At 41.0% G+C, this 71,065-nt stretch overlaps 5 protein-coding genes across 10 annotated transcripts in view; 3 read left to right on the top strand and 2 right to left on the bottom strand.

Annotated features, from left to right (window-relative positions):
* Positions 1 to 3,944: 3,944 nt before the first annotated feature.
* On the top strand, positions 3,945 to 12,519 carry lrrc4bb (leucine rich repeat containing 4Bb). The gene is made up of 3 exons (XM_085760680.1): positions 3,945 to 4,416; positions 8,335 to 8,932; positions 9,082 to 12,519. The coding sequence occupies exons 2-3, from the start codon at positions 8,690 to 8,692 to the stop codon at positions 11,065 to 11,067; spliced, it is 2,229 nt and encodes a 742-aa protein (XP_085616806.1). The 5' UTR covers positions 3,945 to 4,416; positions 8,335 to 8,689; the 3' UTR covers positions 11,068 to 12,519.
* Positions 12,520 to 23,686: 11,167 nt separating this feature from the next.
* On the top strand, positions 23,687 to 32,670 carry LOC146968053 (testicular acid phosphatase homolog). Of its 2 annotated transcripts, none has more exons than XM_085762126.1 (12): positions 23,687 to 23,852; positions 24,133 to 24,261; positions 25,635 to 25,730; positions 26,344 to 26,430; positions 27,469 to 27,624; positions 27,834 to 27,932; positions 28,845 to 28,940; positions 29,389 to 29,521; positions 29,828 to 29,910; positions 30,017 to 30,123; positions 30,407 to 30,588; positions 31,733 to 32,670. In XM_085762126.1, the coding sequence occupies exons 2-12, from the start codon at positions 24,172 to 24,174 to the stop codon at positions 31,840 to 31,842; spliced, it is 1,239 nt and encodes a 412-aa protein (XP_085618252.1). In that variant the 5' UTR covers positions 23,687 to 23,852; positions 24,133 to 24,171; the 3' UTR covers positions 31,843 to 32,670. The 2 variants fall into 2 exon arrangements, with proteins under 2 accessions (XP_085618252.1, XP_085618253.1); XM_085762127.1 differs by having other exon boundaries at positions 23,751 to 23,852; positions 24,136 to 24,261; positions 31,733 to 31,959.
* Positions 32,048 to 55,103, bottom strand: mybpc2b (myosin binding protein Cb). 4 transcript variants are annotated; one of them, XM_085762121.1, is made up of 33 exons: positions 55,045 to 55,103; positions 50,644 to 50,661; positions 50,159 to 50,182; positions 49,270 to 49,293; positions 49,119 to 49,139; positions 48,374 to 48,394; positions 44,453 to 44,476; positions 42,914 to 42,982; positions 42,666 to 42,814; positions 42,451 to 42,568; positions 42,290 to 42,338; positions 41,993 to 42,052; positions 41,732 to 41,901; positions 41,394 to 41,526; positions 40,747 to 40,871; positions 40,545 to 40,650; positions 39,048 to 39,214; positions 38,168 to 38,333; positions 37,955 to 38,061; positions 37,828 to 37,857; positions 37,565 to 37,707; positions 36,719 to 36,878; positions 35,866 to 35,970; positions 35,562 to 35,750; positions 35,308 to 35,442; positions 34,967 to 35,134; positions 34,366 to 34,454; positions 33,985 to 34,180; positions 33,736 to 33,875; positions 33,084 to 33,243; positions 32,859 to 32,995; positions 32,424 to 32,610; positions 32,048 to 32,202 (listed from the first exon to the last, which is right to left on the bottom strand). In XM_085762121.1, the coding sequence occupies exons 1-33, from the start codon at positions 55,064 to 55,066 to the stop codon at positions 32,177 to 32,179; spliced, it is 3,438 nt and encodes a 1,145-aa protein (XP_085618247.1). In that variant the 5' UTR covers positions 55,067 to 55,103; the 3' UTR covers positions 32,048 to 32,176. The 4 variants fall into 4 exon arrangements, with proteins under 4 accessions (XP_085618247.1, XP_085618248.1, XP_085618250.1 ...); XM_085762122.1 differs by lacking the exon at positions 44,453 to 44,476; XM_085762124.1 differs by lacking the exons at positions 44,453 to 44,476; positions 48,374 to 48,394; positions 49,270 to 49,293.
* Positions 55,104 to 65,381: 10,278 nt separating this feature from the next.
* Positions 65,382 to 67,122, bottom strand: LOC146968055 (stonustoxin subunit beta-like). 2 transcript variants are annotated; one of them, XR_015034370.1, is made up of 6 exons: positions 66,826 to 67,122; positions 66,629 to 66,661; positions 66,449 to 66,511; positions 66,222 to 66,364; positions 65,618 to 66,133; positions 65,517 to 65,572 (listed from the first exon to the last, which is right to left on the bottom strand). XR_015034370.1 is itself a non-coding variant. In XM_085760973.1 (5 exons), exons 1-5 carry the CDS (start codon positions 66,875 to 66,877, stop codon positions 65,705 to 65,707), a joined length of 720 nt encoding a protein of 239 aa, XP_085617099.1. In that variant the 5' UTR covers positions 66,878 to 67,122; the 3' UTR covers positions 65,382 to 65,704. The 2 variants fall into 2 exon arrangements, 1 of the variants encoding a protein (XP_085617099.1); XM_085760973.1 differs by having other exon boundaries at positions 65,382 to 66,133.
* Positions 67,123 to 70,857: 3,735 nt separating this feature from the next.
* The window catches only part of LOC146968056 (stonustoxin subunit beta-like), a gene marked incomplete at its 5' end in the record, with an annotated part of 1,283 nt that continues 1,075 nt past the window's right edge, over positions 70,858 to 71,065 (top strand). Inside the window, one exon of the mRNA XM_085762293.1 lies at positions 70,858 to 71,032. Within this exon, the coding sequence (XP_085618419.1) occupies positions 70,858 to 71,032 (175 nt within the window). The remainder of the gene's footprint in view (positions 71,033 to 71,065) is intronic.

A 71,065-nucleotide genomic window follows, 5' to 3' on the forward strand; every position in this document is an offset into this window, starting at 1 on the left:
TGTTTCAGGATAAGGTTTTTTATTTATTTTAATTTTAAAAACTTTATTTGTAATTTTCCAATTATCATAAACAATCATATTCTCAACAACAACAACAACAACAACAACAACAACAACAACAACAACAACAACAACAACAACAACAACAAGTGCACCTAATACTTCTTACAGGATTGTTCAAGGGCAGGTGTAATCATTCAGAGTTCCAGTTCCAGATTGTTCACATAAGTTATTGAGTCCCAACAGGATAAGGTTTTTAAAGTCGTCCTCAACATCATCAAGTTTCTGCTACTTGCAGAGATAGTTTTTTGGGTACACACGTTCTTTCTGGACATGGAAATTATATATGCTAATTCGTAACTATCCATGAGCTCACATTAGGAAATATTATTTTTATTTATCTCTGACTTATCCCCATTTGCAAGTTCAAATCTTTCACATTGTTGACTTGAAATAAAGGACAGTTGTTGTTGAATTTTCTACATTCGTATGACACAAAGAATTAGGTATGTATTAATACTGGTAGTTTAAGCTTTTTGTGTTGTAGTCGTTTGTGTATAAACAATGAATTGAGTTGTTATACTTTATTTCTGGCTGCACTTCACTCTTTTGTCCACAAGATGGCAGTTGAAGATGGGATTTTCGCTACAATAAGTCACTAGCTGTTTGATGTAGGCCTACATGAACAGAAGAGTCTAGATACTAGCAAACTTCATGATACAGACACAGAGTCTTGGCTGTCGAAATACTACAAATGGACTGAAAATAAAAGCAAACAAACCTTTCACATTAGTTTAAACAGACAAAAATGGTTGTTTCAAGGTACAGACTAGATTTATGGACCTTAGCTGCTAGAAAATAGTGTTGAAATTGTTTTTTTGGGGGCATCTTTGTTTTGGTTTTCATGTAAAGAGATCTATTTGAAACCCTTGTTAATAAAATGATGGTTGAAGTACAAAAAAAGAGCTGTCTTAAGCAGAAATCAGTCCCAGTATAACTGTGGATCACTGAAAACGACTATTGAGCGACATTCTTGAATGTATCCTGACTGAAACACTGGCGTACATCACTGGCGTACATCCTATCTGCATCAGTGCACATACTGCAGGCCCACATCTGCATATGAACATGGACACACGCCAACACACAAACAAACAGACACACACACACTCACACAGACGTACATGCCCTCGCAGTTGTACGCACAAACACACTGTGTACAAACCAAAAGTGAGTTCTCACAGACAGGAAATGATGTCAGTTCTTGTCTCCAAGGAGATGGAGGCAGTTGCTAAGATACTGTGACACTAGGATTTTTCTCTCTATTTTCTCTCCCTCTCTGTCTCCCTAACACACGCACGCACATACACACACACACACAGGGGTGTCACCATGAATAACTCGAAACTCTCTCTTGTATCTCTCTTATTCTCTTGCACAGATGGCAATGAGCACCAATCCAACTTTTTCGGCAACAATTCCTAAAAATAACCTCAAAAATACCACTTTGTTCGCGATCCCAATTGGACACTCAGGGCCGCTGAACGGATCACCGACGTCTCTTCACCCAAATCTAACATCAGTGCCACTGCTACATAGATAATTCACGTTCTTTATCTTTGCGATGAACTGTGTGCTACTATCCTGCTTCCAGAGCGGTGAGGCCTATAGCTAGAATCCCCAAATCATCAAAGTGATGGATGTGTATCAGCCCCCCCCCCCCCTCCTAAGCTTCTTCAAAATGTGAGCAGCACCTCTCTACTGCTATCAGCATGCCACATATGTCTTGGCACTAGCATGTTGCTGCCAAATCCTCATCGCCCTCCCCTTCTCCTCCCCTGTGGCTCCTAACACAGCATTAAGAGTTTATGGGGTTTGGGTTGTATTGGAAATGCCATGCACTCGTCCGCTGGATAGTGGGATTAGCTCTCTCCGCTGTATTTCTACTCCAAGAGCCTTCCTGTACTGATGACACAAGCAATACAGCGATGAGTGTTTGTTCATTTACTGTGCACAAATGCATGTCCCTCTCCCTCCCTCCTCTCCATCGCTCCCACACACACACACGCACACATGCTCAAGGGTGCCTGCACACACACACACAGACACACACGTACGCGTGCACACACATACACAACGTACCATACAGGCATAAGGGGAATATCAGATTCAATGTGCAATGACAGTGAGGACATAGAGTGGAGAGAGGGGGGAAGGAAGAAGAGTAGAGGCACAGGGTGTGTTTGGCATGGGTGGCGTGGAATCATTTGAAATGGCGCAGGGGTTGGAAGGCAAAAAGATGTACAGAGAGGGGAGACGAGAGTGGCAGAAAAGCACTGAAAGGCAGCCAGGGTCGAGCGAGAGGCTGGATGTGGGCTAAGATTTCAGCATGAGTGAGAGGGAATGAGGGAAGAGGGAGAAAGAGGGAAAGGAGGAATATCCTCTGCACCACTGTGTGACTGGAAATTTAATAGAGGGGGAGAGATAGAGGGAGAAAGAGAAGGAAGGAGAGAGAGGTAGATGGGTGGGAGGGAGAGAGAGAGAGAGAGGGAGAAAGGCAGAGAGGAGGGGGAGGGGAGAGGAAGAGAGAGGCAAAAGGCACAGAGACCTCATTGCTGTGCGGCTTTCAGCAAAAGCTAGTGGTCGTGAACAATACTCACTACGGCATTCACAGGGAGGGAGGGGAGGAGCACGGGAGAGGGTGAGGAAGGGAAGGGAAGGGAAGGGAGGAGAGAGATAGAGAGGAGGAGAGAGAGTATATATCTTGGGGGTCTTTCTGAAGCATAACTGGCCTTCTCTGTCCTTTGACCTTTAGAGCTGAGACAGAGCAAAGATGTACTGAGATTTATTTTTACCCACAAACTCTGGTCCTGGTGGTGGATATGAAGCTACAAGGGGGGATTCTCTTCTTCTGCACTAACTTTAAATTAAAATCTTTCTCATCAACCTTCTGAGCAGCTGAATCACTTGACACGTGTGTGTGGACACACTCATGTTATAGATCGATAAGGACAGGCCAGAGAGAGAGACTGGCATCTCTTTACTGACTCTAAAGCTTTTCTTTATTGGCTAATAACTTGCTGACGTTCCTTTCAATCCTCTAATTAAAAACATGCAGCAGCCTATTAAACTCTGTAACCTGCTTGCAAAATACTTCTCATGCACATTCGCAGGGTTCAGAAGTATTCAAAGGTTTAGGTTTTTATAATGTGCCAGCCTCGCAGAGTGCCCGCTGTCTGGATGCTGACAGCAACTTATAGTGGTGGCTTCCTTGTGTACAGCTTTAATTTCACCCCTGAGGATTGCTTTGGGAAAAAATAAATAAATACTCATATGCAAACTCTGCAGAAAAACAGACCTCATTAGTTTGCTAGATTTAATCTTAGCCGGCCATTACCAAAATGCATGTGCTAGCACTGAGCATTCATTGTGAACATGGACATTAGTAGGCCTCCAAAAACTCTTTAAGACTCAGCGGAGCAGAAATGTTTCTCACTGCAGATGTTTGGTGACGTCTGGTCAAACAGGTGCCCGTGATCAACACTGATAAAGCTTCAAATCTCACTTTATTAGACGTAACACACTGACTCATTTAATTCTGCTGAACATGGAGTGCTGCTGAGTCATATTAATAAATATGTGACTATTCTCATCCCATATCTTGAGTTTATGTGATGTGGCAAAAGCTGCAGACTTGAAAATCAACAAAGAGAGAGAGCAAGAGAGGGAGAGAGAAAGAAAGAAAGAAAGAAAACACTGTCTTATTTTGGTAACATCACGCTCTGGATGTTGAGTTTAATCCATGGAAACATCCAAAAAAAGGCAGGTACATCCACGAGTCCTTGGTCCTTCATCTATTCTGCCGCCTTAGTGGGATTCAGACTCAAACATACGGAAAGTGCGTAAAGAGTCGCTTATGCTGGACGCAAAATGCTCTGCCCAGCGGGCGCCGTCGCGTTTGCTGCCTGCGTTCCTCTCCAGTGATGATAAGGCGCATGGATGCACTCGTCCCCAGACCTCCTTCCTAAATGTGATAATACTAAAATCATTTTCTCCAACGACCCCTAAATCTGATCACTGTTTTTTTTTTCCTCCTTTTTTTTCTTCCTTAACCCGCGCGCGCGAGTGTGCCTGTGAATGTGAACGTGTGTGTATGCGTGTGTGAGTGAGTGTGAGTGTGTGTGTGGATTCGGTTCATCTTTAACCTGCCATCACTGTAGCCCCCCGCGTTGCGTTGGCGCTGCGGATCTAGCCTACAAGAACAAGAGCCAGCTCACAGCCGTGGAAACAAGCGAATCAATTTAGGGGAAGAGAAAAGGAGACATAGATAGCGAGGTTGGAAAACGGACGATCGGGAGAAGGGACGAGAGGAGAGAGAAAACATCGACCTCGCGCCGCAGCCGCCGAAACATTAAGGTACGTGGAGATGTCCAGGTAGAAGGGACTGAAATGGCCGGCGTAATTATTGCATTTGTCACCGAACATGCATGGATGCTGAAATCAGACACGAGATGATAGAGACTGAGCATTGAAATGTGCAAATGTTGCACGGATGTATGATAATTTAAGTGAATAATTAATCTCAGCAAAAGACATAGTGTTGCCGGCGGAATAAAGCTGTGCTGCTCATTGCAAATGTATTAAAATGACATGGCTGCTTATGTAAGCCTGTGTGTTTCATATGTCCATAAATATTATTCTCGCCCCCCCTCCACCCCCCAAAAAAAACAAAAAACAAAAAAACAGTAGAGTCTATGGATTATTTTTGGGTGCAGTCATGTTGTCATTACCCTGAAGAGAGAATGGATGCAAGCCATTTTGTAATGCAGCATGTGCAGAATTAGGCCTATTCAGAATTTCAATTGCGTTCCCGAGAAGGTGCGCCGTAGTGAGCGCAGCTGCATAGATGAATAAGGCCATTCTGTTGAATTGTAGGAGATATTATGCTAGAGGCTATATGATGAGGAGAGATTGCAGATTAGAGGTTGCGACTGCAGGAGAAAATGGACAGGTTATGTCCCCCCCCCCCCCTTTCTCCCTCTCTCGCTCTCTTTCTCCCTTTTCTCTCTTTTTTCCACGAGTTGATTTGAGAGAAATGAGGAAATGTACTCGTCATCAGCTCAAAGTGGAGAAAATATTTGGCATCAACCTGCAATTTTCCCTCTTTAAAAAAAGCAATGCTTGTTACTATACTGTTGAAATGCATCCCATCCTACCCCGATTCCCACGTCCTGAATCAATCTAGTGTTGTCATAGTTACAGTAGATGATGTTGGCCCTGCTGCACCTGTGTCGCTTTGTGTTCATCCAGACCATCTGTAAATACATGATGTCTAATTGGGCCTTGTGTAGGCACACAGGAAACATCCCACAACCTCGACGTTTAATGAAAACAACAAGACGCATTTTCTGCCTCTTCATAAACCTTAATGACTCTGTTTGTGGAGAGCAAGGCATTGATACAATCAGGCGCTTACGATGATGTGATTGGTTTGTAGCAATTGGTCAGCAGCTTGCAGCTAATTTGTCTTTTCACGACTGAGCGCTCTCTCAGGCCTGATCAAATAATCAATATCTACATGGTAGCAATCTGCTCTTGACATGAAAAAACGGCTAAGATCAAGACAGAGAAATACCTGTGAGTGAAATTGGTTAGAAAAAAATACAACTCAGACGACGTCTGAACGGTGCAATAACCCAAAGAAAACACTTTTTTTGCACAAGGATGAGGATGAAGGCCACTGGCGACAGAGCTGGCCCTCAGATGAGTCAAGGTGTAATATTCTAAAAATAAAGGGCCATCATCTCAGTGTGCTGTTGTTCTTGTGCTCTCATGTGCTGGAGAACTTGAAGATGGGAGGTCAAGGCAACAGGCGTCCTGCTTCCAAATTCAAGGTCTCTCCTTATAATACAATTTTACCCTGTGTGGTGTTTTACATGGATCGTTTAGCTGCCTCACCCCAGTGACTTTTGCTGCTACTTAAAGCAGAGAAAAGGCTCAATTCATTCAGTTTTAAGGGGGGAAAAAGGGCTGCATCAAACAGCTTAGCCTACTGTTGACTGCTGCCAAATGCTTCTCTCCTGTAATGATGCAATGATGGAAACACGTTAAAGCTTCAAACAAAAAGCAATTGTGCATTTTTGCTTAATCTTTATACCATCATCACAGTGTATTTTAGCTGAATACAGCTGTGCCCCTTTTACTGTGTAAAGGAAACATCATTACATCTGTGCTTTGGGGAATTTTAAAGAATGGCACTTTCTTGAAATCATCTTTAATCACAAATATTTTCAAGATACACAAAAAAGGACAAGAATATAAACATCATTGTCATTGAGGTGCTGGTACATGAAACACTGCATCAAAAACAGGGCAGTGGTATCCATTCTTTTACCAACTGAATATTAATGATGTTGTGTTTTGATGCTTCCATGAATCATTTTTTCTGATGAGCTGATAACCATTCAAACCATCTAACCACCATTCTGGATCAGATACAGTTCTGACGTCTGGGACAGACACTGGAGCGTTTTTCTTTCTTTTTCAACTCTGTTTAATTTCTGAAATGCATAATCACCTGCTGGATGGGGTTCAGAAGTTGTGTTTAAAAATGTACATCTGTTCGCTAAGCAGAGATGGATAATGTGTTATTATTTCTCTGTGGCAGTTACACTTACTGTAGGAAGGTTGTGGATATGGGATTGTGTGTGCATGTGTCACACATGCACACACATAGAGAAAGAGAGAGAGAGGGTCTGTGGGATGTGCAGAGCATCTGAAAAAGTCTATTTTTAGCATACACTCCCTTATGAGCTTTCTTAATAGCTGCTTTAAGAGTTCTCAGAGCTATGTTTTTAATAAAGACTGATGTTGACCTAATCCTCAGACCTTGTAGATATTAAGATTCATGGCAAATTTGTTCCCCCTGTTGTGATAAGGAAGGCCAAGGTTCAACTGTGTGCTCCGTCCGGGTTCCCTGCACTTATAGGCTAAATATATATTTGCATATACAATGCTATTTTTTAGTTATCTTACTGAGCAATAAACCATTGATGGTATATCTGGTAAAAAGTGAAAACACCTTCAGCTTAAAGTCAAAGACATGTTGTTTCAGACCAAAAATATGTTTGTGATCAGTTTTGAGCAGCAAATGTTCATCAAGCTCAGCTAAACACAGTAATGTGGAATAGGGCACTGGACAGTAAAAACACAAGATGGTGAGTGAGCAGGTTGCCACAGCAACCGTGTTTCTAGGTGGAGATGCTAAGGACTGCCATGGAAGCTTTTAAAAAATACCCTGTTTACTAGACACTAAACCACTCAGAAAATGTATCCGAGAGTTATAATAAATGGGATGTTGGTAATTGTAACACATTAGTCACAAAATTTAACAGGTAACAAAGATCCTCTTGTTTGTTTTCAATGGGCAACACAGGCTTGTGACTGCTAGAGTCATCGTGTCGAGCTTGAGAAAACAATGAACACTTTCTCTGTGGTTTAATCAGTATAAGGGAACAAGCCCAAGCATTTCTAAATTTAGTGAGTCTGCTGATGCTCGCAGCCATTTCTGTTTCTTCAAGAAGTGTGTGTGACACTCTCTTAACCAAAGACACACACAATATGTGTTACAAAAGACATTAAAGGGTTTTGCAACATCCTTCACAAGCTAGCTGTCAATATTCATGTGTGCCTTTATCACCTTCATTGGCTGGGGATCATTTCTGATTGTGTGTCACTCATTGTACACAGCATGTGCATTGCAGTTAAAAAAAACAGGAGTAAATAATCATTCCTTCATATCTTAATTGCTAAATTACTGCATGCAGGCATCATTTGTTATCTCATTTGTAATGCTGTGCTGCTGCCTCATGATGGATTGCATGAATCTCTGCATTAACCTTAGGTCTAGATGAGTCCCAGCGGCAGTTGTAATTGCATTCAACAACTTTGCATTCTTTAAAATGTGAGATTCTACTTCTGTGCAGCTGACTAGACGCATACCAGCAGATGATGAGACTCTCATCCTAATGGCTATGCTGCAGCACTTGTGATCCAGCTTGAGGTTTTTAGAATTTTGTGGCCATTTCACACCATAACCCAGATGTTAAGTTCAACCTATGAGGAAAATGGCAGCTGACTCGCCAGTTTGACTACAGGCCTGTCTCTTTAGAGAAGACATTACAATGTCCCGTTACAAGACAGTGTAGTATTTTGATATATAAAATTAATTCCTGGGAATACTTGCGTGTTTGTGGTAGGCTGATATCTTGAAGCTAAAGCACTGTGCACTTGTTTGACCTCCTTCCTCTCTGCTTTTCTCTCTTCCCCCTACAGTGAGAAGCAACAGCCTCCACAGGGACAACACTTTCAAGAGCAAATCCTCCCCAAAATTTGATTTCTACGCTAATGATTGCCATGGGAACAAAAAAATCCAGGGTTCCCTAAAATGACATACTGAAGAGAATAAGGTGTGTGAGGCATGAGCAAAGTAAAATAAGAATCCATTAATGATAAATAGTCTTTAATATAACATTGCACTTTCCCTTTCAATTTCTAAACTGACTGCTCGAAGGAGAAACAAAAGAGTAAGAGAATCAAATATGAACATCAAGATAAGCACTTAAATTCCCCTGTTTGGAGGTGACTTATCAATATCATAGCAATAGGGGTGGGTCATGACTCATTTGCCATGCGTGTTGTCATGGTGACCAGCCCCTGCACCCCTTCCCCCCTCCTCTGGTTGGTCCAGCTTTTGTTGTGGCTTCACAACCATGGACCTCAGCTCACAGAGGCAGCACCCCCCTGCCCCACCCCCTGTACCTGCTCCAACCAGGCGAGCCGTGTCATCTGTACAAGGAAGACTTTAGATCAAGTACCAGAGAGTATTTCAGAGAACACAAGATACCTCAATCTACAAGAGAACACAATTCAGGTAAATATCACTCTACACTTCTACACGCAGACCCTAAATTCTGCTCACATTGTGACTCATTTTGTGTATGTTGATGGCAGTAATTCTGGCGTTGCTACAATGCGCCTCCCTGTTTTTTTGTCTGTTTGTTTGTTTGTTTTCTACACCAGGTGATCAAGTCTGACACATTTAAGCACCTGCGGCATTTGGAAATCCTCCAGCTCTCTAAGAACCACATCCGACAAATTGAGGTGGGAGCTTTCAATGGCCTTCCCAACCTCAACACGCTGGAGCTTTTTGACAACCGTCTCACAGTGGTACCGTCGCAAGCCTTTGAGTACCTCAGCAAGCTAAGGGAACTATGGCTACGAAACAACCCCATCGAGACGCTACCGGCATTTGCCTTTCACCGTGTTCCCTCTTTGCGACGTCTCGACCTAGGGGAACTCAGGAAGCTGGATTTCATCTCAGAGGCTGCCTTCGAAGGTCTGGTAAACTTGCGCTTCTTGAATCTTGGCATGTGCGGCTTGAAGGACATCCCTAACCTCACCCCACTCGTACGACTAGAGGAGTTGGAGCTGTCGGGGAACCAGCTGGGTATAGTTCGGCCTGGATCCTTCCAGGGCCTAGTGTCGCTTCGCAAGCTGTGGCTAATGCACTCAAGAGTGTCAGTCATTGAACGCAATGCTTTTGATGATCTCAAAAACCTGGAGGAGCTCAACCTCTCCCACAATTCCCTGCATTCCCTGCCCCATGACCTCTTCACCCCTTTGCACCAGTTGGAGAGGGTACACCTCAACCACAACCCCTGGGTGTGCAACTGTGATGTTCTGTGGCTCAGCTGGTGGCTGAAAGAAACAGTTCCCAGCAACACCACATGTTGTGCCCGCTGCCATGCGCCCCCAGGTCTAAAGGGCAAGTACATAGGGGAACTAGACCAGACCCACTTTACCTGCTTTGCCCCAGTGATTGTTGAGCCACCTACTGACCTCAATGTCACTGAGGGCATGGCTGCTGAGCTGAAATGTCGCACTGGAACCTCGATGACCTCGGTGAATTGGTTCACTCCAAACGGCACTCTGATGACCCACGGATCGTACCGAGTTAGGATCTCAGTGCTTCATGACGGAACGCTGAACTTCACAAATGTGACCGTGCAAGACACTGGGCAGTACACTTGCATGGTAACCAACTCCGCCGGAAACACAACTGCAACCGCCGTCCTCAATGTGTCTGCATCAGACCCCAGCAACAGCTACAGTTATTTCACCACTGTCACTGTGGAAACAGTTGAGACAGTAAGAGGAGAGGAGGAGAACTCAGCAAGACAGTATGTTAATGAGACCTTCATAGATTTTCCTAATCCAACTGCTCAAAGAGGGGTGATAGAGGGCAGACCTGGCATCACTATATCACCTTCCCTCTCCTCTCTTTCCTCGCTGTCCCCACGAGCCAACAGAGCTACTGAAAACGCAGTGACTGTGTCCATAATGGATGTAACTAACATTCCAGGCCTGGATGATGTTATGAAAACAACTAAGATCATCATTGGTTGCTTCGTGGCCATTACTTTTATGGCGGCTGTAATGCTGGTGGTCTTCTATAAACTTCGGAAGCAGCACCAGCTACACAAGCACCACGGTCCAGCCAGAGCCATCGAGATAGTAAACGTTGAAGATGAGATTGGAGCCGGGGCTGGGAGTGGCATCTCAGGTGGTTCAACAATGAATTCTGGTCCAGGTGGAGAAGGAACCCTAAGGATACATCATCCAGAAATAGTCAACCTTCCCAACATTGGCCGTACAGATACTCTTAACCATTACTACAAGACCCATTTCAACAACAACGTGATGGGTCTTAGTATTGGCGAAGGGATGGGACCAGGAGGGATCCTCAAGAACACGCAAGGCCAGGATATCCCCATCTCCTGCACCTCAGTCCCAATCTCTACATCTAATTTGCTCACCTCATCAGGCAATGGCACCAACATCAACCCCAATTCCATGTCCCCACCAATGCCAATGTCTCTCCCCATGCCGACTATGGGCTTACATGGATCGATCAAGGGTTTCATGGGCCAAAACCAGAATCCCCAAATGGAGCCTCTTCTCTTCAAGGGGCCCTCGAAGGAAAACGTTCAAGAGACTCAAATCTAAAAACAAAAGTGAGAGTATAGAGAGAGAGTGCGCAAGAGTCGGAGACAGAGAGGGGATTGATGTTGGGTTTATATGCGCGGAATGATTAGACACTAGAGTGCATTGACGTTACACCAGGAGAGAGGATAGACTGACACGGCAATACACAAACACATAGACTTACCCGTGACAGTGTACTGAGCCAAGGATTACCACAATGGGCCACTTGTGTTTGTAGTAACGATCATGGCCATGGAGATCAAGGAATGGACATTGCTACAATGTAAATCTGTGCCAAAGCAAATGTTTTTTGCAGTTTCTACAAGCTGTGTTCCTATATGGAAAAACTAGCCTTTCAGAGTAATTAGTCCCCAAATTGTTGTTGGCCAGCAGAGATGAAAGACATGCACAGCACTTACCACACTGAAGATCGGTGACATTACAGAACAAAATCCAAGAGACATTTTTCTTCCACACAAAACAAAAGCCACACTCTCTCTCAAGTGACTCAATAGACTCCCTCAAGGTGAAAATTATGTAGGCATAAATAGATGGACAAAAAGGTACAGTGCAGTACAAACTACTGTGAAAAATCCACAAATTATATAAATATATTTTCATTTAAATATGTATCATTGCAGACTCCGATGCAGAGATATTTTGGGGTGGATGCATAAGCTGGTATAGTTTGTTTCTTTGTGAATAATCAGGGGCGGTGATAGTGGAGGTTGGTTATGATACATGTTTTAAGTTTGGCTACTTCTCAGAAACATAAGGGCTCAATTGCAACACTCATTGTGAATCTTTGAATTGGCTTCGTGACATAAAGTCCATTTAGGTTGTAGAACAGTAAATGCAGATCTCTGTTTGACAAACTTTTGTCTGTTGCTTCAGTAATAATCATTACAAACTTTTGTGTTCTGAGAGTGTATTATGTATTTTGTAAAAGCCAGCTACTTGGTATTTGAATTGACAATTCTGATACTTAAATGCCAGCATCAAATAATGGTAAAACTATGTTCCACAAACACGGAAAGGTAATTCAATGCAAAGATCTGTATGGGTAAAATAAAGTGTTGACAATGTGTTATTTAAATCAGATCAGTAGCCAGATATTTGCTTTTAGACAGGAATTTGATATGACCTCCTTGCTCATGGTTACCATAGTCATGCCATAAAATGCTGTCATAAGGATGATTAGACATCTATCTGCAGCAGCATTCAAGAAGGGATTAAACATCCATCTTAGGATGATTGGAATGAATGGAAATGTACAGTATATTAATAATAATAATGTCTGGTTGTATGACAATTGTAAGATCCACATTTTTATAGTGTAACTTTCATATGTTAAATGCCATTTACGCTTCTTGCGTTTCAACTATGTATTTCTTTATTTTTGTTAGTTTGATATAATGTGTACAGTTGTCTAGCCATGTATCATTACGTGTGAAATAAATCAATCATATATTGGGTTGTGGCGGGTCAATATGGCAACCACATAAGTAAAATGTGAGACATTATGCAGGCCTCTGTGCTAAACCGGGATTGAATGTATGGTTTGTGGTTTAGCCATTAGTCATTCTGGTAATGATAGGTGCCATCTTCTCTATTAACATGCTCAGACAGGCTTTTAGTCACTCTTCTACAGATGTTCTACAGACACTACTGGTTTTGCAAAATTTGTGTTTTTGATGGAACTAGATGATATTCTTAATGAAGGCACTTTTGTCTAAAAGTAGCTCTCGATATGCTTCTCCCATGGCAATTCTTTAACACTGTTTTTGAAATGGGAAGATTGATTAAGGTTAAGAAATACATTGAATAAATGGCCTTTTTTGGATGACAGACTGTATTTTTCAAGCAAGAACCGAAAATGTTTGTTGCAATTGAGCACAAACTGGACATGGGACCAGTTATTGATAAATCAGAGATAAATGTACCTGAGATAGTATGATCAACAAAGTATCAGTGAGCTTTTGACTGTAATGCAGCTCTCTATGTAATTTTGCTGTTTTTTGTTCTTTTACTTTTCCATATACATATATATACACATACGTATATGTATATGTATCTCTGTATGTCTGTGAGTGCGTGTGTGTGTATATGAGCTGTTTTATGTGAGTGATGATGGTTTTACTTATCAGGAATGAGACCACACTTATAGTAGGAAAAGAAACAGAAGAATAGTAATGATGATGATGATGATGATATGAGCAATGATATCAGAGGAAACCCACCCAGATTGAGCAGTCATAGAGGTTAATCCATGAAAGGAACATCTGTTACATCAATGCACAGCACGATCATCCTGTTTAATGCTAAACATCTAAGCCATCTTTTGAAAATATGTCTGTTAATATCTACAATGCCACATCTAAATGGATTGATCAAATAACTCAGGTTGTCTAAATTGCAGCCATGTATTCTCTCAACTTGGTGTCAGTGTTTTAGGTTGAGAATGTCATTCAAAGCCATAGTAAATGTAAATGTGTTGTAACCCAACCGACGGATCTAGTGGGCAGGATTCAACTGTAGCCCCACTGAGACACAAATAGAATATAAATGAAGGCTAAAGACACAACATATGGCCGCTCCCTTGATGTTCTACATTTGGTGGCTCTGTCGTCAGATTTCAAAGAGCATATTAGATACCTTCTTGTGTGCTGTGTGAGGGTACGTGTCTGCATCTTAACCATGGCACAAATCTTCTGTAACACTACTGTAGCTATGTTTAATTATGATGGTGACTCACCTAGTTACACCACAGAAATGTTCCTTTCATACCTCTGGACATCTATAACATGCACCATGCACTGTTATCGTCATTGTTATTAACATTTTTGGGGGAAATGTTGAAGGGCTTTGTTGCATCTTAGTATAGTGGCTGCCATTGTACATATACTTGATGCTGTTTTAAAGGAGGCTCAACATAAGGAATGCTAACAAACACGTGACACCTTTTAAATGAGGATCACAAGCTTGAGACTGGAATCTGAATATCTGTGGATTGGGCAACTGTACCTCACTGTATATTATGGTGGAGATTTGATGCAGCCTGGCTACACATGGAGTACTGGCAAATGTCTATCCTCTGCACCAACCGTCGCTTGCACTGGATGCTTCAGCCCAGATGACATTTCTTGGTTTGTCGGAAGCAAAACTTCTTAATGAAATGGATTATCGTACCTGAGACACCAAAATTGCAAGACTAGAAAATTGACTGACCTTTTGGTCCTTAAAAGGTAAGCCGTTCTGTTTGATAAAACAATATATACGTATATACAACCTGGGTCTGTTTCGAAAGCTTTTAAAAAGAAAGAGTGAACAGTGTTAATCTCTAGAAAGATTTAGATTTATTTAACACAAAAAAATGGAAGAAAAAAAAATGTCATTTTGTGTTTTTATTTTTTCCCTTTCTTTTTTCCGGTTGTTGGTTGTATTTCAGTATGTGATATTATGAATTTGGGTCTTTATGTATTGTCATTAAATGTCATTTTTTCCATGCATCCATCCAGGTACACAGTGTGGCAACAAAGTGTATTTCTTCGATTATAGCAAATTCAACATGTGCTACACTTGCACTTCAATGACTGTCATACAATGACTGAGAGGTATATTATTTCACTGTTTGCTACTTCTGTGATGCAATTTTCCGCTCGCTGTAAGGAGTTATTCTGCTATTAGAGACATATACCACCTTCATTCTTCATTGTGACTTCATCCTACTGAGCACCACAACTAACTAACTGAGAAATGAGTTAACAAATTCACCATGATGATGTTTCAAATAAGTTATTGCGTGAAATTTTATAAAAACAAAATGAAAAAAGTGTGAAAAATAATTGTGTTTACACTGTATTTTGTTATTTATTTTTTTTCTTTTAACCTCATTCTTTTTTCTCACGCTTTAACCAGGAGACAAACTCACACTTTGAAAATAATTTTGTGGTTTGAGACAATGGTACCTTGAAATCCTGTTATGTTTGAAATTACATTTGCAATAGCAATTGTAGCTGTTAAAAAAAAAATTCAATAGTCTCAGCAGCTGCTAAATGTGAAAAAAAATGCAAAAAGATGAAACTGATTGTTGTAAATATCTATAAATATGAACAGTTACTCACTGACTTTATTAAACATTACAAACTTTTAATAGTGAATTATAATGCTAGAGGTGGGCTCATAATTTTTCCAGAATAAAAAAGAATCTTAATCTGATCTACCAGTCTTTGCAGACTGAAATCCTAGTAACAGATTAGTAGACTAATTGGTTAAGGGGGCGGCTGTAGAAGTACAGTCATATTAATCTAACAAATTCAACACAACACCAGTACATGCTGTAATCTCTACAGCATGGCAACCGCCTTAATAAATCAAATACTCTGTCATGTTACATTAGAGTAATTGTGCATTAACCTGCACTGGCATTTCTTATTTTTTCTGTATGCTGTGATATTACAAATGTGACAAGTAGGGAAAAGAAATTCAGTTTGTGTTAGTGAACAGTTAGACATTTTCCGTGCAAGACAAGCATAAAATGGACCTCAGTGGACTTGGCTTGTGCTGCTGATAATCTCTGCTATTATTTTTATGCTGGATAAAAATATGCAGCACTTGTTCAGCACCTGCATCATTATCAGTCCTCATATTGAAACGGTTGACAAAATAGAGCCGGATTGTTTTGCTTCACTCTTGTATTCTGTTCATCTGCATGTTCCAGATTTGATATTTTACGCTTACTTTGAACCCCAGGCTGAGGTGAAGTTGTATGGACTACCACAGATGTCCACTGCACAGTACAAGTCCAACCCACATTACGAAACAACAACCTCAAGGGATTCATAATACAAATGCATCAGCCATGAACCACGGTGAATTTGAAACTATGTTTAGATAAAATATTGGGGCCTTACAGCATGGAGTTTATCTTTGAAATGTCTTAGGGGGCACTATGTAAAGTCATTTCCTTGAATGTAATTGTACTTGGCTTGTACTCTGGTCTCCAGAGACCTCAGACCCCTTGAGATTTCTTGGACACACTGTTAAAGGGCTTGCACACTGAAATAGCGATAGAAAATGTTGCCTACATGGTAACGCTGTAGTACTTTATTAGAACTGTAACCCAAAGCAAAGACAAATAACGTAATCAAACCAAATGTTCTGTAATACCAGCTTTTCACTGTTTCTCAGCTTGTGTTAGTGAGTGAACATATGGTGGGGAAAAGCCTTGAATTTGTCCTTTTCTTGCTGTGTTTGAAAAGGGTAATGCTCGTGTGAAGTGGGAGTGTGTGTGTGAAAGTGTGCAAGGAGTGTGCATGCAGCAGAAAAGAATACATTAATATGCACTAAAGATGAAAGAGAAATGCTCAAATGCAGCTCGAGCATTCTGTGATGTTGGCATGAATATAATCTGATGGAGTAGGGTGATTTTTCAATTAGAATAGGTGAAATTTAAAAATGCTAGTTTCAGGCCTTGCAGCAAGACACCACAATAATCCACAGGAGGCATACAGTATATATATCAACATAAATTCCCACTTGTAATTCTAAACTACACACAACGTTAAAAAGAAAAGAGAAAAACCTGCTGTTTGGAAAATGTAGCCTAATATACTCCCCGTACAGTGCATCAATGTCTCCCCTTGCACAGTTATGGTGCAGTCATTTTCTAGAAATCTACTGTGCCTGCACTATCCTCTCCTTTTCCCAATGCTGTCTTTTTCCTTCAAATTCAATAACCTCCCAGCTGTTTGTTTCTCCAGGGATTCCCTCAGCTCCCCTGGCCCACAGACAGACTGCAGAGTCTGTGGGGAACCTGACACAACATAAACTCCACTGTGAAGCAGAGGTGTCAGAGTCTGTGGGCTGCATCTCCGCTGATCGAGGAACCATGAAAATGTGAAAGCCTTTTATGTCTTCACACTTTAAAGGCTGCAGCAAAAGACACATGTGTTTAACACGAGAGTAGTTTGTGTGATACAGCTGTGTGGGCTGCAGTCATAGCAATAAGAAAAAAGAAAGAAAAAAAAAAACTAAGTATAGATCCTGTGGCCTATTTAGGCATTGTTTATATGAGCATGGACTACACAGAACAGTTAGCTGGCTTAGCTCGGACTGAGAATCCAAAGTATTATGGAAAGTATGAAGAAAAGATGACAGTGACCCAGTTGGACCTAATTTGTGTAAGATGCATAAAAGGAAAGCAGAAGACGCTCGATTTAAAGTCCGCTCTTTGTTTAAAGATTCAGTTTCTGACTCTTATTACATGAAACTATGTTGATGAATTTCAAGCTTACTACTGCTGTTCTCACAAGGCTTTCTCATACTGTACTGTAGGCTATACTTTTGCTTTTGCTTCTATCTATATTTAGATTTCCCCTCCACTCCCAATATCATTAAGAACCATGCAGCAGATCTTTTGATTTGGGAATATTGTTTTCCTCCTTCACCCAAAGGTCTAAATTAATAATACAGCGATGAAGAGGATACAAAAACATAGTATAGGGGAGCTATAGCTATCTGCTGCACACTGCAGACAGGCACACAGAAGCCCTCGTAACCCCAGACAGCTCTTTGCCTCTTCTGGGGATAAACCACTCAACCTAACCAGCAAGACATGTCACCCGGAAAAAAAGTGAAAAAAGCTGCATTTGTTTCTCTTCTCTCCACTAAACGCTGCTGAAAAATGTGTGTAGAGATGCTGTTGTGTACATGTGCATGGGCTGTGATTGATGATGCAGGTTACATTTTTGGATGCAGCTGCATTTGTTATTTTACTGTTACATATTCACTTTATCTTATAGACTGTGTTCCACATATAGTGAGATACTTTCAGTGCTTTCTAATCATTAAAAAAGTGTCAGGAAAAAAAAAAGGGGAAGAGCAGGAAGGCAACTCCCAAACATCTCACTTGTTACACTTTAAGCCTATGATGGAGGCTGAGATTTAAGTAATTACTTTCCTGTGAATATTTTGTTTCCAGTGTACATTATAAACACACATTTCCCATGTAATTACTGGAGGAAGGTATATAGCAAATTGTTCCCCAGTGTGTGCCCTCCCACACACAAACACATTTTTCAGGCACTGTGTTGATGTTGTTGTTGGATTATTACACTTACTTGAGTATTGATTTACCATAACTGCAGATAGGGGCGAATGCTTTTACTTTGCTTGGTTAATGTTTTCTTTTAATGCTGCTATGAATTATATGGCAATTTTTACTTAATCCACCAATGGTTTAGTAGTAGTATGTTGTTGTTGTTTTTTTATAACTCATGGTGAGAGGTAGATGAGAAGATTGACAGGGGGGGGAAACAGCTAATCTGGTTCTGTCCACAGGGAACAAGATCTGCAGCACGTTTCATCTCTTTTGTTTAATAAAAAAAACAAAGTGTAAAAATAACACATTATGGAGTCTCAGATCTCAGCACAGTGACGACTAAACCCCAATGCACCAAGAATTAATGCGGTACATAACATATTTAAAGGTGCTGTGAAGTTTATTTTGTTACCTTCAGATAGAGGCTAACTGTTTCCCTGTTTCTAGTCTTTGTGCTAAGCTAAGCTAACCAACTCCTGGGTGTAGCTTCATATTTACCATACGGATATGAGAGTGGTGTTGGTGTTCTTATCTAACTCTCAGCAAGAAAATAAGTGCACATTATTTACAAAAAAGTAAATGCAGAATCTGATAAATGCATCTAGCATTAAGATGTTTTTTATTTATTTATTTTTATATATATTCCTATATACAGTATTTAGGTACAGTAGGCCTATAAGACTGCTGATACAAAAACACAAACTTACTTTTCCTCATCTATGTCGTATTATTTAAGATTATTGAAAAGGAACTGCTCTGGCTGTTTGATAACATTATTTCCGTTCCGCTCAGCGCATCAGGACATTAATGGACATTGATCAAGAGCGAGGAAAGTCATGGAGATTCCTCACATGGACAAAGTGATCGCTCTATTTTTCACATTCCCTTCCTTCTCTCTTGCTTATTCTCCTTTTGTCCTAAAGAAGGACATTTTTGTCCCATGGGGGATAAAAATATTGACGTCAAGAGATGAGTTATTGATTGAGAGGAGAGGACAGCGAGACAGCTGACATGCAGGAGACGATGCCAGGTACCACTCAGCATTAGCATTCATACATGACAGTGGCATGTATAAGGAATATATTTATTTCAGGCTGATATGTATCTATCGAGTTTTATACCACATGTCAACTGGACAAACACGTGTACTGAGCAAAGAGGAGGATGTGGGCGCTCGTCTCTTCTGCAGGCCACATGAGCTTTGCCGCTTGTTCCACATCTTTACATGTTGGGAAATTGATGCAACAGCGCTTTGTTCTAACGCCCTACGATATATATGAGGAGATAATGAGATTGCATTCTGTCCTGATTGAATGGGATGATGACATCGATATGAAATAGCTCTGGTCTTCCCATGGCTTCAGTGTGTATTCCACATTGATACATCTTCCAGTCTAGTGGGTCATTTGACCTGCATTGGTTTGCACTGATTGAATCACTAGAAGATAAGCACACAGCAGTTCAGCCCCACACAGCCAGCCAGCCAGCACAACACAGCACAGAGATATACCAGGGTTTGTAAATGATGCTCAAGAAACGACTGAAATTGGATGCAGGTTCTGCAGAGCTGGTCAATGTCACAGAGGGAAAAGAAAAAAAGTCAAATGGTTGAGCGGAGTCAGTTCTCATGTATTATTTTGTGGGGGATATGAATGACCATGGCAACATACACAGCAGACTGATCTCCACTGGCAGTTATGCAAATGTGGATGTGACATGTGAGTCTGGGCCGAGCATGAAGCGATGAGCAGTGAATTCACCAACACTTGGCTGATCTGCTGCTGCTGCTGCTGCTACCATTAGCATTAGCATTGTTCACACATCCCCCCCCCTCCACTCTTTCTCTCCCTCTCTCTCTCTACCCCCTCCACCAACATGTCTCCATCCTCCCCTCCTCCTCCTCCTCGTCCTCCTCCTCCCTGCCTGCGTCCTCTCTTTCCTGTTCTCGCTGCGGTGTTGCTATAGCAACGGAGAAATGTGGGAATACCTCCGTCCTTCAGAGCGCGGGAGAGGGGGGGCTTGGGGGTGGAGGGTTGAGGGGCAGTGGGTGGGGTGGGGGGGTGGGAGAGGCAGAGAGGAAGAGGGAAAGAATGGGAGACAGACAGACAGACAGACAGAGGAAGGGTAGACAGAGGATGAGACGAGAGGAGAGGAGAGGAGAGGAGAGGAGAGGAGAGGAGAGGAGAGGAGAGGAGAGGAGAGGAGGAAGTGTGGAAAAGACTGTTAATTAAAAGACAGAGAGCAAGTGGCTGTGACTCACTGCCTGAATGGACACTATTGCCTGTCACTTCAGCCCCTGACTCCATGCAGTTGTCCCCTTCCTCCTCCCCCCACCCCACCCCCCCTGCCTTAAAAGCAACCCTCCCATTGATATTCAGTCTCTGTGATGAAGAAGACACCACTGTTATCTGGGGCTGGAGGGGTGGGTGCCAATGTGGGTGGGTGGGTGAATGGGTGGGGGTGGGTTCGACGGAGATGGCACGGTGTCGCACAGCCATGGCGTAGCTTCACGCTGGGCCCTACGCACGCCATTTGTTTGACGATCCATGTGTTCTGGATGTCTCCATTTGTAGTGAGGCTGCAGTTTCCATGACAACGCCCGGACTAAAATAGCACCCCGCTTTCCTCCCTCACTGTCTCTCTCTCTCTCTCTCTTTTTTTTTCTCTCTCTCCCTCTCTCTCGCTCTCTTTTTTCTCTCCCTCTCTCTTCTGTTCACAATACACTCATAACTGTTCACTCCTGATCTTGGGCCTCGTTCTGTCAGGCTGAGACATCCCATACTGCTCATCCCCATTTATCATATGGATTGAAGCACATGTAACACCCCCCCTCCCCCCTCCCCACTCCCTCCACCATCATCACCTTCACACACACACACACACACACACACATACACACACATACACACACATACACATACACGTACACATACACGCGCACCACTTCTCCTCCCACCTCTTATCTTCCATTTTCAGTCTCTTGGTCGCCCTGCAACAGATTCTGTCAACATGCATCAACCTCTGCGTTGCCATGACAACGGTCTTGAAAATCACTGCAATTATTTCAACAAAGACAAAAACACTACAGCCACTTGGGGGAGAGGCGGGGAAAGGGATGGAGTGTAGGTGTGCTGTGCATGCCATTGTGAGTGTGTGAGTGCGAGTGTGTGTGTGTTTTGTGTGCGAGCAAAGGGAGCTGCAGAGTTGTGAGTCTGTGCATGTTTTAGTAACTCCTCACTGAACTGCTGTGTATCAGCTGTAGCGGAGTGGTGTGTGTGTGTGTGTGTGTGTGTGTGTGTGTGACCTTACGTGTGAGTCTCACAGCCTCATATGGTGAAACGATTCTTTTTTCTTCCACTCAGACTCAGTACTGTATGTATATGGTTTTTTTTCCGCAGAGCCACACAGGTGGACTCACTCATCCATTTCCACAGGAGTATCAAAGTCAACCTGTACCAGCCACAGTACCACATGTGTGTTTGTGTATGTGTGTGTTAGACTGTGAGAGGAATACTTTATACCTTGTGTGAGATAGAAAAACAGATGGACAGAGGGAGATCTAAATACGATGAGCCCTACGTCAGTTTCAGGTTCATTTATTTAGCACAAAAAATACGTATAACGCTGCATGCGCAAGGAGGGAACGAAGTCCTAGCGAACTTGTACAAGGTTCCACCCCTGTCAATAATACAAAACAAGAGACAAGCAGACAACATACTGTACATGAGGTAAACAAAAACAAAAGACAAAAGATCAATAGCAGCCGGAATCAAGGTAGGACTTGAAGCAAATAACAGCAAAAAAATATGTGACAAAAGCAGAACAATGACAGAGAAAATATATTTAAGAGAAAGATAATTAGGTTCCTGTGGAAAGTAAAAAATTCCTTCAGATTCTTTTTAAAAATGCAATGGGAGGAGATGGACCTCAGTGATAAGTTTAATTCAGTCCAAAGCTTGGGGCCTCTATAAGTAATGTTGAATTGATGACTCTATGTTCGGGAAGACGGTAAAAATAAGCTGTTATGATTAAGCCTGGTTTGATAGGGATGAATATCTGTAGTCGGAATAAAGAAATGATGTTAATAAACTTATGGATGAAGAGGCATGTGAATTAAAGGGAGAACTTTCCTCAAAATGCCTAGCATCTTCATGTCAAAGTACAAGGCTATGTACATACTTTTTATACTTTTCCATCACTTTTCATCACCTCCACTCCACCTTCCTATCACACTTACCTGCTGCACTTGGATGGAGATGTGATGAAATGTTATAGTTTATAGTTTGCATAAGTAGTAGCATACTTCTTATACTTATGATTTCCTGTTGTTCCTGTTGTCTCGATACTTCGTAGTCTTCCCTGCACACATGGTGCTCTAGGCCTCAGTCAGCGGATGCACGTTTAAAGAAAAAGGAGGAAAACACATGCTCATAAATTGTTTGGTTTTTTTAAAAGGGCAAAATAAACTATTATTGAGAGTCAGAGACAATATTGTATTTGTTAGGGAGCAGTGAGTGCTTGTGACACTTAGATGATGAATATGTAAACTGGAGTGCTCATGTCCATTGCTATAATAGAACATGTCAGGCAGTGCAAGTGTGGCTTATGTGTTTTTAATAGTTTTTGGGCGACAATGGAGGCACAGAGGAATAAGCTGTGTCCAATTTCAGCTGTGCAAGCAAAACATGGGATTTGTTGACAGCAAGAAAAATCACCTGAGTTACCCTTTATGTAATTTTCGGATCATGGCTTCATCTGTAATGCACTGCCTCAACACTGTGTTACCGTGATTCCCCCTCAAGTTGGAGTGAGCGCATCCACCGCCGGTTCAGCTACAAGCTGATGATTGTGTCAGCTGCTTTATTGCAGATGAATCTCTATGAAGTTTTTCCATTTCATGTGTATAATGTAGTCCACGTGTCGCACTGACAAGCCCCCTCTGTGAATACTGAACTGTGTATAACTTAGTACAAGAGATCTCATCTTATACTTATCAAATATGATGTCAGCTCTGTATGGCTCTAAACCTTCATACTCACTAATCCCACTGTATCCCAGAAAGCTGCTTTGATACTAACAGATACTTACATGTGTGCCAAGTCAGGGAAAACACTCCGGGCCCTGTAATTTTCGGGTTAAACCCACAGCAGATGACATAGCAAGTTATAATGAGTGTTTGTTGCCCTTGGCCAGTGTGTAAGTGTGTCATGAGTGTGTTTATGCACGTAGGAGTTACAATATGAGAAGCCAGGTGGGTGTTTTTTTTTTTAACTTAACCAATTTCTTTGTCATATTGTACCTCTAAAGCCAGAAAGTCCTTACGGATGAATGGCTGTGACTTTAAAGTGGGCTTATCTACATTACATGGGGCCAAACATGTGTCCTTAAGTTTAAAAGCTGAGTCAAACATGTCAGCGAGGGTGGGCTGTCGTGTCGCTGCACAGCGAGTGGGGGGGGGGGGGATTGGCACAGACAGTGATTTGGACTCTAGTTGACGATGGAGTAGATTGGGACCAGAAATCCCCGGGGAGAGAGAGAGCGAGAGGAGGTCAGGTAGGAGGGCTATAAAAGCACCGGCTCCTTTACTGGAACATGCACTTAATGTCAATCTGGGTATGACTGAAGATTTGGGATGCACAGCAGCCCGCTCCTGTCTGTGAATCCTGTGACTACAGCAGCTCAGTGTGTGAACAAGTATGCTGAGGTAAGTGCATGTGTTGATTTATACAGTCAGGCTTTGTTGTGCATGTGCTCAGCTGCAGATGACAAAGGAATTCACAGCAATAAATGTTTAAATCAAGATGATGTAAATTCAGGGCAATGGAGTGTTTAAAAAATCATGACCAAACTCACTTATTTTTATATTATATAATTCATATAAGAAGACATATTTTGCACCACCTTTGCTTGAATACTGCTGAATAAACTCTGCTTTTGATGGCCTTTGAGAATTCAAATTTCTTGACATATTTCCTTTATATTAGCAGAGGAACTGCTGAGGTAGAGATTGACAAGTCAAAAAGATGCGGAAGTTCCTGGAAGGTCTGAGCTGTTTATTCCTTCTCTGTTGCATCTGCTTGACTGAGTGTCGGGTGCTGAAGTTTGTCATCGCTGTAAGTTTACCCCGCATTTTTTTTCTCCCTCTCCTTTTGTATTCAACTGATAATGATCGCTGCCATTTGAATTGTATTGTTAGAACGCAGTGTAATCACATGCAGGATGTTTACATAATATTACTGACAAGCTTTATTTGTTGCTGGGTAGAATTTGAATGTAATCTGGAGGATACTTCTGATCACATCAGAGTGCTACTACTCTATTGCCACTGATTACACTGCATTTTTCCGCTCGCCGAGTATTATTATATTTACACATTTATGTGACAAAGGATTACTTTGAGTCTAAACTCCAACAGCGTCACGCATATCTCAGCCACCAGCTTTGTTCATAAACCTCTTTGCATATTTTTCTTTCACACTGTTGTTCAACGATAGAATGGGAAAGATGACTGAAGGATTTAAGTGGAAATCACAAATGTTTCTCGTATAATGTCACAAAATTTATTTTTCCTTTTTTTAGGCACATTATTTTTTTTCTCATGTGTGGCCATCACTTTCTGTTTCAAATTTCTGTTATATCACATTGGCAGTTTGCAGCTCATGGTATATCCAGACATTTAGAAATTTGCATAAATTCAAGGTTAGGATCTCTTCTTGACATATTTGTGGAACTTGAATTGTCTCATCTAATAATTGTGTTTGTTTTTATCTGTGCTAATTTGCCCTTTCATAATCTTACTTCACTGCATATCATACTGAAGACTGTACTTCAAATTAATTCAAACTTGACCTTCTTTAACATTAGACTGCTGCACATAAATGAATATATAATAACTAAGAATGAACTGTACATTAGAACGTTCCAGAAGCATGTTTAATACTTCAGTACCAATAATTTAATATAATTGAATTTGATTTGAATAAGATATACCTAATTATTTAATGCTAGCTAGCAGTTAAATTATGTAGAGCTTCTTATGCTTAACTGTATATTAAGTGTGCAGGTCAAGTTCAGTTCAATGTTAAATCCAGTGGAAACAAGTGTTTGTCATCAACATATCTCCAAGAGCAAACTAGTCTATCTTGACTGGACATTGAGGTTGTTTTTTTCACTGACAGTTTCGCTACTGTTAGCACTGTGGCGCTAAAAAGAGTGAATGGGTTTAATCAACCTGTGTTTTACGTCACCGTGCTTAGAAAGCGATGCCTCGGGTTAATCCTGCTAACAGAGCCACTCCAGCATTTGATTCCTCCTGACATCATCAAAATGACTCCTCTGCTCTGTGAACTGTCCGAGATGCTAGGTTTCTATTTCTGACTCCGGTCCCGGGTTGTATTTTTCCCTTAAGTACACCGTGTAATGGCTTGGACAGCACAGCAGTCTTAACATCTGCATCCAAGTGACATAATCTGTTATGACTTTCAAGGTGTTCCGACATGGGGATCGATCGCCCATTGAGTCGTATCCCAGGGATCCTCATGGGGAGGAAGTGTGGGCTCAGGGCTTTGGACAGTTGACTGAGGTACTGGGTTTTATTCTCTGTGTGTGATTAGCATCTTTGCCAGCAAGATTTAACAAGCAAATCAACCAAATACAAAAAAAATAAAAATAATAATAATAATTTTCCCATACCCACATATCCTGTTGAGGCTCATGTGAGCTGCAAAACTGAGTCCCATCTCAACATAAACTGGGGTGACACACTAATCCATAAGAGATGTTCAATAAAGATAAAACTTTATAGAATTTTATAGACTGTGCAATCAAGGCATGAGGTCCTTTAATGTTGAGCTCTTTTGTGTGGTCATAAGCTGCACTATATTCCATTCGCCATGTTATAAAATATGTTTTTTTTATTAAGTCTTTTTATTAAGGAAGAAAATCTTTAAGTTTTAATGTTCAGCTGTCAGGTAATTAACCAGCTTACAGTGAACTTGCTGCCCTGTAGATGGGGTGAAATTTGTTATTTAGTTGAATGTGACTTTAATTCTGCCGAACCTTAAATCAGATTTTAGAAAACACACACACACACACACACACACACACACACACACACACACACACACACACACACACACACACACACACACACAAAAAGCAAATGAATAAGAATAACAGTGATATTTCCCTTCCAGCTGGGCATGAAACAACAGTTTGAGCTAGGCAGGTTTCTTAAGAGGCGCTATGGAAATTTTCTCAGTGAAGACTACGACAACAAAGAGGTAAGTGAACTTCATGGCTGTGTGTGATGATTTTTTCCCCCTCACATATTAGCTGAATTCCCCTGTGAGCCCGCCTGTGTGCTTCCGTGTCACCTAATCCTGTTTTCATGCGTGCCCTCAGCACAACATGTGAAATCAAGTTCATGTGTGGCCAGTAACAGTCTGTAACCACTGTAAACACACTAAGTTAATGAGCATGACTCATAATGGTGATATCACTGGCATTGGCCTTGTAATTTGCTGTAACATGTTGGGTAATCTTGTTCCATGTACAGTGCAGATGGCAGCATGTTGGTACAGTATGCCCCTGGGCTGCATGCTCAGCATACTGTCAGAACTAAGACAGCATTTCTGCTTTTTTCATCCTTTTCCTGCCTGTTCTGTTCCTTTACAATCACTGTCTTCCTTTTTTCTCTTGCTCCCCCCCTCTCCTTCCAATCTCACATCCAGTCCTTTACCCCCCTTCTCTCAAATAACTCGCAATTACCACAAAAATAACTTCTCAGTGTCTGTCATTGGCGATTTGTCGCCCAAGTCTCAGTCAACTTGCACCGTGCTTCTCCCCGCGCTGCCATGTCTGTTTTAATTTGACAAAGGGAAGGGGGAGAAAAAATAAGCATCCTCGGCATCACAGGAACATCCAACCTTATCAGCGTGATTTACTGTGTGCAAAAACCTGACACAGGGTGACAGAGAGATATAGACGAGCGAAGGCTGATGTCAGAAGAGATCACAGCAAGATGGATCTTACCCCCCTCCCGCTCTCATCCGTTTGGATCTTTTCTGACTTCCCTCCTCCTCATGTTAAGGGAATACCTCAGTTAACTTGGGATAAATAGAACTCACTCGTGATACGCTTCAGATTCGTTGGGTGCATCCATTTGGCATCTTTAGAAACTAAATTCTATGCATATCCACTTTGCAAGCCCAAATGCGATCCTTTATACCCAATGTGTGAGTGTGTGTGTGTCCCTTTGGCGCCAGTGACAGCGTGCTATCAGCATTTTAACACCATATTCCCTCCATGTTTTCTAACAGTTATACGTCCGGAGCACTGACTATGACCGCACTCTGATGAGTGCCCAGGCCTGCCTTGCTGGGATGTTTCCCCCATCCAGACGCCCGCCTCCCATCATGCCCCAGTTACTGTGGCGGCCTATTCCAGTGCACACCATCCCCAGGGCTCAGGATAAGGTGGGCTGCTAAGCCATATAAATATTTCCTTTCACACAGCGGCCGTACACAGCTGAAGAGAAACTTGTACAAGTTAATTTGAGTCTCTCTTCGCAGCTTTTAAAGTGTGAAATGAACACAGAATTGTGCCCAGAGGAATTGCAGTACCTGCAGTAAATGTGCATCATTTCCACTGATGTTGTGCTGCACATTGTTTCTGATTTCTCAAGCTGTTGAAGTCTCCAGGCAAAGACTGTCCAAGGTTCAGAGCGCTGATGACGGAGACTTTTGAGAGTCAGCCTTACCAGAGGTTCCTGAGGACTCACCAGGTAAAACAACGGAGCACACACACTCACTCGTACAGAAGCTCATCCTCAGCATCTGTTCGATGACGTGCATGTTCTGCTCACAGCGCAGTTTGCGTTAAACATCACTTTCCCATGAGTCATGGGGCTGTTCACCACTGAAAACCTGCTGTAACTCTGTTTTATATCATCAGAATTATATAATCCAAAGTTGCAGTGAATAATACTCTTCCTCACCTCAGCAGCATCTTTTCTGCCTTTTCGTCCTCCATTCGTGGATCAGCAGACGCCCTGAAATGCACATTTCTGAGGAAACGGTGAAACATATACTTTCACAGTTCCTAGTGCCAATGTTATCAGCACCTCCAGTGGACGTGTTACTTATGCTGTAGACATCGTGCCCTCTCAGTGATTTTTCTCAGGCACGGTGACTCCTCCACTGCCGACATAAAGCTGCACAGTGCAATTTCTCTCACATTCTCCGAGACTCTAATTAACGGTTGGATTGAATTAGATCAAAAATTACAATGAAAAGGTTTTAATTAAACAGAGTCCCATGTGCTGCCTATTAAGGTGGTGTTGGAGATCAAGATTGGGTCTCCTGGATTGAATTTTAACACCCTCTGCTGGAGGCACAGTACTTTCAAGTTACATGCAAGAACCAAAATGGTGCCATGTTTCTTTTTTTTTTTTAAATTGTGTTGTCTGATGAAAGGTTAAAGTCACTACATCAGTACAACTACAGTCATTTGTTAGATTAAGCAGCTGTGTAAAAATAAGGACTTGCAAACTTCAAAAAACATACAGTAGTTTGTTAGTGCACCTGCAAAAACAACCAGAAAAAAAATATATAAATATATTAATAAAAATGTAAATTGAAGCGTTGTTTTCCCTGGAGCTTCATCCTTTGTTCTTTTCCTTGTCTCCACCGTGCAGTACTTTGTGGAGGGACTCTCCAACCACACCGGCTACCCTGTGTCCAAACTGGTTGGCAAAAAAATATGGAGGGTCTATGACACTCTCAACTGTCAGGTATACTTGATATTTCACAGAGCATGTATGCATTAAAACACAATAACACTTGTATCCTGTACTTTACATATGCTCGAATCACTGATCCTAATAGCAGCTGCAGAGCAGAGAGAGTCGCAGAGAAAGAGGGAGAAAAGCTCTGCAAAGGGATGGGGAGGCGGTGGGCGTGTGGGGAAATAATTTTTATACATACAGTAAGACATGAATAGGACAACATATTGAAATGATAATTAAAGAATTATGGGATGGGTGGATTCTAGGCCAGGTTGAATACGCTCATTCACACTTGCAAAATGAGCATCTGTTATCTTCGGGCCGCTGCTAAAAATAGCCGGGATAATAGAAACGATGAAATACAGCCATTTAAACCGGCTGTTGTGATTCATATGTTGTGTAATGTGATTATTAGCGCGATGCGGTGTAATGAATGTTATTCTCTTTTGCGCAGAGGATCCATAACTTGACTCTCCCACGCTGGGCCACCCAAGACGTCCTGGACACCCTGAAGAGGATAGCATCCTTTGAGGTCATGTACAGCATCCTCAGCCACAAGCGCAAAGACAAGGCCCGGCTCTCCGGAGGTGGGCATTTAAATTAAAGCAGAGGCAATTTATTTAGAGGCGGTGTTGTGACAAAAATGTGATTAGAGCAAAAAAATATATATATTTCTCCGCAAAATCTGATGTTGTGACTGCTGGCTGAGGCTTTGTTGACGCCTCAGACAGTGTAAAGTGTGGGGTCAGGTTCCTCAAAAAGCACATTAGCACATATGAGCTAATGACATAGATGATTATGTGCTAAGACAAGATGCTCAACAAGGTCAAAAGGATTGTGCTGATATCTGGGGAAATTCCATTTGCACTGTTGACACTGTGTTAATTTACCAGGGGTTCTGCTGAACGCCATCCTGAGGAATTTCTCCAAGGCTGTGGAGCAAGGCAGCTCTCTTAAATTCATTATGTACTCAGCTGTAAGTGAAAGTGTTTGGCCACATAGAGTAAACACATTTCTAAGCTGTCTTCGCATAGCGTATCTGCTCATCTCTTTACTGCTGTGATGTTTGTTTCTCATTCCAGCATGACTCCACACTCATCACCCTCCAGGCGGCTCTGGACGTGTACAACGGCCTCCTCCCTCCTTACGCTGCCTGTCAGCTCTTTGAGTTCTACCAGGAGTATGATGGGTAATGACTTCCCTTCTCCTTCCTTCTGCCTTCTCCTTGCATATTCAAGTGCACAATCTAGGTCAGTTAGCAAAATCCCCACCACATGTTGAAGAACTGCATTCCGCCATTTAACCGCCGCACTATAAAGCTTTTTTTTTTGTTTTCCTTTTCAATTTCAATGAAAAGCTGGCAGAGATCCAGGGCCGCAACAGCCAAATTAGCACACGATACAAACCAAATTTACATAACACTTACCGTAATTGTGTGTCATCTCATTGTCTTCGTCCTAATAATTCCCTAGGTCCTATTCTGTGGAGCTGTATTACCGCAATGACTCCTGGCAGGAGCCCTATCCCAACCCTGTGCCAGGATGCAACGGGCTAAACCCCTGCCCTTTGTCCATGTTCAATGAGCTGGTGCGGGAGGTGGTGGCAGACGACTGGCAGGCTGAGTGTGGCTTCAGGACTAAATGGTCGGGCACAGGTGAAGATTTTTTTCCCATATTCTCAGTCAGAGATGGACAGAGTACTCGACCCCAGTACTTGAGTAAGAGTACAAATACTACTGGTCAAAATTTACTCCGTTACAAGTAAAAGTAGCTCAGTCGACATGTTACTCGAGTAAGAGTAAAAAAGTACTTGCTTTTAAAGGTATTTAAGTATCCAAGAGTACATGCTTTTAAATTTACTTTAAGTAAAAGTAAGAGTAAAGAGTAAATTTCTTATTTTTCACATTAATGAATTACTATAATTTTTTCTAAATGAATTTAAAGCAGAAGTAAACGAGCCGGTCGTTTTGGCTAACTTCCTGTCAGCAGATGGAGTTAGCAGTCCCCGCCCTCGTCCCTACGTCACCACATTCACACGCATCCCTTGGCTGCACACACAGAGAGGACCGCCCCTTTATGCCGTTCTCTCTCCTCATTGGATAAAGGTTGTAGGATACAAGGAAAGTTTTCTCCTTGGCTTACAGCAGAGCAGAGTGACTGACAGACCCATGTTTCAGACCAAACACTCTATATAAGTGATTGCTGTCGGAAGATATAACTATTTAAGACTTATATTAACACAAACATTCCGTTTACTTCTGCTTTAAGGACCTTTTAACTCTTGTTTCTGAGAATGAACTCTTTGAAACCACCTGCACTGATGTGCTGCTTTTAGGGGTTAGGGTTTCCTTCTTTGACAAACACAGCTTGTGTCCAATAGGATTTTAGAAAAAAAAGAGCAGACCTGAAAGTAACGAGTAATTTTCAGCCTTCCTAGAAATTAACTCGAGTAAAAGTAAAAATATTTGTCTTGGAAATGTATTCAAGTAAGAGTAATAAGTACCAAAGATATCTAATACTCAAGTAAAGTACAAATCCTCTGGATATATACAGTAGTACTCAAGTAAATTTACGACCGTTACTGTCCACCACTGCTCTCAGTCTCAGTGCTCCTATCTGAACACATGCTACTGCCAACGCCTCACTGCAATATGTTTTATTCCAGTTTTCACTTCGGGGACCAGTGTGGGGGATTTTCTGCACAGACTGTCTGATTTAAAAATATCATGGCTTTTTTGGAAATCTTCCAAAACGTTTCATATTCACATGTACCTAAACAGGGTTTGTCGTCCCCCACAGGTGTCATAACAGCTCTTGCAGTTGCCGTGGGTCTCCTGGCAGTGGCGCTGTTGTTCAGCATAGGAGTGGTGCTCCACAGGAGGAGAGGGCGCTACTCCAGGGAGGTGTAATGCAGAAGACTGGTGCCAAAAATACTAAAAGGTGCTTCTCAGCTGTGGAAACAGCTCTAATAATAATGTGCCATGTATTTTGATAATTCAGATCCTGACTGTGTGAGTGTGTGGGAGGTTTGTGAGCTCTTTTCCTCCAGCTACCATGAAGTGTGGATGTGGAGAGAATTTAACAGAGAAATAAAACGTGGAGACGACAAACTAGTCTTTACAGCTGGCAGCACTAGGTTTTATTTGATTCACTCTTGACAGTGTGAACTCAACTACATAGTAACATTCACTGTTCACTCACTGTTTGGTTCATATTATTTCACATTCGTTGCTGTTCGGTTTCTCACTGCTTGTCTGGATTGGTGGCGACTGGAATAAAGAGACAGAAGCTGAGTGTTAGGTTTTGTTTAAATACTTTGTGTGTTGAAATATATTTTTGGCAAGAATAAAGGTGTGTTTTTCAAGTCAACTTTTTTTCTTTTTAAATCAATAACAAGCATATAAAAAAGGAAACAGAGTGTTCAAATTGCAGAAAGTCTCCTCTATCATCCCTCCCACCCTTCGCAGCCCTTTATGTCCCCTGTCCTCACCTCGGACATCCAGCTTGCACTCAACCTCATCCTTGCCCAGGTCATTGACAGCCATGCAGGAGTATTTGCCTCCGTCGAAGGGGCTTGGCTTACGAATGTTGAGGGTCAACACTCCCTGGTTGTTTTGCATCAAGAACTTGGGATCGTCACCGATGATCATTTTGTTCTTCATCCAGGTAATCTTAGGCTAAGAAACAGAGAAGGCAAATTAGAAAAAAAAACAGGTACAGTAAAATGTCTTCGATATTATGAATTTTATTTTTTATTATGCTTTTTTTTGCTTTGTGTTAGGCCTCTTGATGATTAGGACTTCAGTGCAGTAAGGAGCCCTGTGCATCTAACAGCAGACGTCACATCTTGATTTGCTTATAACAAGTGGCACTGTCATCCTCCTGTGAATCAGCCACCACAGGCTATTTTAACAAGCGTGTTTACCTTGGGGAAGCCTTTGACAGAGCAAGTGATGGCAGTGCTGTACCCGGCCACTACAGATCTGTCAACCAGGGGCTGAGTAAACTTGGGCATACAGTTCATGTCCTTCTCCTTGTAGGGGTTTGCTTTCATATCCAGGCCTGTTGAGAGGAGTAAACGTAGTCAGCCCCGATAAATCAGAGGAGAAAGGTGGCTCTCTCTCTCTCTCTCTCATACACACACACACACCTGTCTTAACAATGGTGGCTGTGTTCTTGCTGAAGCGTGGCTCCTCACTCTTGCCACAGAGGTTTTCACTGTAGACACGGAACTGGTACTCATTGCCCATGATCAGATCTGAAGCTGTGCAGTTTGTCCGTCTGTTGTGTTCATAAACGGTGAACCATTCCTGAGCAGAGAAAGGAAAAAAGAGTGAAATGATTAGGTTAAACCGTAAACGCCACATAACCCTGAACCTAGTTCACTCTATATATTGTGTACATAGTTTTTTTTAATAGTTTTGTATATATTTCATCTTTATTTTTTATAGTTACTATCGTATTTTTAGTACTTTTACTGGTAACACTATATAAGTACACAGTATTAAGCATTAAGCATTATACTGAATTCATCATTTATAACACATGAATACTCATTAGTATGTTAAAACATTTTTACTCATCATTGATAAGCACTACGTAAATGTATTTATAAACTACATTCTAATGAGTATTCATGTGTTATAAATGAAGAATTCAGTATTTATTAATGCTTAATAGCGTGTACTTATTATAAAGTGTTACCCTTTTACTTATTTAACTGTCCCTCCACCATGTCAAATTATTTGTTGATGTAATAACTACTTTGTTTAAATTCTGAAGTTGAAGCCAGGTTTCCTCACCTTGGTCTTCAGTTCTGACTTCTGGATAGTGTATCCTGAAATGTCACAGTTGCCATCATCTTTTGGGGGTTCCCACTCCAGTGCAGCATTGAAGCCCCAGACTTCGGTCACCCTTACGTTAAGAGGAGGTCCAGGCTTATCTGTGTGAATTAAACATTGGTGTCATATTTTAGTATAGTCTGGGTGAATTTCTAATTTTTCACTCCTAAATTAAAAAAGCCAGCATGAATCATCATGACAGCACCGTACCAATAATCCTGATGTTGATGGAGGCTCTGTCCTCCAGGTTCTCAATCTGGAGAACCAGCTCATATGTTCCTGAGTGCTCTCTCTCTGCTGAGCGGATGAAGAGGATGGTGTCCACATTGGAGCTGCGGACGTTGACCATCTTGGGGTCGAGGGGTTGGCCGTCTTTGTACCAGGTCGCGACAGGACGTGGCTTACCCTGCGAGACAAATGCAGAGTGCAACAGTTGATTGGCCTCAGGCTGTTTTACCAAAGATGTGACATTTACTCTTTCATAATGGCCAATGGCACAAAAAAAAAATATTCTATTGAAAGATTATGGCACAGTTTGGTTCTAGCCATTTTCCGTCTTCCTGTCATTATTTTGTTGTTTGTCTCTCTCACCTGGAAGGGGATGGTCAGGTTGATCTTCTCTCCCACTTTCCTGATGTACTTTGTTCTGAGGTCACGAGGGAGGCGGATCTTTGGATGTTCTAAAGCGGAAAGAGACGTCCCATTAAAACCAGACACATCTCATTAAAGGACACTGTGGTACTGCACTGCAAAAACTCAAAATCTTACCAAGAATATTTGTCTTATTTCTAGTCAAAAAATCTCATTATACTTAAAATAAGACTCATCACCTTAAAAAGTAGCTTGTTTTTAGACACGTTTTACTTCTTTCAAGCATATTTTCACTTAAAATAATCGATAGTGGGGAAAGTTTTTCTTTCTTATTACAAGCACAAAAAAACTTGCTTTCACTGTCAGATTTTTCTACTTATTTAAAGTGAAAATTTGTTTGAAACAAGTGAAAATGATCTAAAAAACAAGTTAATTTTTAGGTGATGAGTATTATTTTAAGTGGAAAGAGATTAGTTTTGACTAGAAATGAGACATTTTGACAAGAAATAAGACAAATATTCTTGGAAAGATTTTGAGTTTTTGCAGTGTGTGTATATTAGCCCATACTGAGTACTCGAATTGAATAAATCGACCAACTCACCGACGATCTCACGGATGGTGACGGGCTGCCCCAGCGTAGCGGGAGGACTGCGTCCAGCGATGTTTACTGCCACCACCCTGAAGTTGATCTTTTCTCCCACGGGGAGGCCACGCACCACGTATCCCTGTCTCTCACAGATGTCCTTGTTTGCCACCACCCACTCAGTGTCTACAATGAAATAGTATATCACAATGAGTGGGATTGAGTCTTAGTGCTTGTTGTGTTTTTGTTCTGCCATTATATATTGTTGTCTTGTGTGTGTAAAGTGGTTTTAAATGGGTTTAAATTGTCCGTGAATGTTTATGTTATTACACAATGAGCATAATGTGCATTTTTATCACCTCCTTCCTTGCAGTACTCAATAACGTAGCCATCCAGGCCTCCAGCTCCAACTTTCTCTGGGGCGAGCCACTTCAGGCTGCATGTGCTGTCTGTCACGTCATGCACCGTCAGGCGCATTGGCTCGCTAGTTGGGGCTGAGGGTGACAGAGAGAGAGACACTCAAGAGACCCGCTGACAGAGAATGGGTGATGCACAAAGGCAGGGACAAGGAAGAGGCAGAAAAAGAGCAAGTAAAGATGGCTGTGGGACATACCGATAGGCATGAAGGGTTTGGAGTTGAGACTGGGCTGAGACATGCCAATGCTGTTGACAGCGAAAACTCTCATCTCATAGAGGACGCCCTCAATCATCCTCTTGGCCTCATACGTAGTCGACTCATATACATCAAAGTTGAGCTTTGTCCATCTGGAGGAACCTTTCTTCTTCCTCTCCATGAGATAACCTGTTGATGTAAAAACACAGTGAGCATAGAAAAGTCTAGAATATGAATTCAAGACAAATTAGGAAGTATTCGTACTTCCTGAACATGTGTGGAGCGAGAACAATCAATTCCTCACCTTTAATTGCTGCACCACCATCAAATTTAGGAGGGTCCCAAGTGATGGTGGCGCAGTCCTCTCCAACGCCGGTGCATTTCACATGCTCAGGGGGGTCAGGCACATCTAAAGTAATGATAAAAATAATAATAATCAAAAATTAGCTTCAAGATGCATCAGGAAATATAGACATCACACCACATCAGTTACTTTGATGTTAAAGGGATAGTTCACCCAAAATTCAAATTTCACTCATTATCTACTCACCCTCATGTCGACTAAGAGCTGTGAGAATTTTCAGAGTCCTCCGTCCCTTGTCTGAGTTACGGGGGGGTCCGCGCAGCAGTATTTGTCCATATAATGGTTGTCAATGGATACCAACTTTCTTCATCCAAAAACATCCAAAAACATCCAAATACCTCCATACTGCTCGTCTGTAATGTCCCTCTTGTATTGAAGCCCCGACATGAGAAATTGTTCCGCCGGTCAGTGCAAATCACGCGAGATTTGCACGGACACAGGAAGAGCAGTGAACCGAGACACTGGGAGCTTCCGCTACAAACAAGCTTAAAATATAGACTTATTTAATTTTTTTCGGAACAATTTCTCATGTCAGGGCTTCAATACAAGAGGGATATTACAGACGAGCAGTATGGAGGTATTTGGATGTTTTTTGGTGTGTCTTTTTGGATGAAGAAAGTTGGTATCCATTGAGAACCATTATATGGACAAATATTGCTGCGCGGACCCCCCCGTAACTCAGAGAAGGAACGGAGGACTCTGAAAATTCTCACAGCTCTTAGTCGACATGAGGGTGAGTAGATAATGAGTGAAATTTGAATTTTGGGTGAACTATCCCTTTAACTGTACTTACCCACAATCTTCACAAACAGCATGGCCTTGTCCTCTCCAGCAGGGTTGGTCACAACAATGGTGTATTTGCCCTCATCCTCCCTCTCTGCACCCTCTATGACGAAGCAGCTCAGGTCTTTCCTTGCCTCCACCCTCACGCGCCCTTCAGTCTCTGTGATTGGCTAATGAACAGGAAATTGCAGCAGTTTTGTAATGTGAATTGACATAATAATAGGTTTATGAGAAACAGGAGAATTAGTGCCGGGTTACTTTATTTCTGTTATTCCAGAGTGGCTCTTAACTTTGGGGCCAGCTACAGGGGAGACTGGGCCACCAGACGGACACTTAAGCGCCAATTGGGGTGATGATGTTTCTTTGGCAGCACAAAATGACACATAGGTGTAATACTAGAGCACAATAAGAAGCAGTCTCACTGGGGAACAGTCATATCCTGCTCCCAATCAAAAAAAGCACTTGGCTTCTTGGACCGAAAACATCCGGAGCAGTGTATTTTCATGTAACCCTCTGCCTGTAGGCACAGAAAATCCCAATGGTTGATCAAATCTCAACTGAACCTTGTTTTTGTTTTGTTATTTTCATGTGAGGTAACATTTAACTGCAGAGATAGTGAGAAAATGGGAGAGGGGACAGAGAGAAGAGGACAAACACACTGCAGTGACATGTTGACTGGACATCCTGCTGACCTCACATCATCATGGATGCCATGATTGTAAATAAATGACGCGGTTGACATTTCTGTTGACATTTTCTTTGACATGGTTTCACATTAATTTTGCCACTCATTTTATTTGTGCACATCTATGACAAGGTATGCAAACCCTAACCCCAAGCCTTATCACACTCTTACTTGATCCCCCTTTGACCAGACCACGGTGGGCGCTGGTTCTCCTGTGATCTCCACATCCAGTCGGAGCTTGTTGCCGGCCACCACAATAATAGTGTTCTGGGAGACCATGCTTCCAGTGGTGTCCAAGTGGATCTTTGGAGGATCTGGTTTATGTATAACACAGAAAGATGGAAAACAGAGAAGAGTGTGTGGAAGTTGGCTTATTACACAACATAAAATGGTTTCAAGTCATTTGTAAACTAAAGCAATTTAAGGCCACTCACCTTGTCTGGGCACATAGTCGATCTTAATTTCTGTTTTGGAGAAAAGAAAAAGAGGTTGACAACATTATTCAGGCTGATGATTAATGCACCCACAGTAACTCCTTTATAATAATTCTGTCTTTCTCACCCAGGAAGTTGAGTTTGGCAGAAAGTGACAGAGCGTATCCGTCAGGAATAAATGTGTAGTCTCCAGCATCCTCTGGCTTCACATCGTCAATAGTGAGTCGGTGAAACCTGAAGCAACGGAGATGATACGACGAGGGGAAACATGTGCCTCATGATATAAAGTGTCCTAATATTTGTTCTGTCATCTGCGTGTATCTGCCACACATCTTCGTACCTTCCGATGTGAGACATTTTGATGCGGTCGCTTGGCAAAACCTCCACTCCATCTTTGAACCACTTTCCTGTGACCTTGTCATCAGACACCTCGCACTTGAACATGGCCTGGTCCGTCGCCTTCACCGTCAGATCGGCAATGTCCTGCAGCACTTCCAGTTCCTTCTCTGAATGAGACATTGGAAACCACAGGAGAAGCGTTCAGGCAGGAAACAGAGTGAGTGAAGGTGCGGGGAGGGGGGCTAAGGTTCATGATGGTAACATCCTGCCACCCACTGCCATGAGCTGTTAGTTTGTTTACAAAGAGAGGCGTTAAGCCCTTGGGCCAGCAGTTAATTCAGCTGCATCCTCACTGAGCAGCACACACTTGGATGGCAGAAAAGCCAAACTAAATATAGTAATTCTAAAATACAACCTTCAGACTTTCATTAGTAGTTTCCTCTTAACAAATGTTACCAAAAGAAACTCCTTCATTGTTATCTTTATTATAATTATCATTTGCATTTAAAGGGATAGTAGCATTTTTTAAAAGTGGAGTTGTATGATCTACAAATAGCCCCTAAGTAGGACTGGAAAAAATTATATTATAGCGAACAATGGAACTGTGTATTTTTTTTTCAGGTAAAACCTCTTTTAGGCCGCGAAAATAGGCCGTTTCTTTGGGTCTGTTCACAACACTGTATGTTGTAAATCTCTGGGCAGGGCTATGGGCTGGCGTTGCTAACGGGAGGAGTGCAGAGAGTCTTCTACTGCAATTAAAGTACTTGGGGGCTATTTGTAGATCATACAATCCCCCTTTTAAAAAAATGCTACTATCCCTTTAAATACGCTGCACAATCAGTCAAAAATTAAATAAAAACTTAATGAGATTGATGTGGTACCTTCCACTTCCAGCTCTCCTTTGGTGTGCCCCCCGTTTGTCCAGGCGTGGTACATTCCGATGTCATCCAGCGTGGCCTCCTGGATGATGAGTGTGTGCTTCTTTCCATCCTTCTTGAAGCGATACTTGGTATCTTTGTCCCTGTGAAGCTCTATATCCTCAAAGAACCTGGGAATGAATATAAAATGAGTGTCTCTCTTTGAAAGATGTCGCTGCTAAATATTTCATACCAAATCAGAACAGTAAACCTGTGTCTGATGTGAATTTACCAGCCACACTCACATTTCAACCACTCACTGTTAAAAATTGCTCTGGGAAATATGAATGGGCTTTGCATTCATCAATGAGAGATGATAAAAATAAATTCTGTGCCAAGGGAAGGATACTACAGTACGTGTCCATGAAAGAAAATCCTACACACACTGTGAGGTCTTACATCATCACCTTCGAGCATATTTATCCTATATTTGTCTTTGGATCGATTGCTGCTTTCACGTGTTAACTGATACTAATTTTTTTGTTCCCAGCAATTGAAAATATTAACAAATACAAAGAAATGACGAAATAATGCTTTAAATTCAGACTTTCCGAGCTACTCAGCATTCAGGGCAAGTCTTCAGATTCAATTTAACATGTTCCCGATCTCCTTAGGAGATAATACATTTAAGTTTGATTCGATTTTACGAAGAACATAAGTCTGTCTGCTGCAGTTGATGTAAAGCATAAAGGCACAAATCGGTTATGGCTCTTAGAACAGTGGTGGGTTTGTCAGAGCAGATCATTGCATGTAATTATGTATGTAAATGATGTCTTATTTGAACATGAGGAGTCAAGTGATGGTGTATTATAGAATTCAAAAATGTGATGCACACAGCAGATCAGCACGTCAGATAACAAAGCGAGGGCTCCAAGCATGTATTGCAGGGCTGTCGAAGTTAATGCGATAAAAATGTGTGAATGACAATTTCTTTTACCACCACAATAGCACAATTGTTTTTATTTTTTATTTCTATTTTATTTCTTTAAATGTGTGCTTAAGTTGCCAGCTCACTCGCAAGCGAAACTGTCACAGCTAACACCAAACAGATGGTGACGTCATATTGTTATTATTTGAGCTTTTTTTTTTTAATGAAAATGATACAAATAAACTTATTAAACTAAAAATATCCCTTTAAGATACATTTTGAACAGAAAAAAACAACAATGCAATTTTAATTTTCAGTTAATCATGAATAACTCTGGACCCTTGTGAGATTAATTAATTGGGATTGAATATTAATATCAATTGACAACTCAAGATTGCAATTTTATCTAATATGATCTGATATGTATAGCAGCTCAGAAACTACATACAACATGCCACTGCAAGACCGGCTTTCTCCTGTTTGAAGAACAGGAAGTAGTTTAATTGTATTCTGGCAGGGATTAGAGCCACATCCTGAAGATGACTCAAGCTGGGTTGATCCTATTACGCTAAAGTACTGGGATGTTTACTGACCACATGACATGGGCACCCTCCTCCGACACCTCGATCTCAAACTCCACTCTCTCTCCCACGACCACGTGATAGTCATCCATCAGCTTGGTGATGGTCACGGGGGGCTCTGGATGGAGACAGAAACATTCATGAATCGAGCAGAAGAAAGAAACTGTTGGCAGAATCCTGCTGATAAAGTGTCAAGTGTAAAGAGATGGAGGACCTTTGACGAACACCTCTGTGAAACTCTTGTCCTCGCCAATCACGCACTCGTACGCAGCATCATCAGCCAGGGTGGTCTTATTGATAGTAAGTGTTCTGACATTGCCGACTGCCTCAATGACATACCTTGAAGAGTGACAGATTGAAAGTCAAACCACAGTCTCTGGGTCAAAGTTCCTTTAGCCAAAATCTTAGTAACAAATGCCTTTCAAAATAATCTCTAATATGAAGTTTAAAACTAACAAACAAATCCTTTAACATTAATTATTCACTATTTTGTAAACATTTTTTGTCTAATCTATGATTCTTCTTCACATTAAGACTTGTAAATGTAGAATTTGAATAGTCTTTGTCCTGAGGCTTAGCATTAGTCTAGATGGGGCCTATGATGTCGTAGCAGTGCAAATTGCTTAAGCCACAGGGAGGCTTCTTGTGACCGCACCTAAAAATAAACGTGTTGATGGCAGTGTCATTTCAGCGTATGGCTTTGTGGCAGAGATAATTTTAACTCGATATTTTAAAGCATTGCCCATTAAGTCCAACTGAGCTTGATGACTAATATGATACAACCTCACACTGCTGGCTAATTGAGAAAATGTCCCACATGGGACTAAATGTGTGTGTGTGTGTGTGCTTTGAGACATGTACTTGGCTGAGGGTTTGATCTCCTGGCCATTCTTCAACCATTTCACCTGGGCGTTGGGATCGACCACCTCACATTTCAAGACGATCTTCTTGCCCTTTTCCACCGAGTAACAATCGTCGAGCTTCTTCAGGAAAGCTGGTGTAGCAGACAAAAAGGAGGGAATTAGGAACAATGAATGAATGGTTCATGAAAACCTTCCTCTAATTTACTCTGCCCAGTTTTGTAAGGCCTTTTGTCTCCTCCGCCTCTTCTCCCTGAGGTAAAATCTCACTTCACAGTTCATTTCCTCCATATTTCAAATGCTCTCCCCTCCCTCTACCCTTCGCCTGACTCGACTTACCCTCGGTATGCTTGGGCACAACCGTTTTCATCTTTTTCAGACGTTTCAGCATGCCCCTCAGGTCAGTGATGCCATATTCAAAAGCGATTTTCTCATACTGGCTTGGGTGGGCACTCTTAAGCAATTCCCACACATCTACCTCTGGTTCCACTTTTTGGGGTTTCTTCTTCCTGTCAGTCGTTGGAAATTGGTTTGTTTGCGAATACAATCATACTACAGTATGTGCTTGATAATTAAACCAAATATCATGGAGCTTCTCACTTCTTAGTGGCTTTAAGAAGGGCACTGAAATCCAGATCTCCCTCGTCCTCCCCAGCATCCCTGTGTGTATGGAAACAGACATACATACAATGTAACCAAGGTCAGGCAAGGTCATCTTCTGAAATAGCCCTATATCAATTTACTGTGCTGTTATATCCCACATGGACTCAAACGCACTTTTACATACACACACACATTACTATAAATAGCCTACGTATGCATTTTCCCTTTTGTGTATTCACACATGCGCATACAGACCACTGAGACAGGCTGAAACACAAATCCCAATGCGCTTACGCTCTCTTGAAGGCAGACAAAATATCCGTATGCTCCTCTGCATGTGCAGCTGTAACAAGAGAAGTTGCAGAGAACGCAAATCAGGGCTGGATCAGATCAAAACATCAGCATGTGTGGAATCCGTATTTGCCTCTGTGGGGCCAGAGTCCGCTTTCACTCACCCTCAACAGAGATCTCAAAGGTGGAGCTGTCACACTTGTCTTTTGATGTCACCTCGCACCTGTAGCCGCCAGCATCTCCCGGAACCACTTTGATGATCTTCATTTCATAAGTATAGACCTGTGAGGCAAAACATTACCCAGTTACTTCTTAGTTGCATAATTATTTCCAAAAGAAGTGGATCAAATCACACACACACACAAACACAAACACACACCTTGGTATTTCTGTCATATGTTTCTTTGAACTGCATATGTTTCCCAGCCTTGCTGCCAAGGTCCAGCCACTTGCCCTTTAGCCACTTCATGACGGGTTTTCTCGTCAGGGTGGTTGAGTCAACCTTGGCAATAAAAGTGACATCCGACCCTGCAATTGACAAACAACAATGAACTCACATGTTGTGGATCGCTTTAATATTTCCAGTCTATCTTGACAACTGTGCACCCATCCATTGAGGTTTCTAACCTGTAACAGCGACCACGCTCTCCGGGGGCTTCTCCAGGAAAAGCCCGGTGAGCTCAGTCGACCCTTGCTCTGCAAAAAGAGACATTAATTAGTTTGCTTGATGTGGTAATGGGGATATCCGGCTTGATAGACACGGCCCTTTGCATGACACTTGACAAACATCCACAGTGTGCAGCAAACTGAAGTGCAAGGGACAGAGTGCAATACAGTACATGGTTGTTGTTTTTGAGAACAACCACAGAAACGTCTGGATCACATCTGCACACACAGGCTGTGCACGCACAGTACATGTGAAACATACTGTACAACCACAACATGATATAGAGCAATGCTGTAGCTATGGTAACAGGCCTAACAGACAGATCCTGCAAACATTCACAACATACTGACACAAAATCCATGTTACAGTTACTCGCTTTGTAAGTCGCACTGTAAGTCATAATTAACAAACCCTAAACTCAATTACAAATTAGCATAGAGCTATATCACGACTATATCAGAAGCAGTTGTATAATTGTAATACTTGCTTCTCCTCTTAATGAATGTATTAATCTTGCTTATCATGAATGTAATTTCTTCCTGCAATTTTGAATTTGATTTTAAGCACAATTAATTTCGCTCGACTAATTAGAAATGTGTTATGTCTGACCCCACATAAACTTCCTCTGACATCAGTCTAATGTAGTAGTTTATCAAATTGTCACCAGTGACAAGTAATACTAATATCTTCTACTGTTTTGTGGTTTTAATAGCAATAAAAGTAGAGGACAAATGATTTCATTATGATTTCTCAGCACTGCCACTGCTATGGACAACAGAACACTTACTGTGCTGCGCTTTATTGACATTTATTGGCCAGAACTGCTTTTATCTCTTATTCACTGCCAGAGCAACAACAGGATTTCTTTTCCCCCAGCCATAGCAGAAGTCTAAGACACTAATAATATATATATATATATATATATATATATATATATATATATATATATATATACACACACATGTTCACATGGATGAGGGAAAAGAGACTCAGCTGAACTGTATTCTCAGCTCAAAACACATCCAAGGACAAGAGGGCAGCATGGGTGTGTTTCGTGTATTCATGCAAACAGAAGTTCCAGTGATATTTAATCTCTACACCAAAGTATCATTATTACCAATTAGGAGGTTCAGAATGTGTTAATGAATGCTCACTGTGCTAAGTATAAAACTCTTAGCGAGAGCATCTGCTGACTTTCGTATGTCAGTGCTTTCTACGCATATCAAAGGTTTACCATTGAGGGTAGAAATCTTTAACCAATGCATTAAGTCTTAATTAGGTCATAATATACAGCACAAGTTCCTGCTTGGTTTTATATATTCAAAAATCATATACTGACCATATACCACCAGAACTGCTTGTAGAAATATGACATCTTCACATGTGACTAACATATAACAACACTTAGGATGCATTCATTTACATTTCATAACATCAACGTCACATTTGCATGCAGTGGATTGCCACAGTCCCGCACTGTGCCTTCTGCTCGCCCTTACCCTCCTCTGCATGGTTTGCCTCAACTGGGGAAAAACAAATACCCCAGTTTAACTTATGGAAGTATAACAATCAGATGTTATACTGTACCATAGGTCAGTGCAAATCCATGAGGTAAAACATTGCAAAATGAACAGCAATTACAGAATGATTATTCTGTAGAATTATTACATTAAAACACCACACAGTGGAATGCAATCAAAACTGAATCTTTGCTCGTGAAGGTAAGATCATGACAGTTATCAACCAAAACTGAAAGTGAGCAAATGTTGTTGATTACTTCACTTTTAATCACCGAACTTCAGGAAAAAATATTGTTTGAAAATACCTTGATTACTTCTTTTGGACTGATCTTGCAAGACAGCATCTCACAAAGGACGCAATTACTGTAGCCCATACAGAGCATGTGCACCCCAGGCCACCTAAATATATAAATAAACCATTCAAGTGTTACCTCTTGTATTCCTTTTTTAATTATTATTATTTGTTTGTTTGTTTAGAGCAATGGAGTGTCATGAATATTATAATTTGTATAATATAAGTTTGTTGAACCTCTTTCCCAAGATAGCCTGAGACTAATGCAACCCTAGACATTCAGCACATCTTGTCTTATAACATTCAAAAGGTTTCCATCGCAGGAAAAAATAGAAATAAAAAAAAGTTGGCAGCAACTCCCTGCTAACGATCAGAAGAAATACTGGTGCAAGTGCCCCCAAACAGTCTGCAGTTGGCCAAGTGATGATAATCCCCCACACGCTATACCCCCATGGCTTTAAACAGCCTTGGTATGATAAACAACTTCCCACACAGAAGTTCAGCTCTCACAGACACTGATATCAAATTCAATGCGGTGCAATACCAACTCTGGAGCTAGGGGGGTCAAGCAACTAGATATAAAAACCTCAAACCACTATACTTACTATTAAGACACAGTGTACATATGATTGTTTTAAGTACATCCCAACAGAAACCAACTAAATGTTCACAACCTCAATCAGGGGCTTTGTCTTTCTTGTAGATACAGTCACTTATTTTTTGTCAGATGGCAGCAAGTCCTGGAGCTGATAAATCTATTACGCACTGTGTTTTGCACTAAATCCCTTCTTGATACCTCAAAGTTCTCCCCTCAGTCAGCAAGTGTAAATGGAGAAAAACACAATTTCACTAAACTGAGGTGGGAAAGATGGCAGAGCAGTCTTTGTATAGGTCTGTTCCTATATGAGCTAAAATTGGATACGGATGTCTTGGCATTAGACCAACTGTAGGCTGAGTTTTGACCAAAGAAAAAGTCCATCTCCTCAGGTTTCCTTCTGAATGTCCCTCAGCTGCTGGCTGTGTGTTCAGCTTGCTAGCCAGGCTACCACATAAAAAGCGAATGACTTCACCATGTAAAAGAAGAATTGTGCTTAACATAGCCTGTCCGTGGACAGTCGTGGACGTGGACCGGTGCTCCCACAGTCGCACACACAGGGCCGACGGTAATGACCTCCAGGTGTCTCTATTGTCCAGCCTGTGCCCTGCCCTCACTGTTTCCTTTTTCATTAACTGATGCCACAGCAGGTCAAACTCGCCAAGTCCAACATTCAGCGATGGACATTCATGACAGGCAGGAGGGATGATGAGCTGTGCACTCATAAATGCTAAGGGGAGATAAACAGCGATGATACAACAGACTGGCAGCACAGGGCCCAGTCCCCGAGGAATTTATTGCAGTAACCAAAGTTAACATTTAATGACCTCACCTTGCTTTTTGACCCCTTGCTTGGCTCAGAAGGCCATATTTCAGGGCAAATTTCAGCTCAGCAGCCAATTTCCCCAAGATAGCAGTCTCCTTTTGAGGACACAAAGCAGCAGTGCTTCAATAAGGGAGGTCCGTGGCTATTCTCTCCTCATCACATCTGCATACCCACCACACTGGCCAAACAGTCAAAAATGGAAGTAAGCATGACTTGGCCAAACCAAGGGGGCAGTTGTCAGTCTGAGAAGTGAAGCTCACTTCTGCGTTCAAAAAACTGCAATCCCCTCGGCTTCCTCTGGGGGCTGGCTCCAGAAAAGAGCAACTCTCCATAGACCCCCATGTTAAAATAGCCGACTTTACATCCCCAATAAACATCTGAAATTGTTTATTTATGTCACACCTGTGTGGCAAGTAACACCAACAGGAAGGACTGTCTAGTTTTTGTTTTTTTTTGTATTTTGTGTCTTGTAATCCCATATGGGATGGGCCACAGTGGTGGCATGACACGAAAATAAAATATTCATTCATTCATTCATTCATTCAACATGATCAAAGCCTGGTGTCAGAACGTTTTTTGGTCTCAACCGATAGTTTCTACCCCTGCACACACTCTGAGGGGGTGAATTTTTTTTTAACTCTACCGTTTTACTATTATTAGGTTTAAAATTCTGGCCAATTAGGGCGCGGAAACGTTGAGTGACAGGTCCGGAGACCGCTGCTTCGAGGCCAGTGGGTGGGTTCTCGGCCGGCTAACCTCTCCAAATATGGCAAGTAGAATCCAACATGGCGCGGTTCAAACCCCCGTAGTAGAGGCACAAAACAGACTCCCCCAAACCAATGGGTGACATCACAGGTGCTACGTCCATTCTTTTTACAGTCTATGGGCCAAACAGGTTATGTGGCCAAGTCACCATAGAGGCATCATCAGGCAACATGTGATAATGTTGGCACATAAGCCTTTGTTTCCACTCACATAGGTGTCCCTCCTCATCCCAGGGGGGTAATAAGTGGAAGATGCCTGTGTTACCCCCAGGATATTTCCAATACATTTGAAGGGCAGCACAAGGAAATATCAGCTTTCAGCTCCATGAAGCCTTGGCACTTCCATAGCATTTCTCCATCCAATCAACTAGCAGGTCCAAATAGAGTGGACGTCCAACTCATCAATCAGGAAGCTCTGCCCGTGATAGACCACGGCAGACAGCGGCATCTTTGAAACATGAAGAAGAGCTCTTGAATTTCACTTGTAAAAATTTGGGTGTTGACTTATGCATCATACTGATGGCTGTGATACACAACCAAGGTGTAAGTAAATCACGAATGGGCCTTGTGGCATCCGATAAAAGGATGAGGCACGAACCCAAATACAAACCCTTTGCAGTTTGCTGACTAAGATTTCTCAAATAACTGGAGCTCTCCTTGCAGTTTCCCTCCAGCAGCTTCGTGTTAAGCTGAGAAGCAACGATAAAAGTGTCATCGCATCAGCTGATGTTTGCAACAGCTGCCATTGTTCAACAATAACGGTTACACATGAAGCACAGCTGTGTTGTCACTCTCATTGTTTAAATGGCCAGAGGGACAGAAGCAAAAGAGAGCTGGTATCATAGGTCACAGATGGAATGGGCAGCCACTCCTCACGTGGAGAAACAAATTCTGATTTGCTGAAAGAACATAAACAGCATTATTAGTGAGTGAGTTGTCTGCCAGTATCAACACGTACCAGCCGTGGTGAACAAAACAGGTGAATGTGCCAATGATATCATCATGCTTTAAACTACCAGCTGGACCAGTCCCATCAGGTCTTTGTCTCTTTGCCTCTTGGTCAGAGTTGTAAATCTGTTGGAGGTTCTAAGCTCTAAGGAGGATTTTCATGGTATGAGAAAGATATAAATATATTGCAACAGAGAAACATAAGTAACCCGATGGACACCATTAGATCCCTTGTGATCTTTTTTTTTTTTTTTTTTTGTCAAAATCAGTCCAAACTGAAGTGATGAAAATGATTTCAAATAATAAAATAAACCCAGTTCCACTTAACACGTCATATATTATGTGGTACCTTGACCAGCACATAATAATTGAAATTTACACACAAATTATACACACAATACCCACTCAAATCATATTATATAAGGGGGTCAAAAATTAAACAGACATGTCAATTTAAATGCTACGCTTTTCTTACCATCCCCGTCACCGTCTGAATCTGTTGCAGACAAGGAAGCAGACAAAACTGAAAGCTCGGAAAGCAAACGCTTGTTGTTTCACAAGTGGACAGTTGCAACAGAGGACGTTAAACAAACACGAAATGGGAATACCATGCACCATCACATCTGATTAAAAAAAAAAGAAGTAAAAGAAGAAGATGAATCCGCCTTGCATTCACAAGTTGAAGTTTTTTTCCTTTTGACATGTTTAGGGTTACTGCATGCAGAAAGAGATACACAAATAAACAGAAGGCAGTGAATTATATGAATTGCTGACAGTAGAAAGACACAGAGACCAGAACATAGAAGTATATTGTACTTGTCAATACAACAGTAAATTATATGTGCTGCACGTATAGGACTGTAAAACCAAACCAACTTGAGCCACACCATATACATGTACAGTATATGTATAGTACATATCAGTCCAATGACAGAAAACAACATTTAGGCATACAACATAAAATGCATCTAGGTCCTATGTCAAGGCAGCATTAGTAACCAAACCACTAACATATATGCACTGTAGTTGATAACAACGCCTTGGTTTGGTATAAAGACTAGTGTGTTGTGCACGTTTTACAAAACTTTACACAGATAGCCTGATACACACCTGAACAATCATGCAGGTCCACAGTGTTGCACATATACTCATATGTGAAGTAGACTTTATAGACAGACATATTAAACCAAGTGCATTCACTGTCCAGGATTCTGCCTTACCTGCATCTGGGGGGGGTGCATCTAAAGGAAATGAATGAAAATTAGCTCATGTTCTGATGTATGTTAGAATTAATCACTCTATAATTGTAGAAGCTGAGAAGAAAGTCATTAACAGGTGAATGTTATCCCCTGACGCTAAGGAGGTGCCTACCATCTTCCTCTGGCAGCGGTTCTGCTGTGCAAATAAAAGTCATAGTTATATGAGTGAAAGCAGCAGAATGTGACGGGACAGGGACAAGTTTAAAACCGGGAATCTTGCAGGGATGAAACCAACTCAACCAAAACACATGAGCAGAGAAGAGCTGAAGATGATTCTCACACTTTACATGCCTGCAGTGAAATGTTAACCAAAGGTCACTGTGGGGAAACACAAGTTCACAGATGGGGAAAAATACACCCAGTAGCAGTCAATCTGTATTAAAATCCACAAAGATGGTGTATCTTCGTTACACGCATGGATCCTCTCTCTAGTATACATGCTGGAAAACACAAAGTCAACACAAGGGTATTTTTTTTTACTTTCATCCAAAACAAGAACATTAATCACTGTGAGACTCAGAGTAATTAAAACACAACAACAAAACAGAGGGAGAACTGATGCTGTGATACGCAGTCCAGACGAGTGCAGAGTGCAGGACGACGTACATGGAGAATACAATGGGACGTCTTTTTACCACACACTCTGGATGGAGTTTGAGCTAACATGCTGTAGGCTATCTGAGGAATGCAAACACACTGATTCAAAGTGGCATAATAATTACATTAGCCCCTTCAGCAGCTTCATGTTGTCTCATATCATCTGATTGACACGAGGGCCTATCTTCTTGACTTGGTAATTGCTCAACTTATTATCTATGGCAAAGCCACTTGTTCTTGTATTGTTCAGATAATTACCCTGGCTGATTAGTTTCAAAATGCATTTTCAACACTCGGTTCAATCCAAACATTGTCACATATTAACACCACGTGATCAAGTCGCAACATAGAAATAGTAAAAAAAAAAACACAACAATAACAAAACACATAGCTGTGTCCCTCACCATCTCCAGCTGGCTCCTCTGGGGCTAAAATTAGTGAATTTTTGTTAGAGATTCAGCACTAAAAGAAAAGCAATATCTAGAAGGGTATTTGGAAAACAAATATAAAAACCAAACCACTCTAACAGCTGAGCAAATAGATGGTATCAATGTGTAACACATTAAAGTCCAAACCAGTGTCACATGAACAAACTCAAATATCACTTGTACATTTTTCACTGTGGTGTTATTACATGAGTTGATGACAGTAATATGATAATGTACCATAACACAGATCCTGAGTAAATATATACAGTAGCTTGCTAAATGAAGATGAGTCTTGCTAATGACACAGAGGTCAGAGGTCAGAGTCTGTGTTTGCTGGACACAGGCGGTCGACCGGAGATGTTGGGTGAAAAGTGAAAATGTGAGAGCTATAATCGAGTCACTGTGTGATAATGGAAGGCACAAAAGGTCAGTGGGCAAATGTAGTGTGGCAGCTGACTTACCATCCCCCTCCGGTTTAGCTGAGAAATGGAAACAGAAGAAAATGATTAGAAACTTCCCTCACACACAGTATTCATGTGACATTGACAACACATCAACATAATGTCATTTATTGTATCTCATTAATTTAGGCAATGATGAATCACACTTTGTCGTTTAATTTGACAACATACAACTAGATGTTTGTCTGAAGCTGATTACATTATATAAAATGGTTATTTCAAGAATGCATATGTTGCATATATCGACTTTCATTCTGAAGCTAGTAATCCTTGCTCATAAATCTAAAATACAACCCAAAAGGTAAGAGGATACATTCTATAAAATGACCACACATAAAATGTTAAGACTTCTGGGAGAAACATTTGAAACGACACCTTGACCTACATCGCAGTGACTTGAGGTTTATTTTCTCACCCACTTATTCTATAAATTTCCCACATCAACATTTCTGAATGGCAAGGCACATTTCTGTGGTGCTACAGAGAAACACAGACGCTCGGTTTCTCTGGAGCGTGGAGCCCTGTGGGTGTCATTGTTGAGGCCTAAATCTGGTAAAAGGAAATTCTCAACTGAAATAGAGGCGTATGATATACCCAGCTCCCCAAGAGTCTCGATGGGGGTCAGTGCAGTTGCTGGAAAAGGCCATGGATGGTGTCTTATGACCCTCCTGAAACCACGCCACGTTCTCCTTAGTTTCCTTGAATAGCCAAACCAGCTTGACCTTGCCTCCTTAAGTGTTTGCTCCTGGCTTGTCATAAATTTCTTGCTAAAATAGGTGTCATGAAATCACATTGTATTCACTTGACTTTGGAAGAAGAATATATATATACAGTATATATATATATATAATCACAATTTTGAATGTGCTATATCCATTGTTTTTTCTTTCTCACTTCTTCTTTCACATATTTAAGACAGACTGGCACCTTCATGTGAAGAGGTGATATCTTATTAGCATTGTATTTAAAGCTACAACTGTATTTGTGTATCGCATTCGCCCCAAGTGGCTACTTGTATACCAGCCACAGTATGTCTGCACTGTTAGCACCAAAACCCTAAGAATAACTTTCTCTGTGCAAAATGAGAGAATTTGCTGACATAACTGTCAAACTGGATGCTGCTCACCACATAAAGTCTTTGGCATTAATGCTTTATACACCCTGAGAGAGGATTTAACACCTGCGCTGAGTGTAAATCTGCATCAGCATCTGCTAAGTCAATCCACTTGGGGTGAGAATCTTGATCATCTTCAACAAGTTTGTGATAAAGCTGGATAATGAACCTCTGACCAGCTGTTCCTCAGTTCAAATATTCCCCTCTGAGACTGTCTGTGGTTTCATTTACTGGCAGTGCTGTTAGAGCTGAGGTGGATGTATAATTAATATGATTTTGGACGGTGTGCTTGTTGGGTGTAATTGTTTAGAAAAAAATGAAGAAGAAGAAAAAAAAGGTCTGTTTCCTTAGGGGAGATTTTTTTTTTTTCTTTTCATTTTCTCGCTCATTTTTCACATGTAAATCAGCTCCCTGCAGCATTACACTGTATTTCTATATCTCAGGCCTTAGTTCTATTTCTGGAAACAAACGTTGTGAACCTTTTTTGGTGTTTCTACTCCTGTCACGGTCAGTTTAGTTACTTCAGCTCTTCACCTCACTGTTTGTTTACCTCCCCATGTCGACCAGTGACAACATGATTTACTGTGTGTGTAATGACCCAGACATAAAGAAAAGTATTGGGTGGCTTGACCTTATCAAACCACAGAGGATCTCTTGGTGCCTCTAGACAGGTTTATGAAGATATCTCAGCAACACATAATTTAATGCTATAAACAAACAAATATATAAAATGTCACCTAACTATTCAATTAAATGTGTGCTAGAGGAATTAAACAACAAAAAATGTATTTAACGTATTTAACAAGTTTCTGTGATGTCTACTTTCTCGGTCAAAAGTCAAATCTTTTAAATCAACTTGCTCATACAGTGAAAGCTGATGAAATTTCAGTCAATGAGACCATTTGAATTTAATATCTGTCACATCTCTCAGGTGACAGGCCCATATTTATATCAGGCTGTAAGATGAACAACACAACTTCACAATAAAGGGATAAAAAAATAAAATGTAACTATAAGTTGGGTTTTTTCACACACACAGTTGATAATTATGAGTTTTAACCAGAGAAGCTTAAAAAATGGTGATTAAAAGATCTGTCAATCAAAATGTGAGTGACAGTTTCATCAGTGTTTGATTTTTGATGATGGAACTTCTTTGTATAGAAATTGCACCTTTCAGAGTGATTTTCTAAATGACACTGAGTGAGCATTAATCACTTCATCATTGTACTCTATGTTGTGATTTTTGTATCCTGCCGAAGATAAACTGCAGCGGGGAACTAGAGAAACTTCCCAGAACAGTTTTGATCCAACTCGCCCTCATAGTGTTTCATTAGGTCACGACGATGAAAGGAGTTACAACCATGAATCATATGATCGCTTCTAATCACTGAGTAGAAATCTGTCATGTGCTTGATTGACTGCACCGAGGCTCCATCACACACTCAGGAGGGCGTGTCAGGCCTGCTGACCATGAGGGAACTTTCTGGATGAAAGTGACAGATTACATAATGATTTATCTCAGCTGGACCTATGAAAGGCTTACAGCAAAACCTGATACACCCGGGTGTGTGAAACCCTATGAACTTAAGAGGAAAAAAAACAAAGTGGAAAAGGTCAGGGATATTTTTAGCTGTTAGCAGAGGGCCGGTTCTGGCTGCTACATACAAAAAAAAATGTTTCAACTCATCTTGTGTGTAAATACATGCATAATGAATATAACTGATTCTGTTACTCTGAAGACTCAGGGTGAAAATGTTATCAAATTTTGATAGGATTTTAGAATTATGAAATGAATAGTGGCTGGTTATCTGAGCAATGTAATCAAATCTTTGCTACTGAGATGTGGAATTACTGCACAGTGGGTGGTGCAGTCATACGGTAAGCAAAGCGGAGTCATATCCACATTACATGGATAAACTCTGTCGCTCTACATGGTGAATAGAACTAATGCCTGGTTATGTGTCTGGGATAAAAATAAAAACTGCCTAGTTTAGATCATTAAAATAAAAAATAACCCAAGGTCAGATGCAAGAAAAGACAAATTAAAATAGTGCAAAGTAGAATTAAGAGCAATGCACCAACAGCCCAAGTGAATCCCGACACATTCACTGTCACTAGACAGTCGCTGTGCAAATTAGTCAAAGGGACTGAAAGGCTCAACACACTTCCCACAGTCTTGGCCCGTCTCGTCCTATGACCGGTTCTTAGATTAGGTGTCTGTCAGCTCGGTGATTTAGACCCACACTGGGTCAACATGGACAAATGTCACCACATTGGTGAAGGACAGAAGACAACTATTTATGAGAAAGCAATCACCCAAAGGCGCCAAGTGTTAAGTTTTATGGGAGAAAATGTGCTTTTTAAGGACATTTCTATATATGACAACATAGGTTGCCTTTATAAAAATATACAAAAACTTGAAAAATACGTTATTAAATAAGAATAGTCATAGTCATTTGATATCAATGGATTAAAAATACTCTTAAGTATGTAGAGTAGCAAATCGATAGATTATGTCACCAGTACAGCACCGTGCACATACTATATAACTGTATTTCCTTATTGACCTGCACTTGTTGCTTTTCCACAATTGTGTCTGGAAAGTTTCCAGTCTTACTCAATAAGACGGCAACTCACTGGGCTGATGTCATGAACATACTGATCCTGATGATATCATAGCAGCTGGCTATGTGATTATTTATGGCCTTTTGAACATTCTTCCTAGACAGACGACATGGAGGCAAAGAAGGGGTAAAAATGTCTGTATGAGCTTCAGTATTTACTTGTTTAACAATATATTAAATGGCCTTAGGAGTGAATCAGTGAGCAGCAATATCAAAATTATTAGGTAACACTTTGATTGTTTTTTGATCATATTTTAAAAGGATTTGATTTGTTTTAGCTGAAACATTTTGATTTTTCAACTGCCTGCAGGTCATGCTTATCTTGTCTTCAAAGCTGCAAAAATGTTTTGCTTTTTCTTCGTCAGATCATCATTTTCATAATTTCATCATTTTTTAGCATGCACTAAATAATGAACTGATCTCAAACATACACCAAAATACGGTTATTTTATGAAAAATAAATATGTTCGAAGAATAAAAATGACACTTTCTGCAGAGCATCAGTTCTGCCACATTCAAGTGAGTATACATATTTCAGGCAAATATACTGTAACAAACTAAAACCTCCAAACAAACCACATTCAAGCATCAACTCTGGCACTCAAAGCCAAGTCTCCAGACTAATTACAATGAATTATGCTTTCACAAAAAGTATCTGCATACCTGCAGGGACTGGCTCAGGCATGGTTATTCCTGTGTCTTCGCTTTGCTTCAAGAAGACTGAGGGGCTTGTGGTGCTTATTCCTTTTATTTCTCCCTTCTCTCTGTGTTATTCAAAGCTCTCCTGGCACTCAAGTCACCCACACCCTCCAGTGAGCGAGGCGCGCAGAAGAGTCTGACGAAACCCTCAAGGAGTTCAAGAAGAGAAGCACTCAGAGTGAGAGTGTGATAAGGTGAAGAGACAAGAGAATGAGGTGGCGCTGAAAGAGGTCTTACTCATTTATGATGAGATTAATGGACTGACTAAACCTGGCGAGCTCTGATGTTCACTGGAGAAACGCAGAATACAGAGATGACCAATGACTGACCCAATTTTTGACACTTTATCTGGCACCTTGTGGTGTCAAACTAATCTTTCAGTCATCCCCACTCACACCCACATTAGGAACAGGATCAACAAGTATTTGCGAATAATTTTAGTGGTCCCTTTAAATCCATATCACTTAATGCTACGGGGTGAGTGAAACCAAGAGAATGGAGATGCAGATAACTAAATATTTGAATATCAGTTCAACATGCAACTGCATTACCGGATCTTAATGAACAGTGTTTGATTTCATTCTCAAATTAGAGAGCAAGTTAAACTGATGTTGTTAAGTTTACTATCATACCAGAGTGGTGAGAAGACAAACGTTTTTAACCTCTGTGAGTTGACCAAGTGTCCAGTTGCCCTAAGTTCAAAGAGCAACTGGACTTGGAGGAAGAAAGAGCTATGACTGGGTGTGTCCACAGTTTACAGAGCTGCTGCACCAGGGCTAGGACTAAATCTAAAACTCACTATATGCATTTTTTTATTTATTTCCTTTTAATCAAAACAAAAACCAGTGCCTCGTGGTCGTATGTTTTACACCAGTGAGTCCAGTTGCATTTAATGCAATTGTGAAACTTGACTTACGCCCAAATATGTTGTTTTTTGACCTTTGACCAACCAAAATGTGATCAATTGATCTCTGAGTCCAAGTGAATGTTTGTGTCAAATGTGAGAGAAAAAATCCTGCTGAGAGAGATATCACATTCACAAAGGCAACAGCATATTTCGTGAAGTGACAATTGCCTTGATGTTTGACCCTTGGCTGCCATAGTCTCGTCGGTTCAATCACAGTCAAGTGAATATCACATTTCCAAATATGTGACATCACCATGACCTTGACCTTGACCTTTGACCTTCGACCACCAAACTCAAGTCCAAGTGAATGTTTGTGCCAGTTCTGAAGACATTGCCTCAATGCGTTGTTGAGACACCAACAACATAATGCCTCTGGTCACAGATGTCGCCCACGTGAAGGCATAGAAACGACAATTTGCGTAATGAAATTCGATATTTTGTGTTGTCATGTGACTTTTGCTTTGCTGATTCTCTGCTGGTTGCCTAGCAACTGTTTGGATAGAACCAGCCTATCCATTTCTGCTCTTTGTGTCTTTGCACCAATGCAAAACATCCCTCAAGTCAAACACTATCAACAAATAAAAGTAAATGTATCTAATATGTGAATAATTGGCCCCTGTTGTATTACTCTGTTAATGGATTATTGATGCAGTTATACATTTTGTTGAGCTGGGAATGGTTTTAAGTGCAATACATAAAGTTGGGTAGTGAAATTTATAAGAATGCACCATATTTTATGAGCTGATGATATATTTAGTGTATAATGTTTATCAGCAACAATATGGCTGTCAAATACATACAATGTAAAAGTGAAATGGAAGCACTAAAGCAAAGTAGTTTAATATTTTGTATTCAGTGCTTGAGTAAAAGCACTAAGTTACCCTCCACCACTTTGGCTTCCTAAATGGAGCCATAACACTTCACCAGGGTCCTATTTGTAGCACAAAGCCTGGTGAAAGCCTGAGCTGTACATGGTCAGCTGGCACAGCCAGTATACTTTTATAATGTTACCCAAGCAGCAGTGTCAGCCCCCTGTTCCCTGGCATCTCGTGGCCAGGATTCAAGTCCTGGCTATGTCTTCATAATCTGTCATCTCTTCCTTCATTTATCAAAAATGTGCTTGCGTCAACAGCTGGAGCTTCTGTGGAGACAAGTCTCCTGCTGTTGGGGTCAAAGTGTAAATCTGAGAGAGGGGGCAAGGCATGCCAGTCCTCAGGGACCACCAGTCCAGTGTATCTGTAGCTGGAGTTGTTGAAAAAGGGATATAACACAGTGGTGGAAAGGGAAAGAATAAGATTGACAGGAGAGTTATGAATATAACCTACCATGCTTCAAGTAGTGGATCCTAAGTCAGTATACTCACTCTCAAGAACTGAACAGTTTCTGAGACGTTTGTAATTTCCTGGAAAATTTACATTTTAAAGCTCCACTTGACTGCATTTCAGAGGGACATGTTTTATTCACTTGTATCAATGTATCGTTAGTTGTTGCTTGCGGTTACCTCACAGCTTTAAGTTTTATATTAAAAAACAAGAAAATTGTGGTGATTAAACTGTGCAAGTTATAGATATTCATGAAATATGACAGTGATGTAGTTTGCAAACAATACTGTACCTCCATACAGTATTTCTATTTAATCGTGATTTTGCATGCAGGACTTTTATAGTGTCATACAGTATTGTTCCTTAAAAGGACTTGATGATTACTCCCTCCACCATCGTGAGAATGTAATATAAAAGAAAAAATATTGAGTCTTTTGGAAATCTCATTCACTTTCTTGTTCAGATTTATATGAGAAGATTGATATCACGTCGTGTCAATAAAGGAGCGGGAGCAGAACAGTAAACACATACATATGAAGTAGTGGGGGTATAAAATAATCCTGGTATAGAGAATGGAATCACAGACAAGTTTAGGTGATGGTAATGAGTGTTCGGGCAAAGAAAGACAGACAGATGGGGAAGGGCAGTGTGGTGGATATACAGTATAAAGTTTCTCTCAGAGCATTTTGAGCAGTTAAGCTCCTCAAAAAGATATTTGAAATAGTGATGAGATGAAGATCCATGGCAACATGAAAATAACTCTTCCCCAGTCAGCATCCCATGTATCTAATGTGATTAGTCAGTGATTAGTCCAGAATCTGTGAAGATACAGTTTAATGGAGCGTCTGCATAGTGCAAATTTAAATTGAATTTAAATGAAAATGTGTTTTGCATGGTAGGGGTTTTCTAGCTGATGTAGTATTTTCAAAAAGAAATGCTGAAATGTCCATTTCAGGCCTGTAGGATTGAAGTGAGAGGGAGGCGTGTGTACAGTCTGCATGCTGCATTTGGAGCATGAGGATGCTCACCTACATTGCTTCTCATTAGTGCTGTTAAGTCTTCCTCCGTTTCTTTTTGTACATTTTCTCTTTCATATTCACAGGGTTGATGTCGACAGGCTAGACAGGATGTATTGTGGGCAATTTAAGTGACAGGTTTTGGTGCTCAGATTTCGTCTTTTCATCTACTCCCTCTCCCCTGAGTTGTGTTTATTTTCCCACCTCTCTAATCCTACCATTCATATTCATGCATGCCACAGCAAAACTTAAAACAGACATTTTACCAAGTTTGCAGGTGTTTCTCCCAGGAGAGAGAGTGAACAGCCTGCTTCTAAACCCACTCAACAATCTTGATAACGAAATTGCACTGCAGCTACAAATGCATTACTCTGCATAGCATATTTTATTTTCCTTACAGAAAATTAGATCTTTTATATTCCCCTCAAATCATGACGCTGTTGCACAGATGTCATTGCATCAGCTGTCCATCATCCAACTAGTTGTTTAGGGCAGCTCTGTGAGTAAGCCCAGTGTGCTTGCAGCTCTGGGCTAACACTCAAACACACCAAAACTGTGAGAGTCATGTGCAGAAAGATGAACATCTTTTCTGACTTCCACAGGAACTGATACTCTCTGACTGCTTCTTCACATTGGATAAACTTCACAGCAGAGGGACCACAGTCATATTTATTACATCTGCAATTAGATGGCTCAATTTAAACATGAAATTCAATAGCAGTACAGCGCCTGGATGCTGCACCAGCTTGGTAATTTACACTAGAGACTGACCAATTATTGCCCTGTGTGGCGGGTAGTATCGGTATACTGTACCAAGTTGATTTGTGTATTACAGCATTGTATTTTTTCTGTGCTGTTTCTCTACCACCGTTTTCTTCTCTCTCTTTTTGTATTATTTGTTCATTGCATGCTTTCTCTTGTAAATGGTTCCTGCAAACCATAATTCCTTTATGGCAAACAGTTTAGCAGGAATTAGTGAGCTGTAATGGTATTATGTTTAAATTACAAATATCCATTAAATGTACACCCTGCCATGACAAAAGGGAGATTCCACCACATCTACATATAATGCATTTTTAATTGGATTTTCTAGTTGCAATGATTTTATAACTGAAACCAATATTTTCATAGCATAAGATCAGACAGACAATCAGTTATATTGGTGTTGTGTTTAATTGTTGAAATGTAAAATAACACAATGTTGTTCCCATTTTGTACTTGAGATAATCCTGTGTGGCAGGGATTTGGTGTTTAGAATTAGCAGTGCTCATGGAAGAGTGACTGTCATCAATCACTTGAAATTAACAAATGCATCAGATAATGATGTGTATTGTCAACCTCGTGCTTTATACAAGATGTTAAAGCAAAGTCAACATAGAACAAAAAAGCACTGTAGTTGTGGCCCTTTACCATACATCTTCAATTGATGCATGACGCCATGGCTCCATCTTGTGGAAAAATTGAGAAGTTTCATTAAATTCATTGAGGAAGGACTCAGTTTTCTCTTGAGTTCATGCACACGTCCATTTCTTAAAAACATAATAATAATAAGGATTCATATTTATAAACAAAGATGTGAACTAAACTGAACTGTCTGTATGAAAGTAATTTTTTGTTTTACATTTTTAACATGTCCGTGCACTTTCATAAAAACAATTAAAGTAGAAGTAAGCGATCCGGTGGTTTTGCCTAACTTCTTGTCAGCCGATGGAGTTAGCAGTCCCCGCCCTCGTCCCTACGTCACCACATTCACGCGCATCCCTTGGCTGCACACACAGAGAGGACCGCCCCTTTATGCCGTTCTCTCTCCTCATTGGATAAAGGTTGTAGGATAGAAGGAAAGTTTTCTCCTCGGCTTACAGCAGAGCAGAGTGACTGACAGACCCGTGTTTCAGACCAAACACTCTATAGAAGTGATTGCTGTCGAAAGATATAACTATTTAAGACTTATATTAACACAAACATTCCGCTTACTTCTGCTTTAATTAAAAGTTTTGTCTGAGGAGACAAAAAAACGAAAGAGGGAGATATGCAGAACGGCTGCAGCTCTGCCGTCGTGTGCCAGAGCGCAGCCGATAGGTTTCTAATCTAGTCAGTGTGTGAGCTTCCCGACTGCTGCTCCGCTGTGTCACAGCTCCGGCATCCTGCAGCCCTCCACAACACACACAACTTCTATTGTTGCCGGACGCCGGAGCACGGCGCATAAATTCAGCACAGAGCAGCTCGTGCAGGACAGGAAATTGTGTACAAAATACAAAACAAAACACCTGGTTAATTTTCAAAATAAAATACAACGCGTTTACGGCGAATCATATTTCCCGCACTATATGCCTTGAAAACGTTGTAATGGGCTGAGGCCGGCCTGAAGCTGTCAACAGGTCAGTGGTTTTCAGACACCATGAATGAGGAGATGCTGATCACAAATCACAAAATAAAATCACAAAATAGGCAGATCAACAGGTCAGCACCAAGTTGTTGCATGCGACTGGGAGATCGTGGCAGACATAATGAATGTGTATGGCAAACTAACACTGCATGTCTCCAAAACTTATCAGGCAGGGTTTCCAGGATGTCAAGTGCCTACTCATTATGTAACAATTGCCGATGACAACCGGTGTCAAAAAAAAAAAAAAAAAAAATTGATCACGGACTTCATGGCAACGGAGGAAGCTTCGAGGCTTCGAAGCTTTGATTTTTTGGGGTCAGCCCTAGTTAATTCATTTGTCCGTCTTTGACAAATGAACAGACAGTGTTTACACTTGGAGTATTTTGGGGGCCACAAACATGATCTTATTTAGGGCCACCAAAATCCTAGGGCCAGCCCTGATTATTATTGTGACAGGTGTCGTGCTTGATTTCAAGGAAACTATGCACATTTGCATTGTTTGATTCATTGTTTTAGTGTTCAAGTTTTATCAGCGTTCAGTTTGAGTTTTATCAGCGAGCCTACGTGTTATTCAACGCACTATTCACTACACTGAATAGAAACGTACTGAAAAACCAAGGCAAGTAGTACATAGTACACCGTATTGTGTATAACTTGACATAATGCGCTATGATGCACTATTTGTTGAATAAAATAAACTATAGTAATTCAAATACGGTATGTGCTTGCCTCGGTTTTTCAGTACGTTCTCAATTCAGTGTAGGCCTAGTGAATAGTGCGTTGAATAACACGTAGGCTACAGATTAAATCATTTATTTTGATAGACGAGCCACAAAACCTCGCTGATAAAACTAGAACACTAAAACGATGAATCAAACGATGCAAATGTGCGTAGTTTTCCTTTATTTAGATGAAATCACGCGCAGTATCATAGTTCCACCTTTGCTGGATGCATGCGCGCTCCCGCGACCAGGGGGAACACTTCTTATCGGGGATACGCACCTTGGCACGACACCGGTCCCGGTTGAGTGAAGGCTGCACACTGCTCTCCAGTAGCTACTGGTTTTAACTGGTTTCTTGTGCCTCTGTAATCTGATCTCTGCCTCACTATGAACTTCTGCAACTAAAGCCCTGGTCAGACTGTCAAACGATCCATCAGACTGTCCAGTGTGTGTGTTTGTTAGTGTGTTTGGACTAACTTGGGCCCACCTGTTGATGCTGGTTGATGCTGGCTCCTCACCTGCGGCTCCTGGACCTCTTGTGTCTCAACGGAAACATGTACAGAAATGTTTCCACCTGGATCCCGGTGGCAAGGCTTAATGTCTCCAAACCAATACAGTCGATCTGGTCTCCAACTCATCGTCCCTCAAAGAACTCCGGACGGAGGCCCCGGCCTGGCTCGGGCGTCAAACAGGACCACAACAACGTCTTCCTCGGATTATTCACATCCGCTCTGAAGAGGAAGGCTCCTCTCCTCCCACAGACGGTTAGTTTGATTTTCTTTGTTTGACAAAAATGTGGCAACAACCTTTTCCAGCTGAATGAATCCAGTTATATTCCCGGGTTTGTGTTTAAGATTGCCAACCAGTGTCTCAGGCCGAGGGGATGGTCTCGCGATATTTTACTCTGGGAAAAAGTTGATAAAATTACTACAGATGTGGACAAAATATATTTATTTATTTAACTATTTAAAAAAAGAAAGAAGAAGAAGTCAAAATTAACTAGGCCTAACGAAAAGCAGACATTGCTTTTGAATTGTGGTTCAACAGAATTATTTAAAAAAAAACAAACTAATGAAACTGGCCTGGACAAAAATGATCTAAACTTGTATTTTATTACACAACCTTTTCAGGCAATCACTGCAGTTAGGTGGTTTTTGTCAACAGGTATTTTGACTCACTCCTGGTGAGCAAACTGCTCCAGCTGTCTCAGGTTTGAAATGTGCCTTCTCCAGACTGCATGTTTTAGCTCCTTCCACAGATGTTCAATAGGATTTAGATCAGGGCTCATAGAAGGCCACTTTAATATAGTCTAATGTTTTTTGGCCATTTTTGGGTGTGTGTTTTGGGTGGTTACCCTGTTGGAGGACCCCTGACCTGCGACTTCGACCGGGCTTTCTGACACTAGACAGCACATTTCACTCCAGAATGGTTTGATAGTCTTGAGATTTCATTGTTCCCTGCACAGATTCAAGACATCCTATGCCAGCTGCAGCAAAGCAGCCCCAGAATATAACCGAGCCTGATCCATGTATTTGCGGTAAAGTTCTTTGCGGCTCTTTTCTCTTAATGCTAGTTTTTGTGTTTTCTGTGTATAATGAGCTGACTTGCCAAAAAGCTCCAGTTTGGGATCAAAAAGGTTTTAGTCTCATCTGTCCACAAAGCTTTCTATTTGGTTGAAGATATTTCTGAAAATAGATGAATAACATCTGTACATCTTTTCTTCATCTGCCAAGAGGAAGCAGAATGACTACAGTAGTTATTAACTGTGCTGGTCTCATTTGAAGAATTGTGATAGATTTTAGGTTAAATTTAGTGTTCTGGCACATGAGTATGAAGTTGAACTGGATACATTTTATACTGAATTTATACTTTAATATATGTTGCACCTCCATGTGACATAGCACCCTAACCCTGGCTATTGTTTTTATTGCTTTGTTTATAGCAATAGCATAGCATGTGTGGTCCCATGGTCCTATTGAAGGCCCAGAGTCTGGGGCTACGGTTCGCCAGTGCCACACAGACATCTATGCCATAGTAGTCGATTCAATTAATTGGAAATGAAGTATCTACACTAAACAATGTTCCAGTGTTGTACGTCCTGCTGTTGGGGCCCGTTTTGTTTGTTTTTTCAAAGAATTCCTCACCTTCTCTCTCCATTGCTGCTCGTCAAGTAGTCTCACAAAAACATTCAACCCTACAGCATTGATTATTGTGAGGACTCTTCTCAAGTTGTGTTTTTTTTTTTTTCATTTGAACATTGACCTCTTATTTATCTTCTTACGCCTCATGTGGACACCATTGTGAAGGATGTAATGCAATGAAGACAGAACAGAACAGAGTAAAATAGAAAAAGTATTGAATTAGCATTGACTTATTTAAAGTGTTTGCATGAAAATGAAAGTGCTATTTTGGATCATGAGGAATCCCTGGCTTATTTAAGGTACTATGAGGGGAAAAAACATTTTGAATTTAAAACCTTGTGATACTGATGATATTCAGCAGGTGGAGGCAAAGACACAGTTGTGTATGGCTCACACCTCAACCCGCAGCATCAAACTATTTTGAGAAATGACGTAAGAGCCAAAGTCAACAGCTGTTCAACAACAAAAATTAAATATAAGTTTGGTCAAAGTTACTGTATAGATCTTTGGATGAAAAAAATCCACACATATTTTTGATTAATTTTTTTTGTGTGAAATGTTGAAAAGGGTTAAAGATTAAAGTTACACTTCAACTGCACTGCACCTTTTACTACACTGTGTACTCCTCCTGACAAGGTCATAGTTTCCTGGTAGAAATCCTGCCTCACTATCTGTTATTAAAAAAATCTAAATCATTTGGTTGGTAGTTTATACGTATTTAACAGCATCTTCCTTGTGTGGAATTCTGTTTGTAGTTTGCAAATCTCTGTCGTGTGCGTTTGCTGTTATTGATTGTTGTTTTTTTCCACCATACTATTGAAGGCATCAAAACCTACTGCTGGCAAAACATGACTTAACTGCACATCATCATCTAATCTCTTCATTCTTCACTTCTTATGGATCCAGTCGGTATCCCTCATTATCTTTTTTATATTTCATCAGTTCCTCTCTTCCGTCCGTGCTCCCTCATCAGCTCCGTCTGTGTGTGTGCTCTCATGCGACCTTGTTTATTGCCTCCCTGGATCTACTTTCATGTCACCAGCCTAATCCTCTGGGCCCCCGCTCACTGTTAACAGTGGAAGGTGAGGAATGAAAGATCCAGAGCAGCTGAAGGTATGGTAGGGTTTGAATACTTACATGACATTGATGGATTAATGTTCCAGTGCTACAAGCTTGTATTTATAAATCATGACCTATGGGCTGGGGATAACACAAAGCAATGCAAAAAAAAGTTCCTTGTTTGTCCTGTCTTAAATATATTTAACATGTAAACTAAGGTGAAGCTTGTTCTGTTTCTTATGCAAGCTCACCTCCTCTTAAATCATTATCTTACTAAAAGACAGTCGTGGTGTTGGATACTCTTGTTGGATTGATCAGTTGTGATATATCTTGGATGGTGCAATTGTGGTCACCAACTTTCTCTGAACTGTGATCCTTGAGAGTTTGTGGATGTCAAGGTAACCTGAGGTGTATGTGTTAATATTACAGTATATACTATATAAACATATAATATGTATATAAGTATGTTTTCTTAAAATTTTAAGTGAGGTTTCATCGTTTACACTGAATTTCACATTTTACACTGTAGTTATGTATATATGAATTAATATCTGTTAATTATTTATTTATTAAATGTATTTATTTGATTCATTTATTCAGTTTCTAAGTCCATATAACCATAAGAAACTAATTAGCCCGTCTCCAAGTGTTATTATGAATGAGAATGCAGTGGCTGACATTAACTTGTGTTGAAGGTCATCAAACCTTTCCAACTCATGATAACATTCAAACTTCACAATGTATTAATATTTAGATGAGGTCACACATAATAATGTATTTTATTCTTTACACCAGTGTTGCTAGAACAGAAAGTACACAATGCTACATTATATATACATGTACTACATGACAATATTATACATTCAGTTTTGACAAAAACCTCTTATCCACACATAACATATACAGTAGCAGCCTCTTAATAAGATTTACAGAAATTTTCTATACATATTTTTTAAATATCAATTATCCTACAGTGTCACAAACTTTATTTTCAGATATGCATATATATATTGTAAATTACACTTGAATGGAAATGTAAGAAATGGAAATGAAAAAAACACACACTTAACTTCACTCGTCTTGTTTAACAAACATGCATGATGACTTTTGTCCTGCCCAGAAACCTGGCAACATCCTGCCCTCAAAGGAACTCTGAATGTGCTGCAGCAGTCTGACCTCCTTTCTGCCTTCACCCTCCTCTCCCTCTCTCACCTCTTCAACTGCATAAAAATTGATGACACCGGCTGGATGGTCAAGGTACACCCCGATGGTGGTGCACTGGGGAATGTCCCAGATTTCTGTGTTAATGCCGTTGAACCACAACTGGTAGTGGGATCCTCCCCACCCAAGACCCCAGGACTGTTCGGTCTCCCCCAGCCCGCAGGGTCCATCGCTTCCCCTCCTCCCTGCCCCCTCGTAGGTCACCCCGACCACCACCCATCCTGAGTATTTAACTTCCCAGTAAGCTCGGAAGCCCAGAATTCCTTCTTTGCAAAGGACCTTGAATAGAAAGAGAATAAAAATGTTTTGAACAAAAAAAAAGATGAAAGTGTAACATTCAGATTTACAACGGTTGTTTAAAACATACCTGAGGTATATGCTCATATCTCTCTGGTCTGTCCAGGACGGGGCAAGTCACATCATCAGTCATGCGTGACACTTTGGATCCACCCTCTGTGATCCACAACATCTTATTGGCTGTCTTGTCATCTAAAGAAAGGTTGATCCAATCTGTGGGATGTGGAAAATATGCAGCCACGCTGTCAGAAAGAGAAACTACACAATTTACTGCAGGAAAAAGAAAAAAGTGCTTACATTTTAGAAGATCAGCTCTGCATGTTGGCTCGGGGATGTTTGGCTCATAGTCTGGGATGTTTTCTGAATGATGAGAAGAGAAAAGCTGGTGGTTAATACAAAATGATGATAACATGATTACAATCAATAGCAAAAAATAAACTATCAGCGTATTCAAATAGATTTTCTTTAAAATCTCACCTATAGCTGGAGCAGCAACCTTGGATGTTTTCCCTATAATTGTAAAAAACAAACAAACTATGATTGCCTCTTGTTCTGCACTTACAATAGGTTTACGGTCAAGTGACACACATTAGAAAAGGAATCTAAAAAAATTAGATATTATCTTTGTACATCTTAAATTATCCTCTGAGGACTAAACAAATGAGTTCCCTCACCAGGTCTGCTCGCAGCAGGCATGATTCTCGTACTGGGAGCGCTGGTTGGCATCTTTATGGCTTCTTTCTCTGTTGAGGTTTGGTGAATGTCGGCGTCCGTCAGCGGCGTACTGCTGCAATGATGCGAACAACTTCTTTATATACCCCCAGGAAAGAGAGTATTAAAGGTTTTGGGGCCCTCTGGGGCTCCCTAAGAAAACTTTGGTAAGGTATGTGAAGATAATGTGCTCAGTGCTCACTAATGGGCGTGCCATTCAGGCTGCCAAACCAGGATATGCACGTCAGTGCCAACATCTGACCCGCTGACCCATATTTATCTGAGAGGTTCTGAATCTGTTTTCACAATTATCCTGTCATCTCTTTGTAATCGTACGCAGTTCTTGGAAACTGATACCTGCCAAGGAACATGGACATCCAGTACGAAACAGAGGGATTACACAAGGGCAGAAGAACTTAGTCCCTCAAGGTAAAGATATAACCTTTATAAAGCATTGTAAGAGCATATCTGATGTCCTTTAATTATTTTTTGTAGAAGATTTATAATAAGAAATATCTCTATTTAGACACTAAAGTGAAGGGTTGAAATTATATTATGACACGTGCTCCTTTTAGGTATCATTATTGCAGTACAGTATACCATTATTTTTTTAGCAATTCTTACTGATTGGCTAAATTGTCCTAAAGAAGTGGTTTCAATCAAAAAGTCAATGTTATTGCCCAAATGAACGGTGAAGTTATTTCAAGTATATTGTGTGTTTTTCTGTCCAGAGATGGTGGCACATCATTGCATGATATCCAGGCCTACAGACGCTCTGAAAGGTTATAACAACCTTGAACATCCAGAGCGACCACAGAACAGGATCTCAGCTCAGTCATTTGGCTGAGGCTGCTGGTCTGTCATCAGAGGTTTAGAGGTCTGGCGTCTCTGATGGATCTCAGACAGGTACAGTACACATGCAAACCAGTTACCCATCATCCATCTCTACTGCATCTTCAATTATTTCCTCTTGGGCAATCTAGGGCAGTTCCAGTGCTGTAGTTCCTGGTATGTACTGTTTAATATGTCAGCTGTACTGCAATCAGTGCACCAGTCAGTCATCTGCTTGGGTAGGCAGGAACACAAGAAGGACAAGACAGCCTTGGCTAGAGGTTTGGCAGGGTGCCGCAAATGGTAAATACGCAGCCGGCAGCGAGACGCGAGCATATCACAAGAAAGGGTTTATGACCAGCTACATTCTTTTTCTTTTAACCCTGGCCATGTGCATTAAGACATTTGTGATGGTAAATGGTTGATGTGATAATTCAGGTCAGAGCGTTGCTAAGCCTGGCATCATGAACTGAGGGAACGCCAGTCAAGTGACTTAGTCATATATGTATTTAGGTTACACTGGTCTGTGTTTGTATATATTCAATGTGCTGCTTGTCTAACCTATATTCCTATTTCAATGTCTATTTATATCAGATGTTGATTTATTTGCCTCATCAGTGTCTATACCAACATGATCTTGCATGAAGGACTTTTCATTATTAAATTGCCATGAATAGCATTTTGTGTGTGGACAAATGCACCACTGTAGACAACTTAACAGTTGTATTTTATTTTTAAAATATTTAAAATTAGCAAACCATGGTGAGTAAAATGTAAAATAATTACTGACCCAATTTGAAAAATAGGAGAAGTGGGTAACTGCAGGGTTTATGAATGTTGCAGTAACAGAAATATTGATAGTTTAAAACTTCTATTTCTCATATAAATCCCATTCTGACTTGTTCAACTTTTGTATTGAAACTAAAGTTACAGTATATGATTCCATTTCTTTAATGTATTGTTGCACCTGTTGGATCTCACATGGCTCGATGTTAAACACCAGGAATTCTCACATGCAGTTTTAAATCTTTGCTGCTGCATACTCTAAATGTGCATGTGTGCTTGTGTGTGTGCGTTTGCATCACCTCCACCATCAATGCATCAACACTGTCACTGTGCAATGCGCGGGGATCTGTGGTATTGATGTAGGGTGAGGAGGGCGAGGCTTACTGGGAAACAGACTGCGTCCTATAGACATCGACGCATCCATCAAACCTTTTTAAGGAAAAACATACATACACGTCTCCGGTTACAAACCACATGCTCCCCCTCCTCTCTTTCTATATTGGCGAGATTTATCTCGCCCTACCACCTCGGATCCTTTCACCTCTGTCCTGCATTTAAGGTATATAAGAGCAGCATTAAGCTGTCACACACTGCAGCCAACAAAGACTCATCACACTCAAGAAGAGCAGTGACATCAGGCCTGAGACAGGTTCTCTGCAGCAGCTTAAACAGTTAGTCCAACCTCAAGCCAGAATCGAGATGCCTACTACAACAAGAATCATTTCTAACACCAGGAGGTCCGACAAAGGTGAACTTTATTTTCTGCATTTCACACAATTGGTTTTTGATCTTTAACACTTTATTTTTCCTCTCTGATGGCCCATTGGGTCATCTTCTTTTTTTGTGCATCAAATTAAACATTTAAAAAATAATATTTCAGCATGTATTAGTTAGTACATGTAATACAGAAAACATGTCTTTTAATGTGCTGATTTAATAAGCCCACTATTTGTCTGCAGCACTTTTTATTCGCCTGTGAGTTAGATACTGAGTGAATGGGTCGTCAGAACGTGTGTGTATGTGTGTGTGTGTGTGTGTGTGTGTGTGTGTGTGTGTGTGTGCAAAAGGCAGTAATTCACTGACTGATTTCATGCTTGTCATTGTGAGGAGCGTATAATCGTTTTATTGCCTGGGAGCAAGGGTCTGCAAGTGTCAACATCATCTGCATTAAAACAGATTTCACATGCTGTACTATGTGTATTAAACATGCAGCATGTGCAGGATAATGCCGTGATTGAAAATAGGAATCTTTAAGCAGGGTTGTAAGTGTCAGCCTCTAATGTACAGATAGTATTATGTAGTATTATCATGAAAAATGCAAGAAGGGAAGGCAGAGCGGAAACATCACTTGAGGAAGCTGTAAGTCTTACAACTAGCGTGTAATTGCAGTTATTTAAAATAGACTTGAAGTGTTATTGTTTGCTTTACAATAATCTGTATATTGGCTACACAAAACGAGGGAATGATTCAATTAAACAACGTGTTGAAATAGCTGTAGTGTAGCCATTATGAAATAAAACAGTCAAGTATCATTACCATTTGACTAACAAGCCCCGTACAGATTTGCCACAGTGAGTTTAGGCTGCTTAAATGTTTTGTATGGTGTCAGGTTGTAATGAGCCCAGACAAAGCAGTTATTTCCATCGCCCTCAGCTATATCGAGACAGGTGGCTTCACATTCTGGCTTGACCTCTAACAGCCTCCAGTCAACAGACAGATAAATATCCGCTCATTTAGACATGGCTTTCATGCTGAGTGCGTGGCGTAAAAATAACTGTTAAGTTTGAAAAATGTAGATAATGATGACAAGTGGATTTACTGTAGAGCGCAGCCTCACTTTGAACTCTCCACCACACAAAATCAAAAATCAAATCAAAATCTATGCAGTTCTAGTAAATTCCATGTTTTCAGTTGATTTTCATGTGGGAATGGTGTTGTTGCCTTCTGGTAGATACAACACATTACTTATGTTGATGATGACATGGTAATGCTGTGGCGATTGAGTGTTTCTTCCTCTTGTCCATCCTTAAAAAACAGGAGAGTGCATTGCATATGATACCAAAGCACTGTATATATAAATAGTATAAATGCAGTAAATACCAAACTTAGCAACTTTTGCACCTTGCATGTGATACAACTCATTATCTTTCCCAAAACAACTTATTATCTTTACCTCCTTAAACAAGTGATGAAGCTTCTTCACCCGACTTATCTGATTTGTGTGGACACATCCTGTCCTCCCTCTCTCCTGATAAACCGCTCTCAGCTTCATGCTACATGTGAAACTGAGGCCGACCCCGCAGCGTGTGAGGTGTCTCGGTAATTTCAGCCGCTCGGCTTGAATCAACCACTGGCTCCAGGAAGCATGCAGCTGCTGATGTGATGATCTGACAGAGGCAGATGGTTTTCTAAGTATACACCGTTTTGCAGAGTCTCACGTCGTCACCTGTCGGGACACACCTGATACGCACTGTTGTATTTATAACTGTGATCTTAATACAGGTTGCTCTCTTGCAGAGTCAAAAAAAGTTAAAGCTGGAAACTCACCCACAGGTAGGACAGTCACTTATACACAGGCTTGATCAC

The sequence above is a fragment of the Trachurus japonicus genome, chromosome 19 (assembly GCF_045865225.1).
Source record: "Trachurus japonicus isolate A0001 chromosome 19, Traja_1.0".
In the NCBI taxonomy this organism is placed as follows: Eukaryota; Metazoa; Chordata; class Actinopteri; order Carangiformes; family Carangidae; genus Trachurus; species Trachurus japonicus.

Coding starts and splice junctions, on each gene's coding strand:
- lrrc4bb (XM_085760680.1), top strand. CDS start 8,690: ATGCGTGTTGTCATGGTGACCAGCCCCTGCACCCCTTCCCCCCTCCTC. Junction 8,933..9,081: donor TACAAGAGAACACAATTCAG/GTAAATATCACT, acceptor TTTCTACACCAG/GTGATCAAGTCTGACACATT.
- LOC146968053 (XM_085762126.1), top strand. CDS start 24,172: ATGCGGAAGTTCCTGGAAGGTCTGAGCTGTTTATTCCTTCTCTGTTGC. Junction 28,941..29,388: donor ATGACACTCTCAACTGTCAG/GTATACTTGATA, acceptor TCTTTTGCGCAG/AGGATCCATAACTTGACTCT. Junction 30,124..30,406: donor TTCTACCAGGAGTATGATGG/GTAATGACTTCC, acceptor ATAATTCCCTAG/GTCCTATTCTGTGGAGCTGT.
- mybpc2b (XM_085762121.1), bottom strand. CDS start 55,066: ATGCCTGAGCCAGTCCCTGCAG. Junction 37,708..37,827: donor CGACTATGTGCCCAGACAAG/GTGAGTGGCCTT, acceptor TACATAAACCAG/ATCCTCCAAAGATCCACTTG. Junction 33,876..33,984: donor CATCAACATCAGGATTATTG/GTACGGTGCTGT, acceptor TAATTCACACAG/ATAAGCCTGGACCTCCTCTT.
- LOC146968055 (XM_085760973.1), bottom strand. CDS start 66,877: ATGCCAACCAGCGCTCCCAGTACGAGAATCATGCCTGCTGCGAGCAGA. Junction 66,512..66,628: donor GGTTGCTGCTCCAGCTATAG/GTGAGATTTTAA, acceptor CTCATCATTCAG/AAAACATCCCAGACTATGAG. Junction 66,134..66,221: donor GATATGAGCATATACCTCAG/GTATGTTTTAAA, acceptor TTTCTATTCAAG/GTCCTTTGCAAAGAAGGAAT.